Source organism: Rhinatrema bivittatum, chromosome 2, assembly GCF_901001135.1.
Source record: "Rhinatrema bivittatum chromosome 2, aRhiBiv1.1, whole genome shotgun sequence".
In the NCBI taxonomy this organism is placed as follows: Eukaryota; Metazoa; Chordata; class Amphibia; order Gymnophiona; family Rhinatrematidae; genus Rhinatrema; species Rhinatrema bivittatum.
In genome coordinates, this window is record NC_042616.1 from 61,901,773 (window position 1) to 61,973,861 (window position 72,089).

Below are 72,089 nucleotides of genomic sequence, written 5' to 3' on the forward strand. Positions count from 1 at the left end.
ACGTGCATATCCCTATGGGGATTGCTTTGAGCTTTTTGAAAGGAGAAATTTGAAATTCTAAATTTAGGAAAAGAAAGCCCCGCTCTCCTGCGGTGATACCTAAAGGTCCCTCCCCCAGCTGAGAATTCCTGAGGCGATTTTCGTGGTGCCTCAGAGGTGTGCCTTGGTCCAGTAGTTGGATTTCCCAGTGACTTAGCTGCTAGTTCAGCTGAGAGGCAGCGGGTGCAGGAGGCCGAGCATGGCAGTGACAACAAATGCCCTCTCCCCCTGCAGCCAGAGACCGTCTCTGTACTCAGCTGGGAAGCGCTGAGCTCAGGTAAGGTTTAAAAAAAAAAAAAAGGAGAAAGTTTTACCTGAATTAGAGACAGTTAGAGAGGTTTCAGGACTTCCTCTGGTATCCATTCTCGGCGTGCTGTGCTGACGTTCGTTCCCGTTTCTGTTTGGGTTGGAGAACTGGGCAACTTGGTGGATTGAGCGGCCCCTGGTGGGATAAGCTCTGTACGTAGGCTTTTTTCTTGCACACCGCTCAGTCCTCCGCTTCCCCCATTTTTGTCCGGTCGGACCCTCAGCCGGTGGCTCTTCCCTCTTCCAGTCCTATAATTAAGCACCGGGGCTTGCCTTGGCTCCCTGCGGGTGTTCCTGTCAAGAATCCGGATAGCACTGATGATGAGATTGATCCTGGTTCCCTGGAAGATGGGGAAATTCCTCCAGGGCTGGAACCGTATCGAACCATGCTGCGGTTCTTTTATAGAGGTGAACTGCCGGCCCTGATTTCCCAGACCTTGAAACAGCTGGGTATTCCTGGTTCAGATGCTATGTCAGAGTCAAGGAAGAATCCCATTTTGCTTTCCTTACGTAAAGCCTCTTGGTTTTTCCAGGTGATGGATGCCCCAGAGGCAAATTTTAGAGGGGGTCAGACATTGGAAGGCCTGTACCCCCTGGATCCGGCTGTGAGAGAGCATTTGCATTTTCCCAAAGTTGATGCTCTGATATCTGTCATCTCTAACTGGACAATTATCCCTGTAGAGAGAGGAGCGGCTTTGAAGGATGTACATGATAGAAGGATTGAGGCTATTGTTAAGCAAGCCTTTGAGGCAGTGGTTATGAATTGACAGATTGCCTCCTGTTGTGTCCTAGTGGCGAAATCTTATCTGCTTCTCTCTCATGAGGTTGATGAGTCTGGAGGGAATTCCAGAGCGGTTATGGAGCCTACTGCTGCCTTTTTAGCAGACGCAGGCTGTGATTTGGTTCGCACCTCGGCCAGAGGAGTGGCTTTGGTGATAGCAGCCAGGTGTCAACTCTGCTTCGAGATTGGTCAGCTGACACAGCTTTCAAAACCAATCTTACCAAGAAGCTCTTCAAAGGCTTGCTCTTGTTTGGGAGTGAGTTGGAGAAACTAGCCAGTAAGTAGGGCGAGTCTCCAATGCCTCAGTTGCTGGAGAATAAGGAACAGTTACAGCGCCCCTTTGGTATGAGGATTTGTTTCTGAAGTTCCAGGCATTTTTGTCCCTATAGAGGGATGACCTTACAGCGGACTCGGCCTTTAGGTAGATCTCAATCCTTTTGTCCCCGGCAGTCCAAGAGAGGTGTGGGCTCGGATGGTGGACCTTCCCAATGAAGGTTTGCCAACCCACCTTCCAGAACAGGAAATAGGTGGACATCTCTCTCTCTTTTATTGGAGGTGGGTCGAGATCACGTCGGATCAGTGGGTCCTGGAGGTGATACGCGAAGGGTATGTACTAGAATTTCCCAGTATTCCTCAGGACGGGTTCATGGTGTCCCCTTGCCACTCCCCACAAAAGAAGCAGACAGTGGAATTCACGCTTCAAAGACTCCACAGACTGAGGGCTATGGTTCTGGTGCCCTCATCTGGAAAGTATGGGGTGATATTCCATTTATTTTGTTGTGCCCAAGAAGGAGGGCTCCTTTCATCCCATCTTGGATCTCAAGAGGGCCAAATGCCACTTGAAGGTGACTAATTTTTGAATGGAAACCTTATGCCCTGTAATAGTGGCAGTGCAGTTGGGGAATTTCTGACATCCTTGGATCTATCAGAGGCTTACCTTCATATTCCCATCTGATTGGAACACCAATGTTTACTACGCTTTGCAGTGTTGGGGGCACCATTATCAGTTTCAGGCACTGTCTTTTGGTCTAGCCACTGCTCCCAGAACATTTTCCAAGATTATGGTGGTGGTAGCGGTGGCCTTGCAAAAAGAAGGAATCCTGGTGCCCTCTTATTTGGACGAGTGGCTGATTCGAGCCAAGTCTTAGGAAGAGAGCTGCCTGGTAATACACAAGGTGATCTCCTTATTGCAGGAACTTGGTTGGGTGGTGAGCATCTTCAACCATCCCAGTTGTTGGAGTATCTGGGGGCCCGGTTCAACACTGGACAGGACAGAGTTTTCGTATCGGAAGTTTGGATCCAGAGATTGAAGTCTCAAGTGCGTCAGTTGATGAACACCATACACCCGATGGTTTGGTCCTATCCTCAGGTATTCAGCTTGATGACAGCTACCCTGGAAGTAATGCCATGAGTAAGGGCACATATGCATCCTCTTCAGCGCTCTCTGCTATCTTGTGGGAACCCGCAGTCTCAGGATTATGCGGTTCTGCTCCACTTGCTGATGGAAATCTGCTCCCGCCTCCAGTGGTGGTTGCAGGAGGATCATCTGAGAAAGGGAGTTCCCTTGCCCTCTCTGGCCTGGTTGGTACTCACAACAGATGCAAGTCTCCATGGTTGAAGGGCTCACTGTCTGGAGTTAATGGCCATGGGGAGCTGGAATGCTGAAGAGTCCCATTGGAATATCAATTGCCTGGAGACCCAGGTGGTACGGCTGGCATACTTGCAGTTCAGCCACAGGCTGTGTAATCAAGGGTTCGCGTGATGTCGGACAACTTAACGACAGTGGCCTATATCAATCACCAGGGAGGACCAAAAGCCAGCAAGTGTCACAGGAAATAGAACAGCTGATGGAATGGGCGGAAGATCATCTGCAGATGATCTTGGCCTTTCGCATTGCAGGAAAAGACTACATAAGTGTGGAGTTTCTCAGCAAGGAGAGTCTGGACCCAGGAGAGTGGGTGTTGTCAGCCGAGGCATTTCAGCTGATTGTGGATCGCTGGGGCTTTCCGTTCCTAGACCTGCTCATGACTTCTTGAAATGAGAAGGTTCTTCGCTTCTACAGTTGCAGGAGAGATCCATGGTCCCTGGGAATAGACGCTCTTGTACAGGTCTGTCCAGAAGACAGATTGCTTTATGCCTTTCCTCCATGGCCCTTGCTGGGCAGGATGATTCGCAAGATCGAAGGCCACAGGGGACTAGTACTCCTGGTGGTGCACGACTGGCCCAGGCATCTGTGGTATGTGGATTTGCGATGAATCCTGGTGGAGGCCCCCCCTTCATCTTCCACTGTATATGGATCTGCTTTAGCAGGGACCAGTTCCTCACGAGGATTCAACTCGATAATGTCTTACGGTTTGTCCCTTGAGAGAGCTCGCCTGTTAAAGTGTGGTTATTCCTCTGCGGTGATTGCCACTTTACTCAATGCTTGCAAATTCTCCACTTCCTTGGCTTATGTGCAATTTGGATAGTTTTTGAGGCCTGTTGTGAGGAGCAGGGTGTTCTTCCTTGTTCAGTTAAGATCCCTCTCATTCTGGATTTTTTGTAGGATGGATTGAATAAAGGCTTGGCCCTTAATTCCTTGAAGGTGCAGGTTGCAGCTCTTGCCTGTTTCAGAGGCCTTGTGAATGGTGTTTCCTTGTTGTCTCCATGGTTTGAAGGGAGTGAAGCACCATAGTCCTCCTTTGAGGTTACCAGTTACATTTTAGAATCTTAATTTGGTTCTGGACATTTTGGCGGGGCCTATGTTCTGACTACTGCATAGCCTTTCCTTACAGTTGTTGACTTTGAAACCTGTGTTCCTGGTGGCTATATATTCTGAGCGTCAGTGTTATGTTTATGTAAGATTGTGAACCCTGGGCTGAGATGAGAGGTGTCTTCACCCACAGGGAGGAGCCCTGTGAGCCTCACCCTCAGCAGGCACAGTCTCAGTGGCTTGCGACACTGCTAGAAGTAGAGACTTTATTATAAGGAAGGAAAAGTAATGTCCACAGAATTGGAGATGAAGTAGTACAGTCCTGAGCAATGGGAATTACCCAGAGTGAGACCACAGCTGAGAAGATCTGGTAGTGGCCCACGGAGCGGGGTATGCCAGGGATCCCCTCTGATGAGTATAGGCACCTCAGGAATACAGATCTGGTAGTGGCTCATGGAGCGGGGTATGCCAAAGATGTCTGTACAGTAGATGTTGAAGAACTGGTAGAGATGCCAGAACCTGGAAGTGGCTACTGTAGCTGGTGTGAAGATATTCTGCAGAGCAGGAAATCTGAAAGGCTTCTACTGAAGAAAGGTGGTAGTGGCCTGAGGGTCGGGGTACACCGTGTGGAATCCACAATACAGTTCGTATAGTAGAAGTCAGTAGAGGTACTCACAGTAGATGATTCCTGGAGTGTGAGAGAGACCTGTGAAGCAGGTCTAGTAGCAGTCAGGCAAGAAGGCCCTCCGAGGAGCAGATAGCCGGGAATGCAGGGGAGCCCCTGAGGACCGGGTACTCAGAGCGTCCAGATGCCAAGACTAAGTCAGGAACAGGAAGTCCTTGAACGTGGAGTATTCAGCAAGACGGAACTCCTTGCTAACTTAATGAAGGCAAGGGCTGGTCAGATTAAATACACTAGTGGGTTGACGTCATCGGGAGGGGACGCCCCCAAGGTTCCTGCCATGACGTGTTCAAAAGGAGGCCCTTGCACATGTGCGTGCGCCTAGGTAATTCCGGATCCAAGGTGGCGGTCGGCAGCGCCCATGCTGTCCCGGGAACACCGGAGTGGTCGGCGAGGACTGGCAGAGACTGCCATTTTCCCCAGACGTGATGGAACAGGGAAAAATGAGGTGAGCATGAGAGGTCGCAACCGTCTGCAACCGACAGGCGTAACAGTCGGATTTTTGAGCTACAGGCCTTGTCTTGCCGGGAGCTGTTCCTTCGGGTCACTCGGGGGCATTACAGCTGCATACTGTTCCATCCTTCTTGCCCAAGGTAGTCTTGGACTTTCATTTGACTCAGTCCATCTCTTTGCCATCCCTGGATAAGGTGAGGATGCAGAGGAGTTTCGCATTTGCGCTCCTTGGATGTTAAACACCTTTTGTGCAGTATCTGGTGGTCTCTGAGTCTTTTCGAAAGATGGATCATCTGTTTGTCCTCCATGGTAGGAGTAAGCAGGGTGCTCCAGCTTCGCGTGCTACCATAGCTGATTGGATTAAGGAGGTGGTAACGGCCGCGTATGTTGATGCTGGAAAGCCGTTGCCTACTCAGGTTAGGGCTCATTCCATTAGGGCTTAGTCAGTATCATAGGCAGAGGTTAGAATGTTGTCTCCTGTCGATATCTGCTGAGCTGTGATGTGATCCTCCTTACACATTTTTTCCAGTTTTTATCATCTGGATGTGCAGACCTATGAGGATGCAGCCTTTGCAAGTGCGGTGTTGACTTCACTGGAGGTAGCCTCCAATCCTGCTGGGGAGTAGCTTTGGTATATCCCATTGGTCCTGAGTCCATCTGTCTACATGTTAGGAAATGGAGAAATTACTTACCTGATAATTTCATTTTCCTTAGAGTAGACAAATGACTCAGCTTTCCGCCATTGGCTGCTGCATAAGAGTGTCAATAGTCCTCCTGTGGGGCTCTGGGTCCCAAGGGATTACTGGTAAGTGTTCATCCAGTCCCTAGTTTGGGGTACCTAGAATCTTATGTGAGCTCAGTGTTTATTGTTGGTTGAATGCAGTTCTGATTATCTGTTTTTAATCAAGTTTTTTGCTAGTCTGTCCACAGATGCTTTTGAAGAGAATACTGGCTAGGATCACTGCAGGGTTATATATACTGTGACGTCAGTTTGCTCCGTCTTCACGTGCTGGCTGGCAGGGGAGCATAAACCTACTGGTCCTGAGTCCATCTGTCTACACTAAGGAAAACAAAATTTTCAGGTAAGTCATTTAGCACTTTGTCATTACAATAAGATCATAATATGCCATGCCAGTAATTCAGAAAATGTATGTTTTGCTTCAAAGATCCCACCTGTACATTTGATCCAGCCTATCTTCATTTTTTGTGTGCCTTCCATTCTTTAACAATCAATTACTGAAGTGTTTCATATTCATGAGTTGCTAATTACAGAGAGCTTGGAAGCCATTCCAAACACAATCATGCCTTAATGACATGAATGTTCTTTCAAATTAGAATAATCTATGTGTCTGCAGACACTTCCTGCTCCTCCCCTCCCATCTCACCCTGACACATTCATAAAACAAGGAATTAAAAAAATAATGCTATTATTTTTCCCTTGGAAACTCATCTTTCATAAGAAAATATTGACCATTTTGTGTTCTAAATTTGACAATGAAATGAGTGGCATAATTATTCCTTGTTGCTAATGTAATCAGAGGGAAAAAATGGGACCTTAAAATAATAAAAATGATCTTTTTTTTTTTTTACATTGGCTATGAAAGCAGTGCCGGGCTGAGGCATTGTTTCCCCCCACCCTGGGAGGGCTGTCATCTGTACACAAGCCTGCCGGGGTATCAGCTGTATAATCACGGGAGCAGCAAGAGAGAGAGAGCGAGAGAGAAATAGACCAGTGCTCCCGCAATTGTGGGAGAGTCACAGCTGCCATGTGTGTGCTAATTTTAGCAGCGGCATCCCTGGGGAAGCTGCTCCTACTGGGAGAAGGCTGTGTTCCATGTCAGGGGCCCCGGGAAAGCCCTCTGCATGATCAGGAAGTGCCCAGGTCCCAGATGATGTCTCTTCCAGTCCCGGGAGGCGGACCCAACTGCTGCAAAACTAAACTAAAAAAACAAGGAAAGAAAGTAAAACTAAAATGAAAAAAACAAAAACAAAAAACAAAAACCCTGAATCGAAGTGGGGGATGCCCAAAGGGAGGGGGGGGGGGTCCCATACGAGTTTCAGTGCCACGACTTAAAAATGGTTTCAAAGAGCACAAAATTGAACAAATTAAATGCAAGGATAATCTGGGGAGTGTTCTAATCCTCTTGTCTGGCTTCAGTTGTAAGTTTGGGGACTTTAAGAGTTCAAATCGTGGTGTTCTTGTAGATCTAAATAAAGCACTTTAAAATCTTTAACAGGAAAATGGGATTACAATGTCAGGGGTACACCTGCGGAAGTGTTGAAAATCCATATGGTAAACTTTTATTTGTTGCATCGGAGGTGGACCCTTGGGCTGAGGTGGGGTTGACGCAACTCATAGGAAAGGACCTACAGGTCCTCACCGTTGGCAGGTGGAGTGGGCTGATAGACAGAGGCCGCTGGAGCTTCACCTATACCAGCCCTCATTTCCCGCGGGTTGAGCCTTTGGGTGCCGGGGCCGGCAGGACTTAGGTGGGCCTCTGGTGTAGTCGAAGTAAGAGTTGGTTCAGCCCAGAGACAGCAGGAGAGAGATGGTACAGTCTTACTCTGGATCGGGTAATGTCCTGGAAACTTGGGCGCCGATGGAACGGAGGCAGACAGAGGGTGCTCGAGCAAAAGCAGGCTGAAGCCTGAAGAAACCACGTCCAGAGACTAAGCTGGAGAGGCGTCCAAGGGCAAGCTTGAGTCAGGGCTGGCGGCAATCCGAAGGCAGTGGCAAGCAATGCTGAGGTCTGAGCATGGAACACAAGAACATAAGAACATGCCATACTGAGTCAGACCAAGGGTCCATCAAGCCAGCATCCTGTTTCCAACAGTGGCCAATCCAGGCCATGAGATCCTAGCAAGTACCCAAAAGCTAAGTCTATTCCATGCTACTGTTGCTAGTAATAGCAGTGGCTATTTTCTAAGTCAACTTAATTAATAGCAGGTAATGGACTTCTCCTCCAAGAACTTATCCAATCCTTTTTTAAACACAGCTATACTAACTGCACTAACCACATCCTCTGGCAACAAATTCCAGAGTTTAATTATGCATTGAGTGAAAAAAGCATAGTCGGATGAAGCATAGGTCTGGAGATAGGCAATAGCGTAGTCAGATGAAGCAGAGGTCTGGGTCTGGAGATAGGCAGTAGCATAGTCCGGTGAAGCAGGGTTCCAGGCTTGGAGAGAATCAATGGTGAAGTCAGGCAAAGCAAAGTCTAAGTCCGTGTAGTCAATCCGAGGTATGAAGCAAGGTAGGAACGAGGAGACATTAACCAGGAACAATGAGGTGCAGGACCACAGGGATGAGACGAATCTCTAGGAGGCAACAAGTACTTGACCAGTGAGGAGACCTGTTGCAATGGCAATGCTAGGGAGCGGAGCCTGAGCTTAAATACTGTAGCTAAGTTGACGTCATCATCCGGGGCCACGGCTAGGTTCCCGCCGTGGTCCCTACTTAAGGATTAATGGTGCATGTGCGCCTAGGGAGGGGCACAGCGCAAGTAGCAGCTTCTCTCCGCGGGCCACATGGAGAGGCCCAACGAGAAGTGGAAACAAGAGCGGGAATGCCGGGGACTGTGGCAGGAGGCACCGTGGGAAGCCCGAGGACGGAGCTGACGGCCCACCGCCGCCAGCAAGGAGGAACCAGAAGCTGGAGTCACTGTAGAAAGGTGAGGGAGCCGTGCTGCAGGTCTGCTGTAGACAGCACGCGTAACATTATTTAGGAAAGATTCATGGGAAAATGGGTTTTGACTTCTTATAGAATTGCCTCATTTTGGCATATAGTTGGGCAATGGAAGGGGTTAAAAACATGAAAACTTTGTAGAACTCTTAAGAAACAGTGGTACTACTTCCTTAGGGGAAAAATAATGTTAAAGTTTAATTTTATGGTAAACTTTGACTCTGCTCTAGAAATTCTGGCTAATCCAGTCTGGAATTGTGTTTTTTCCTGTCACTGTGAAGCAGGATTTAGCAACTTTTCAAGTGTCCTGGTGCAGGAGCTGACTGAGGAAACAATGTGAAAATGTTGGCTTATCAACAACTCAAGTCAACTAGTGACATGGCCAGTTTTAAGTAATTGTGACCCAAACCACTATTTTACAGTACATCAAAATTTCATATTCTTTACTTGCATTCAAAGTAGAGAGATTTGAAATGGTTTATTTCACCCTAAGTACCAGTTTAAAGCACCCTCTGGGACTATTTTCTAGTGTCATTATAGGGAACATAAGAACATAAGAAATTACCATACTGGGTCAGACCAAGGGTCCATCAAGCCCAGCATCCTGTTTCCAACAGTGGCCAATCCAGGTTACAAGTACTTGGAAAGTACCCAAAAACTAAGTATATCCCTTGCAACTGATGCCAGTAATAGCAGTGGCAATTCCCTAGTCAACTTGATTAATAGCAATTAATGGACTTCTCCAAGAACTTATCCAAACCTTTTTTAAACCCAGCTACACTAAGGGCCGGATTTTAAATGCCCTGCACGTGTAAATCCGACTGGATTAACGCGCGCAGGGCCCTCGCGTGCCTGGCGCGCCTATTTTGCATAGGCCGCAGGCGCGCGCACAGCCCCGGGGGCGTGGTCGAGGCCTCCGGACCAGCCCCCAGGTCAGGGGATGGCGCGCCAGCAGCCCGCTGGCACGCGCAGATTTACATCTGCTTTCGGCAGGTGTAAATCTGCCAACAAAGGTAAGGGGGGGGGGGTTTAGATAGGGCTGGGGGGGGGTGGGTTAGGTAGGGGAAGGGAGGGGAAGGTGCGGGGGAGTGGAAAGAAAGTTCCTTCCGAGGCCGCTCCGATTTCGGAGCGGCCTTGGAGGGAACAGGCAGCGCGCGCCGGGCTCGGCGCGCGCAAGTTGCACAAATGTGCACCCCCTTGCGCGCGTCAATCCCGGGTTTTATAAGATACGCGTGGCTACACGCTTTTCTTATAAAACCCAGCATACTTTTATAAAATCTACCCGTAAGTGCACTAACCACATCCTCTGGCAACAAATTCCAGAGCTTAATTGTGCGTTGAGTGAAAAAGAATTTTCTCCGATTAGTTTTAAATGTGCTACTTGCTAACTTCATGGAGTGCCTCCTAGTCCTTCCATTATCTGAAATAGTAAATAAAAGCTTCACATTTACCTGTTCTAGACCTCTCATAATTTTAAAGACCTCTATCATATCCCCCCTCAGCCCTCTCTTCTCCAAATTGAAAAGCCCTAACCTCTTTAACCTTTCCTCATAGGGGAGCTGTTCCATCTCCTTTATCATTTTGGTCACCCTTCTCTATACCTTCTCCATCACAATTATTTCTTTTTTTGAGCTGCAGCAACCAGAATTGTATAGTGTACTCAAGGTGCAGTGTCACCATGGAGCGATTCAGAGGCAATATGATATTTTTCATTTTATTCACCATTCCCTTCCTAATAATTCCTAACATTCTTTTGCTTTCTTGATTGCTGCAGCACACTGAGCTGACAATTTCAATCTATTATCCACTATGCTGCCTAGATCTTTTTCCTGGGTGGTAGCTCCTAATATGGAACCTAATATCGTGTGACTACAGCATGGATTATTTTTCCTTATATTCATCACCTTGCACTTGTCCACATTACATTTCATCTGCCATTTGGATGCCCAATCTTGCAAGATTCTTCTGCAATTTATCACAATCTGCTTGTGATTTAACTACTCAGAATAATTTTGTATCATCTGCAAATTTGATTAACTTACTCGTCATATTCCTTTCCAGATCATTTATAAATATACTTAAAAGCACTGGTCCTAGTCAGATCCCTGAGGCACTTCACTGTTTACCCTTTATCACTGAGAAAATTGACCATTTAATCCTACTCTCTGTTTCCTGTCTTTCAACCAGTTTGCAGTCCATGAAAGGACACCGCTTCCTATCCCATGACTTTTTAGTTTCCTTAGAAGCCTCTCATGAGGAATTTTGTCAAATGCTTTCTGAAAATCCAAATACAGTACATCTTCTGGCTCACCTTTATCCACATGTTTATTAACCCATTTAAAAAAATGAAGCAGATTTGAGAGGCAATACTTGCCTTGGGTAAAGCCATGCTATGTTCCATTAAACCTGTTATGCTCAGGCTTGTGAACCCTTGGGCTGACGGGAGGATGGAATACCTTAGGAGGAAGATCCGTAGGTTCTCCCGTCGGGTGGCGAGGCAGGAACAGAAGACGTGACCAGTTGACCCTCGGCACTGGAGACAGGGGCGACTGTGGAGGCAGACGAAGAGTCGTGACGTTGAAGAAAGGAAGTGTGTCTTTGCCACTGGAAGTCCGCGGTCCCCCTAGGAGGAGCCCATAGGGACCCGGACCGATGGGACTTAGGTGGACCTTTGAGAGGTCAAGAAGTTCGGTGCAAGGGCTGACTGGAGCTTCACCCCTGGAAGCCCATGGTCCCCCCGGGAGGAGTCCGTAGGGACCTGGGCTGCTGGGACTTAAGCGGGCCCTTGGAGACGATGGTCAAGAAGAAGTCTGAGATCAAGTGCCAGAGGGTCGTCGCTTACCAGTCCGAAGTCACACACCGAGGAATCATCACTTGCCAATCCGAAGTCAATACCAAGAATCACCACTAGCCGATCCGAAGTCAGGAACCAGGAACACCAAGACGAAACAGGAACAAGGATCCAAAGCACAAGAACTCACCGAAGCAAGTAGACCTGACCAACCACGGAAGTTGCCAAGTCAAGGAATGAGCAGAGGAAACCTCCTTATATACTTCCTCTGCTCTGGATCATTGGAGGCAGCTGAGTGTAATTAAAGGGCTTAGGTCCCTTTAATTCTGATGAGGAAGCGCGGCCTTGCAACTAAGATGGCGGCAGCCATCTTGGATTCCGGCCGCGGGGGAGAAGCTGTAGCTGCCACACCAGGGAAGCAGGGATGGCTCCCAGCTGTATGGGAACCCCGGGGGCCTGCGCCGACGCGCGGGACCCGCAGCACTGGACCAGGGCTTCTCACCCGTGTTTGCCGCGGTGGGTCGCCGCCGCGGTCAGGTAGGGGACGCGCCCATGGACGGCTGCGGGCGCGGAACACAAAAAAACCATGTCTTTCTATATGCTCTGTGATTTTGATCTTTAGAATAGTTTCCACTATTTTTCCTGGCACTGAAATCAGGCTCACTTGTCTATAGTTTCCTGGATTGCAGCTGGAGTGTTTTTTAAATATTGGCCACCCACTAGTTTTCCGGAACAAATGTATGATTTTAATGATAGGTTACAAATTTTAACTAATAGTTCTGAAATTTCATTTTTTAGTTCTTTCAGAACCCTGGGATGCATACCATCCAGTTCAGGTGATCTGCTACTCTTTAGCATGCCAATCTGACCTACTATATCTTCCAGGGTCACAGTGATTTGGTTCAGTTTTATTTATTTATTTATTTATTTATTTATTTATTTATTTATAGGCTTTTATATACTGAAGTATTGGTGATGGCCTTCACTCCGGTTTACATTTTAACCACGAAATACATTAACAATCAAAATAGCAACTATAACATGTAAGAATTTATAGCGAAGATATATACTGAATTCGGATGATCAACTTAAGCGCAAGGGTTGGAGATAAACTATAGAAAGACCTTAATAAGGAGAGAGAAAAATATACAATAGTAAGTCAAGAGAGGGTGCTGGAAACATCAGTTGACACATGGTTCTGAGGGGCGTACTAAGTGAGAGGGTGATCTAGGGGGAAGTTAAGATAGATTGTGATGGGGGGAGGTGGGAGGGACTAGTGGAGGTGGGAAGGGATTATAGGAGAGGGTGGTGAATATGGTAGGAGGATGGGGGGGGATGACTGCTGTAGTTGTCATATAAGTTGGTTTATCCAATCCCATCTTTATAAGCTTCTTTGAAGAGCCATGTTTTGAGTAATTTTTTGAACAGAATGGTGTTGCTTTGAGATCTGATGCTGGATGGAAGGGAGTTCCAGAGGTGAGGTCCGGCTATTGAGAATGCTCTTTTTCTGGTAGTGGTTAATTTGGCTGAGTTGACTGGTGGGATTTCGAGTCGTGTTTTGTTAGTTGATCTTGTGCATCGATGGGAATGGTGAATTTGGATTAGGGAGTTGAAGCAATCGTAGTCATTGTGGTGAATCGCGTTGTGTATAATTGTCAGTGTTTTGTACTCTATTCTTTTTTCTACGGGGAGCCAATGTAGGTCTTTTAGTACGGGTGAGATATGGTCAGATCTTTTGAGGCTGGTGAGAATTCGAGCAGTGGCATTTTGGAGAATTTGTAGAGGGTGTAAGGTTGATTTTGGCAGACCTATCAAGAGGGAGTTGCAGTAGTCGATGCTTGAGAATATCAAGGATTGATATCAAGGGTGATATCAAGGGTGATGATTCAGTTCATCTGAATCATCACTCTTGAAAACCATCTCTGGAACCGGTATCTCCCCAACATCCTGATTAGTAAACACAGAAGCAAAGAATTCATGTAGTCTTTCTGCAATGGCCTTATCGTCACTAAGAGCCCCTTTAACCCCTCGGCCATCTAACAGTCCTAACGACTCCCTCACAAGTTTCTTGTTTCGGATATATTTTTAAAAGTTTTTATTATGAGTTTTTGCCACTACAGCCAACTTCATTTCAAATTCTCTCTTAGCCTGCCTTATAAATGTTTTACACTTAATTTGACAATGCTTATGCTTTTTCCTATTTTCTTCAGATGGATCCGTCTTTCAATTTTTGAAGGATGTTTTTTTGGCTAAAATAGCCTTTGTTACCTTACCTTTTAACCATGCCAGTAATTGTTTTGCCTTCCTCCCACTTTTCTTAGGGGTAAATTTTCAAAGGTGCCAATTAAGGAGCGGAATGGGCGGGAACGTCCCTACCCCCTACCCTAACCTCCCATCCCCTTCCCTTCTCTTCTCCAACCTCTAATTTCTACCTTTTTCCTTTTTCTTTTTTTTCGCCCAACTTACTTCAGGGCACTGTCCAGCCCGCCCCCACCCTGCTCCTCCCCACCCACAACATGCCCCCCCGGCCTGCCCCTTGCAGGAAGGCTGCAGTTTAAGTGCGTACCAGCCTTTATGCGCCTGGCCAGGCCTTTTTGAAAAAAATAGGCTCGGTGCACGCAAGGGCCGGCCAGGCGCATAAAGGCTGGATTTTACTCATGCGGCCTATTTAAAATCTACCCATTAATATATGGAATACATCTGGACTGCACTTCTAAGATTGTATTTTTAAACAATGTCCACACCTGTTGTGCACTTTTAACATTTGTAGCTACACTTTCAGTTTTTCTCCAACTATTTTCCTCCTTTTATCAAAGTTTCCCTTTTAAAAATGTAGTTTTATAGCTGGAGATTTACATATTGCCCCCCAGTTATTACTTTAAATTTGATCATGTTATGATCACTATTGCCAAGTGTCCCCACCACTGTTACCTCTGTCACCAAATCCTGTGTTCCGCTAAGAATTAAATCTAAAATAGCTTTCTCTCTCATTGGTTCCTGAACAAATTGCTCCATGAAGCAGTCATTTATTCCATCCAGGAATTTTATGTCTCTAGCATGTCCTGATGTTACATTTACCCAGTCAATATTGGGGTAATTGAAATCTCCTATATTATTGCACTGCCAAATTGGTTAGCTTCCATGATCTCTCTTAGCATTTCATCATCTGTCTGATTATTGTGGCCACATGGACTGTAGTATACTCTTATCACTATAGTCTTACCCAACACACATGAAATTTCTACCCATATAGATTCTACTGAGCTTATAGTCTCTTGTATGATTTTTATCCTGTTGGACTCTGTACTCTCCCGGACATAAAGTTCTACACCCTTACCAAGTTGATCCTCCCTATCATTGCAATATAATTTGTACTCTACCATAGCACTGTCCCATTTGTTATCTTCCTCTCACCAGGTCTCTGAGATGCTAATTATGTCTATCTCATCATTCACTGCTATACATTCTTACTCTCCCATCTTACTTCTTAGACTTCTGGCATTGGCATACAGACATTTCAAAGTGCGTTTTTGTTTGTATTAACAACCTGCTTTTCACTTGATAGGGATAATTTGGAATTCTTAAGCTCAGGTGATTCTTTACTTATAGGCACATGGGCTACTTTTGCTTTTATTGGAACATCTCTGTCGGGATGCCCTAACTCTCCTGTTTCATTAGTATCCTTCAAAAAGATACATTCCTCTGAACCATGCACTTCTGAGTGACTGTTGGCTTTCCCCCTTGTTCTAGTTTAAAAGCTGCTCTATCTCCTTTTTGAAAGTTAGTGCCAGCAGCCTGGATCCACTCTGGTTAAGGTGGAGCACATCCTTTTGAAAAAGTCTCCCTCTTCCCCAAAGGTTGACCAATTCCTTATAAAACTGAATCCCTCCTCGCTGCACCATTATCTCATCCACGCATTGAGACTCCGGAGCTCTGCCTGCCTCTGGGGACCTGCATGTGGACAGTGAGCATTTCAGAGAATGCCACCCTGGAGGTACTGAATTTCATCTTTCTACCGAAAATCCTAAATTTGGCTTCCAGAACCTCCCTCCCATATTTTCCTATGTCGTTGGGAAGTAGTGATACTTCTAAGTAGAAAGAGTCAGGTTGAGAAGAGCTGGAGAAAGAGACACGTGGGCACTGCTTAGCAGCAGATGTGCTTGGCAGCTTCTCTTTCATAGGGACTGCTAGTGCCTTTTGAAAGCTTGAAACCATAGAAGGATCATTATACGACACTGTTATGTGACTGTGTTGGTGTGAGAAAAGTGTTTGAAAGTGTTAAATAAGTGTAAAATTTGATCTGCCATAGTAAGACATAGGATTGTGACAGTTCATCTTTAACAAATAGATGAGATGCATGTTTAGACTCAGCCTTGCAGAATAAGAAGTAAAAGTTATATTTAAGTGCTATCTGTAATCTGTGAAACTGGGGTTAAAATCAGCCAGCCATCTTTCCTCTTAAAAGGAAGGTGATAATATCACTGGACTGTTCTACCACCTTACCAGTTCTAAGGAAAACATGGAAAGGTACTAAAGTTTGTACTGTTTTAAAGCACTTTTCTGCATTAGTGCAGATTTTTCAGTTTAACTCACATTTTAGCACACATTTTTCATTTAGCATGCATTTTAATTCCTATTCAATTTGCATCCCATTAGCTTAATGCACCTTGTGAGGACCTCTGTTTGTTAATGTGCTTGTTAAGTAAAATTTACACTAAAATGCAATTACAATTTTAGCATGCCAATTTCATCAAGCCTGTGCTTGCTAGGGCTGTTCAGAAGTTAGATCCCTAAGTGAAATATCATAGTCATAGATTTTCTACTGAGTTTACCAGGCACTTCTATCTCAGTAGCTTTCTGAATCAAATCTGGTTGAATTGGTATGCCATCACTTTTTCAGTGATGGAATGTGATTGGCAAATTCTAAATCATTCTTATTCCAAGCATATCTAGTAGAAACCTGTGTCCCATGGGAAGGCTGGTTAAGTTTTAGTTATTTCCAAGTTCATTATTAGTTTAAAGGCAGACAGTCCTCATGAATTTTGGTAAAATGCTACTTTTCCCAAACAGTGTGTATTGTATATCTCATACTTATGTACACATAGTGGCCTATGCAATAAAACTCACACAAAACCAGGTTTAGTTTAGGCTTTGCAAAAAAAATGTACTGGCCAAATTAAAAAAGCAACTTAACGAACCATGCAAAATGATTTTGGGCCTCATATACTATGTATTTTTCCCATAGACACAGAATGTGAGAAAAACCTTTGTAAATCAGGCCGTTTGTGTCCTCACAATAAAAAGTGTTGGAAATAATGTGCAATGTTCTCTCAACCTAGCTTGATGTTACCCAGGTAGCGAGTCCATCAAGCTAGGTTGAGAGAACATTCCACAAATCTCATCTTTGAGTGAGATTCCTCACTCTGAGGGTCATCAAATCTTCACAAGAGAGCACTGTTCTGTTCGTACGTTTCACTCTGAATGTCAAAGTGGCCCCTAACCCCCTACACTAATACCTAAACCTCACCTCGAGTTACTAGGTGGGCCTCCCATAGAGGTATAAATACCTATCTAGGGTGAGGGCATTAGAAAGCATATCACAAAATGCAATGAAGCCTTAACACCACCTATTACATGGCTTAACACTAGTGAAAAAGGTGCAGTTAAAATCAGCATTAAAGCCATGCAATAGGACTTTGTAATATGGTTAAACCAGCCCACTCCTCCTCTTTTTCAGATTTGCATCACACCATACGTTATGGTGCTATCGCATGCGTTAAAGGTGTTTTCGCATGCATTAAGGGAAGAGGGAGGGAGTTTAGGTAGGGAACTGGAGAAGGCTCAATTGTGTCGCCATGTGTAATTTACTAAATTCACACCGCCCGCACATGTGCGCGTGGATTTTAAAATCCCACGCGCATGTGCGTGTAATTTATAATATGCACGTGCCGGCACGCACATGTTATAAAATTGGCACGTCCATGTGTACACGCATGTTTTAAAATCTACCCATAAAGTTGTTTGTTATAGGTCCTGTAGTAACTTAGTAGATGACAGCAGAGAAAAACCATTTGCTCCTTCAAGTATACATATTATTTATATTCGACTTTTTGGCACATCAAAGCATATTATATTCTGGTATTTTTCTGTTCTGTTGTCTTATCTATTCATCTAACCGCTAGGCTGTTCCTACTTATACCTGGCTACCCTGCTAAGCATATGTCCCAGATGCCAGCTATACAGTGTGTCTGCCTTTAGGATATCATTCCCTATTTAAAAGGCCGATGCAATACAGTGCGCCTAGCCGAGCGCATTGTATAACCTGCAGTTGGACGCGGGTTGTTCAGGCGCTAATTAATCCCCTTATGCAATAAGGGGGATTAGTGCCTCTACAACGCATGTCCAACACGGAGTGAATCTAATAGCGCTCATCACATGCAAATTCATGGGAGCCTGCTCGTAATATCTTGGACAAGACCTTCCTCTCGAGCTTCCATCGTGCCCATCCGGGCAAACCCCGACCTCCAGGAAGGGGGCGCATAGGGGGGGGGGGATACTGTTATGCTTGCTGCCCGCGGCAGCCACACGGTGCAGTCCTCTCACCTCTCTGCCAAAGCTTCAGGTTCCAGCTCCTCGTCGCTAGCGGCAGTGGACCGCCAATCTAGATCTCAGACTCCCGCCAGCACTTCCGGCCCTGCTCCGCTTCCCGGGACCTCCAGCCAGGATGCCTCCACTCCTCGGGCCTTGCGGAGAGACACCGCTGGTAGCACCGCGCCCCTCCCTAGGCGCGCGTATGCACACCAATGAAACCTTTAAAGGGCCTGCGGTGAAAACCTGGCCGCGAACCTGGATGCTGACGTCAGTTCCCTCAGCGCTTAAATGCTCAGGCCTCGCACTGAAGCGTTGCCTTTGCAACAGGTCTCCTTGGTCTCCTGTTCCAGGTTTCCTTGTTCTCGTTGCCTCTCCGTGAGCCTTGCTTCGTGTTCCTATTTCCCCACGTTCCTGGTTCCTGTTCTGTGTTCGTCTTGTCTGTGTGCTGATTGACATCCTGGATTTGACCACTTCTTCCCCTGACTTCGCCTGCCTGTCTTCTCCAAGCCTGACCACTGCTTCGCCTGACTTTGCCTACTGCCTTCTCCAAGCCTGACCTCTGCTACGCCTGACCATGCCTGCCTTCTCCAAGTCTGACCTCTGCTACGCCTGACCACGCCTACCTTCTCCGTGCCTTGACCATTGCTACATCTGACCACATCTGCCTTCTCCGAGCCTTGACCATTGCTACGTCTGACCACGCCTGCCTTCTCAGTGCCTTCACCGTTGCTACATCTGATCATGCCTGCCTTCTCCATGCCCTGAGCATTGCTACATCTGACCACGCTTGTCTTCTCCATGTCTTGAACTTTGCTATGTACGTCTTCACTTCAGACTCTCTTGAGTCCAGAGTTCCACGTTGCTTGCTACACCTTCCAAGTGCTGCCTGCTTCTACTCAAGTTTGACAGTGACACGTCCGTCCCTATCCTCTGGACATGGACTATTAAGGCTTCGGCCTTCCTGTGCTCAGGCACCTTCAGTATCCTCCTGTTCTATGGTGCTTGGGTTTCCGTTCCACATCCTGTCTGGGATAGGATCACGCCACCTGCTGGTTGCTGTCTCTGGGCTGAACCAGCTACTACTGATACCCAACCTTGAGGCCCGCCTAAGTCCTGCTGGCCCCAGCACCTGAAGGCTCAACCCTAGGGGAATGTGAGCTGGTATAGGTGAAGCTCCAGTGGCCTCCAGCTTCAGCCCACTCTGCCTGCTGACGGTGGGGACCCGTAGGCCTTCGCCTACAGGTTGCACCAACCCGACCTCAGCCCAAGGATCCACCTCCTATGCAACAAATAATACCATTCTCCCTCAATGTTTGTTTCAGATTTAACAAGTCATACTAAAATTTTGCCCATACAATAAAGAAGCAGCTCATTCTGATACAGAACATGTGATGGAAATAGACTTTAGAGTGGATTTCACTTAGGCTACAGCAGTGGGAGCAATACCATGAGAAAGATTTGGTATGTAAGTGGGCCCAGGAGACTGGCACTGTGGATTTTCATAAACTGATCAAACTACAGCAGATTTCTTTCATGCGTACGATGTGCCTGGAATACAGAGCAGGCTGTACCAAACTTGGAATCTCTGTTAATTACTTATGGTCCTTAGTAAAAACTCAGATATGTTGGTTGTGCTCATATTTTAAACAAGCAACTAATGAAAACATTGAAATTAGAGCAATTAAGTGAAAATGAGGAAAACATGAATTTTATTTATTTAGACATAGTCCATAGTATTATGGAGTTAGGTGAGTACATCCGATGTTTTGAAAACCTACTGCCACTGGGCAGTGAAATAGACCTGCTTAGTTCCACTAGACAGCTATGTTTAGCTACTCCAATAAAAAAAAAAAAAAAGTGCGTTCTAGGAGGTATGTTTGAGTTTGGTGGGGGATGCGACAGGGGACTTAAGCAGCTAGTGCTGAATTATTCAAGGCTGGCCAGCTAAGAGGCGATTCCTGTGCACTATCCCTATGTTCATGCAGGCTAGATTTAAGCAATTGGAATCGTGGGTCAGGTAAGGATGTTGCCCAGCTGTCAGCTAGATGAGTGTGACCATGCATTCTTCTTTTGGCTGTTAATTGGAAAGCGTAGCATTGCCTCTTCTTAGGAGCTTGACACATCCTGTGCAAATCATCTTTGTCATTTCCACATTTTTATCTTCTACCATTGTGAATAGATGGGCAAACGTGTTTGCATATTCAGAAACTGTCCCCCTCCCCCATTTATTTTATACCACAGCTCTCCCACCTCTGTTCTTACCCTGCTCTCTTATCGGTCCCAAGTATTCTTACATTCATGTCTTGATTTTGGTTACTATTACCTCTGCTAATAGGCATCTAGCACCCAATTAGGAAAGTATTCCCTATATTTCCCTCTGAAGTTCACATCGGGGGGGGGGGGGGGGGGGGGGGGGGTGTCAGATTTTAGCCAGCTGTTTGCTTTCAACTGAACTTAGAGGGATGAATTTAGCTGGTGAGCCATAAATATCGTATAACCTGCTAATTCAGGAAACCTCATCCCAAGCCTGCCCTGAGCCAGGCCCTTTTTGTCTGAGTAAATCTACACACACAGATTTTAACCACATAAATCTTTTGATTATTGATCCCCTTAAGGGTGGATATTCAAAGCTTGCTAAGAGGATAAATTTAACCTGGTGTATTTAATTATTTTTATCTGGATCTTCAGTCACATTTACTGAGCTAATTGTGGCACTGATTAAATTTACCTTCTCAAGATTTGAGCAAATAGATTTAAGAAAGACATTTGCGTGACTGAACTTGTGCAGTTAAATTTAGTCAGTTAGAGCCTGATATTTAAAGAAGGCTAAGCATCTGAATTCAAGTTCCTAAGTTAGAAACCTGTTTTCAGCCATTTATGTGTCTATTTTCATTCCAAAATTTAGACACTTATAAATGACTGAAAATAGGTGCCTTAAAAGCATTGCTGACAAAACACTGCTGGATTCTAAGCTAGAAGGACTATAAGACTGCATTATCTTGGCTTCATTTAGTTAGGAATTTTTTGGGGTGACCAACATTTAGGGCTCAGAGAGGGGGGAGAAGGGATAGGGTAGCCTTGTCATGCCAACATTAATTTTCAGGTGGATAGGAGAGCAGCTAGGAGGGGGGTTCAGAAGGACTGTCATTCCCATTAATTTATTTTACATTGAGTGATCTAGAAGTGGATTTGGCTGGGCTGTTGGCCATATATTTTTGCATTGAGTGGGTAGGGAGGAGGCTGGTGGGGTTGGGGGGGGGGGGGGGAGGATTTGGGCTTCTGTGTAGTTGCAAGATTTGACCATCAAAGATAGATGTGTAGTGCTGGAAATCAGCGCAAGGCACTTGACTTCCTTCCGCTGACTTGATCCCACTCTTTTCCCTGCTCCCTTTTTAAAGCCCTAGATTTCGGTAAGTGAGGCCCAATTTTTAATATTAATCGGCTATGTAACTTAGCCGGATATAACTTATCTGGTTAAGTTACAAGAGATATTCCATGGCACAACCATGCCTCTGAATATTCACGTAAAAGCTACTACTTAGTACTTAGCTGGATTTGGCTACATTAAACCTGTTCTATGACAGGTCTATCTTATCGTATTAACTTAACCGGATAAGAATGAATATCGCTACTTATTTGGTTAAGTTAACCAGATAAGTTGTGCCATCCCAATCTGCCCACTGCCCATCCACCAACTATCTGGCTGTCACCTTAGCCGGATAAGTGACATATCCAGTTAAGTGGCAGCTGCTGAGCATAGCCGGATATTCAGCAGCCACCACTTAACCAGATAAGCTATTCTTTTCCTGCTAAGTAGTGCTAAATGCACTTTCAAATTCGGACTCTCAGAGATGGAATCTTTTTAAATGCAAAAGTCTAGGCACCTAATTCTTAAGACTCATAATATTTAAAGCTGTCTTTATTTATTTATTTTAAAATATTTATATCCCACTCACGTCATATATAATTAAACAGAATAAATAAATCACATACATATCAAATAAAGCAATACATATAAATCGATAAAACATAAAATAAATAAAACATGAAAAAAAATAAACCAAATCTTTTACAATTTAACCAGGGTTCTAAACTTTGCCAAGTCCCACAGAGTGTATTCATAGGTTGTAAAAGATATTAAACTCCCACTTTAAATGCAGATCTAAATTACCAAGTCTTCATGGCCTTTCTAAAAAGTGAAATTGTTCAGGCAAAAAATTCCTCAGCTATGGCCCTGCTACTGACAACACTCTGTCTCTCCTTTCTGCCAATCCTGCCATCCTAAATGATGGAACATCCAGCAATCCTTTATTCATTGTTCACAATGAGTAAGAGGGTTGATATATGTGTAACAATAAAATCCAAGATAAAGAAACATTATTGAACAATTTAAAAGTCATCATTAGTGTCTTATATTGAATCCTAAACTGAACAAGTAGCCAGTGTAGTGAATAAATACCTGTGTAATGTGATTCCTTAGCAGGGTCCCTGTTAATTAATATGCATGCAATTGCATTCTAAATTAGTTGCAAAGATTTTTAATGAACATGCTGGAAGACCCAATAATAGGAAGTTGCAATAGTATATCCCTGTAAAAATTAGAACGTGTAAAATGGCATGAATATATTCCATTTCCAACAATGTCCAACGTCAGTCTTGGTGACTCTAGAACAGTGAGAAACATAAAAAAAAATTTTCTCCAGTTTCCAAGCTTTCAGTTATTAAAGATGTTTAATTTTTAACTGATGTTCAGTCTCTGTGCTCACACAGAATGGTTTATTTACTAAAGTGCTTTTAAAATCAGCTGCACAGAGGGATGTGTCCGTCAGGTGAGATAGCACTGTTCTGTCCATCAGAACCAGAGGATCGGGAAGATATTCTTCTTTTTCCTGGTAGGCAGTGTGGGGAAGGGGAATGGAGATTGGTGGGGGGGAATGTGTGTGTGTGTGTGTGTGTGTGGGGGGTCTGTTTTGAAGGCTTGCGGGTGGAGGGAATTGGTTCATAGAAACCCTACTTTCTTCCCTTGTGGGACGATACGGGCAGCAGAATGCTTTTTTGGGTGGGGGGAGCCAACCAAACTCCACTCCCCAACTCCACCCCAAGCTCCACCCACATTTCCTCTGCTAAGTTTTAACTTTACAGTTGCTGTTAATTATTCTGCTTTACATATACTCTTTGCATTAATCAGAGAGTATAATTATTCATTCCGAGACCAATTAGATGCCTGATGCTAGAAGACCAGACATAATTGTAAAGGAGAAAAACAGCATTACTAATAGGAATGTCAGTACTAAGGGGCGGATTTTCAGAGCCCTGCTCGCGTAAATCCGCCCAAAACCGGGCGGATTTACGCGCGCAGGGCCCTGCGCGCCGGGAAGCCTATTTTACATAGGCCTCCCGGCGCGCGCAGAGCCCCGGGACTCGCGTACGTCCCGGGGTTCTCGGAGGGGGGCGTGTCGGGGGACGGGGCCGGAGCGCGCGGCGTTGCGGGGGCGTGTCGGCAGCGTTTTGGGGGTGGGTACGGGGCGTGGCTACGGCCCGGGGGCGTGGCCGCGCCCTCCGTACCCGCCCCCAGGTCGCGGCCCGGCGCGCAGCAGGCCCGCTGGCGCGCGGGGATTTACGTCTCCCTCCGGGAGGCGTAAATCCCCCGACAAAGGTAAGGGGGGGGTGTAGACAGGGCCGGGTGGGTGGGTTCGGTAGGGGAAGGGAGGGTAAGGTGAGGGGAGGGCAAAGGAAAGTTCCCTCCGAGGCCGCTCCGATTTTGGAGCGGCCTTGGAGGGAACGGGGGGAGGCAGCGCGGCTCGGCGCGCGCAGGCTATACAAAATCGATAGCCTTGCGCGCGCCGATCCAGGATTTTAGTGGATACGCGCGGCTCCGCGCGTATCTACTAAAATCCAGCGTACTTTTGCTTGAGTCTGATGCGCAAGCAAAAGTAGGCTGATCGCGCTTCTTTTAAAATCTACCCCTAAGTGACTATTTGTCATCACAAACCACGCCCTAACATACACACACAGAACCCTCTAACCATGGGGGCAGGGTAGAATATTTTCTCCTACACCTCACTGTAGAAAAAACTTCTGGTTTCATCTAAGTAACAGAAACACAAATTTCCTCCACTACTAGGCAGATTGTGAAATCATACAAAATCCTGGGGCTGGAGGGGAGAAACAAAACTCTGAGTCAGTGCTGCCACACTACAGCAGCTCTGACTCACAAGTCTCCAAAAGCAACAATTCTACCTGTGGTTTAGCAGCACCGCAAATATCGCACCGGCCCCTAGAACACCAATAGACCTTCTGTGGGAAAACACAATGAACAAGACTGCTACAGATCCCTACACAGAAACTACGTGCTAGCAGAATACCTCACCTTAGTCATACATGCAAAATAACCCTCAACAAATACAAAATAAGTAATCACAAATTAAAAACAGAAATATGCAGACAAAAACTAGAACGTTAACCTCAAGAAGCCCGACTCTGCCTGCAATGCGGCACTGGAGCACTAGAAAAAGACCTGCATTTCCTCCTAGACTAAGTAAGGAAAGCCCAGTCATTGTTCTTGTGGGGAGTGAGGGCTGTTATGCATCATAATGCCCCTCACAAGAAAAATGACAAAGTCTCGGCAGCACCCACATAATATGAAATTATATTGGGGCTGCTGAGCCTTTGTCATTTTTCTTGTGGGAGGTGAGTAGGAAGGAGAGTGAGAGAGCAACAGGAGAGGGGTGGGAACAGAAAGACTGAAGGGAGAGGAGAGGGGATAGGACAAGGGGTGAGAGCAAGAGGGAGTGGAGATAGGGAAGGGATGTGGGGTTCTGAAGGGGGCAGGGGGGCAGTGACATACCTAAAGCATTTGGCATCTGGGGTGGATTCTTCCTTTGACTCCCCATAGATAATTTTAAAATGAAACATATACTATTTTGTCTGCAAGTAGATTTTTAAATAGTACACTAAGTACAGTTTCTGTCATAAACAAATTAGAAATAAGAAAAATGCAGGAGATTAATAATTCACATGTAGCTAAAAATACTGTACAATAGCTTTTAAAACTACATAGGCCGCTTCTTCAGATGTCAGATCAGAGACATTCACATCTAATGATGGGTCCTACATTGTCTCAATAGCTCACATGCAGTATTTTTGGATAGTCTTACATAGCTCCAATAAAAGCTATCACAGTCTGCCAAGCATATAGTTTAAGATTGCCAACTGACTCCAGATTTTCAGGACAGGTTGATCCAGTCCTGGTTTTACTTCTCTGCATGCAGGTACCTATAGTCTTGCTTTTTTTTAGGGAATGCAACAGGGAATTTAAAATAAGTCCCAGCATGTAATGGGGTAAAACCAGAACTGGATCAACCTGTTCTGAAAACCTGGAGCTAGTTGATAACCCTAAGTTTACTCCAAGAGACAAATCTGCTGTATCAAAACAACACCAACTCCCAAACCTCAAACAGCAACATCCCTATCCAGGAAACAGCAGCATTGCAAACATTACAACAGGCCTTAGAAGACCAATACAGCTCCTATTGAAAACAGAAATATAGAACCCTACACAAAAACTATATAATAACAAAATCCCTCATCTTGGTCACACATACAGTACACAGACAGACCAACAAACAAGAAAACCAAGAAAAATAAAACATCAGTCATAGTAAAACCATACTAATAAAAATAATAAATATTTCAAATAATGAAGAGAACATCCAGTGGCATGCGGTCAGGGCCTTCAATGGATTCAGTGACTCCCCAGTCCCTAGCTGCTGCTTCGGGTGGCAAGTGCCACCTTAATTTAAAACATGAGATTGGGCAGGGATAAACCAAACCCCTAATTGATCTGATCAGTGGCATCACACATACCCTGGCCTACATTGCCCCCCATAGGCAGCAGGATTCATGTTATCCAAAGGTCATCTCCTGCTGCCACGGGGCTATTCTCACAGCTCTTACTGCAAGGTAGCAGCAGGAGATGACGTTAGGATAAATTCGACTCCTGCTGTCACACACCCGACCTCTCAGCAGGCCGCTGTGGAGCCTGTCCCATGGTGGCTGACGAGAGAGAGGACGTGGTGGCTGCCAACGGACCCCATCCAGCTGGCAGTTAAAGGGAGAAGGAAACCTAGTGCCTCCAGCAGATCCCATCCTGCTGGCAGTGTAAGGGAGAAGTAGGACCTAGTCCCGCTAGCAGATCCCATTCTGCTGGTAGCTAAAGAAGAGGCTTAGGCTCTGTGCATGTGTGTGTGTGTGTGTGTGTGTGTGTGTGTGTGTGTGTGTGTGTGTGTGGCTGGGGTTGAGCCTGTGGTTGTGGGTGATTGCGTGTGTATGTGTGGATGAGTATCTGGATGTGGGTGTTGGGGTTTAAGAAGCAGGGTGTGGGTTTGGGTGGGTAACTGTGTGTGGGTGAATGACCTTTTGGGTGGGTGAACTCCTGTGTATATGTGGGTGAGAGGACGTGTGGATGTGGAGGTTAAGAGCCTATGTGTATGTATGTGTGAGTGGGTGGCTGGGTGAAAGCCTGAGTGTGTGTGTGTATGGCTGGATGAGATGTTTGGGGGTTTGGGGGTGTATGTGTGACTGCCTATGTGTGGGTGTGGGTGGATGACTATGTGAGGGGGAGGGTAAGAGCCTGTGTATCCATGAGAGAGAGAGATTGTATGTGTGTTTGTGTGTGGGGGTGGAGTTTGAGAGCCTGTAGGGGGTAGAGGTGGGTAAGAACCTGAGTATGTGTGTGGCTGGGTGAGAGCCTGTGTGTTGGTATGCGTGTGTATGTGTGACTGCCAATGTGTGGGTGTAGATAGATGACTACCTGTGTGTGGGTGGGTGGATAGGTGAGTACCTGGGTGTGTGTGAATGTGTGGAAGAAGTGAGAACCAATATGAACAGATGGGGGAAAGCCTGTGTGTGTATGTGTATATGTGTGTGAAGGTAAAGTTTGTACAGCTCCCTTTCCCCCTATTTGTATCAATCTCAGAGCAGTTGGAAATATAAACATCCCAGGTATGAAGAGCAGGCGATTTTTAAAATCCTTATTAGTTTTATTATTGGATATTATTTGATATGTCTGCTGTTTTGAAATCTTATATTGGTATTTTGGAAAAATGTATAAACATTTGTTATGAGGTTTTAATTATTGGATGTTCTACTCATCAGTTTTTACATATTTCTTTTTTTTTAGTATGTTTTATGATTGATGTTTTATATTTCTTTATTTTGTTGTTTGTTGGTCTCTTATTTTGCCTTTCTTAAGGGTCTGTCTATGTGATTGAGGTGAGGGTTTTGCTATGTATAGTTTCTAGGTAGGGGTCAATAGAGGTCCTTCTTGTTCTATTTTCAATAGGAGGTGTATTGGTCTTCTGAGGCCTGATGTAATGTTTGTAGTTCTGCTCTTTCCTGGGTAGGGCTGTTACCGTTTTGAGTCCTGGGAGTTAGTGATGTTTTGATATGGCAGATTTGTCTTTTGGGGTAAACTGTGATAGGGGTAGGCTGTGATAGCTTTTATTGGAGCTATGTAAGTATTATGAAAATATTTATTTATTTATTTTTAATTTTTATATACCGAGGTTCTTGTATCAGATACAAATCACTCCGGTTTACATAAAACAGTGAGATGCCCAAAAGGGAGGGGCTTTACATATAACTATAAAACAACGTATAAATTGAACATGGCATGGAAATAGTTACAAGAAAAGGAAAAACTTTTAAACTCAATATCATATTATAGTGACAAATAATAATATAAGTAAAAATAATACAATAATGAACAATATATACAATAAAGTATAAATTAAATACAATATACTGTATTGTATACTGTACATTGAAAATATACTGTACCTGAATTATTAAAACAATATAGGACCCAGCTTCAGATATGAATATCTCTGATCTGACATCTGAAGAAGGGACTTATATAGTTTTAAAAGCTTTTGTACAATACTTTTAAGTACATGTATTTTTTTTTTATTTTACAGGTGGTTTTAGGCAACCTGGCTTGTTTTGTTTTCTAAATAGGAGGTATATTGGTGTTTTAGAGCCTGATGTAAAATTTATAGTGTTGCCTTTTCATTGGAAGGGTTGTAGTTTGAGTGTTGGCAGTTAGTGTGGGAGATTTACTATATTGTAATTGTTCATTCATGGCTTTCTGAGGACCATGCCTACACCATAATACTATATGGGTTCCATGTATCTTTTGTGTTTAGGGGAGAGGGGACTGAGGGAACAAGATTGAATCCCCTGCTATAAATGTCACCACACGCCACTGAGAACATCCAATAATTAAAATCTCATAAAAATGTTTATAAATTTCCCAATATTAACACACAAAAAGCTTCATGCGAACCTGAGTGTCAAAACCAAAATTACAAAAGGTATCGCTTAACACATCCAACCATGCTCTTCACCAACCAAAAAATTGTTGTGTAAGCCGGGACCACATCAGCAAGCCTCAGACGATGTGCTTAGTAGTGAGCTAAGCCGTCCGGTCTTCTCTATCATTTGCGGTCCGGCAAGCGATTTATCAAGGCACCATCCGGTGATCACAAGTTTTACAGTCTTTTATCTATGCCCGTATATTCAATACTTGATGTTTATAAATCTCCAAGAATCAATTTGAGATGGCTGGATGCGGCCGTGTTTCGCAACTCAACGTTGCTTCATCAGGAGCCAATATAACATTAGGTCTGTTTCAAGAAGGACGCTGCTGACACCTTCAGGAGCAACCTTAAGGGGCAATAAGCAGGGCAAATGCCCCTGGCCTCATTCCTAAAGGGATCCTATGCTTGTTGTTTTGTATGAAAAATCTAGTATCGGGAAGCTATGGCCCATGTACATGAGACGTAAGCAAAGTGCATGGGGAAGGCTGTGCGGCAACCTATCTTGGGTAGCTGGCTGGATATCTTTAGAAATGTGGGAGAAGTTGTTGGGACTGAAGTGATTTTTGATAACATGAGTCTGAGATATGATGATCAATGTTGTGGGGGTTGAATGGCATTCAGGGAGGTAATTGGAATACTGGGAGGCATCTGGTTTGTCATCTGTGCTTTACAATGTTTGTTTTTATTTTGTGTTTGTGTGATCTTATGCATAGAATAGTGTATTCTGATTTGAATGGTAGAAAGTATGGGTAAAAAAAAAAGTTTTTTAAATAAAAGTAAAATAAATAACAATTTTGTTCTTTGTGCTGCAAGGATTGAGCAAACTTGAAAATAAAAAAAGAATGAGAAGCATTGGTATAGAGCATGCTTATTTTTCAAATCTGAGATCTCTGCTGGTTAAAAGCATTTTGCCCATGGGACAGAAAACACGAGAAACTTCTTAGCACATCTGTCCTAAGATATTTCATGTTGCTATTCTAACTCTTCAGCACTTGTTTCACTAGGCATATTTCTGACCATGCTTGACCATACAAAACCAGCTCTGCTTTTCGTTCTGCTATGAACATAAATAACAATAGCATGATACCCCACATCAATATAACAAATTCTGAGGGTCATTTATCAAAAAATTGCATTGTTAAGGACCCAACGCGTGTGATAACTCCGTAACGCCCGTGATAAATATCACATCCCAAATGCGTATGCAAATTTAAAATTAGTATTTTTGCACGGGGTAAATGGAAATAAGGGTCAGTTAATGTGGCATGCGATAAAGTAACACACAGCAACGTAGGCTTTAACACTGGAAATAACTACAACTTTTTTCTGTGCGTTACGCCTACATTAGCTGTACTGGGGGAGCGAGAGGGAGAGAGAGAGAGAGAGATACACTATGTGGAGGATCACAGAAAACCTAACTATTTATACCACTGTAAGAGGGGGCATTATGAACTTGGGGTGAGGTTTGTGGGGTAGGGTAGGTTTTGGGGGGCAGTTTTACATGCACAGTCATAGATATGAGCAGAAAGGTTGCCATCAATGAACATTTACTGTCATTTGGAGTGATGAAAGGTAGAGTAGATTTGTATCATGCTCTCTCTACCTAGCTTGATGCACTCTCTACCTCGCTGCAATCAAGTTAGGTAGAGAGTAAATTTATTTATTTATTTATTTTTGGTTTTTATATACCGGAAGTTCCTGTATAATATACATATCACTCCGGTTCACAGATAACAGAGATAACTATCGCCGGGATGGCGGTTTACATGGAACATATCGAACAGTTAATCTATTATAAAGTAGAATACAAACTAAGATCTACTAAGAACACATAAATAAAGCAAATAAACATAAATGGTACAGATCTACTCTTCTTTTACCTTTCATCACTCCAAATCACATAAAATCTTCACTGATGGCAACTGTGCTGTTCTTACGTATAACTGTGCATGTAAAAATGCCTCCCAAAACCTACCCCACCCCACAATCCTCACCTCGAATTATAGTGCCCCCTCATACAGTGGTATAAATAGTTAAATTTTCTGTGAGTCTCTGTCTCTCTCTCTCTTCAGCAGCCTGAATTGTAATAAAAAATTTTTCAGTTGGTAGCGCAGGTGCAATAAATGTTTCGTGCATTGCGGAAAATACCTATGTGGTATCAGGAAAATTAGCCTAACCACACCCCTTTTTATCGCAGGCACTATTTTCGCTGTATTTATAGTAAAATGATGTTTCTAGGTCTCTGTTATTTCCCTTGAAGTAAAACAATTATTTATTTTAGTGTGTTTGTGTCAATGTTTCCAGCTCCATTTTAGATTCTGTGAAATTTATACAGTCACCAGTATCCTGAGACTGTGTTTTGAAGTTGGTGTTATTGTTTTTTTGTTTTGTTTTTTTTGAGGGGGGTGTCTTTTACTTTTGTCATTGGAAGTCTCATTGTCTTACAGGTAGCATCTATGCCAGCATGAGATAAAAATAGAGGATCCCTATTGCTAAGAAAATGGTAATGAAGGCACTGGATAACCTTCACTGAGCATTGCAACAGTTGCAACCCATGGCAGCAGTGATACACAGTAACTGCATCGTGCTTCCTGGAAGGCATGGGGTAATCTGCATGAGGCACTAGTTGCAACTCTAAAGGGGTCACAATGGGATTAGGGATTGGGTTCTATGTTGGAATTTTAATTTATGTTCGGTAAATGTGAATATAATCACTGCTGGGCAGACTGATTGGGCCTTTTTGGTCTTTATTTGCCATCATTTACTATATCCTGCAGAGCCAAGAAGCCAACAGCAAAGGAAGGCACTGCTTATTCAGAAAACATGAAAATTATTCTGAATTTATCAAATAGGAACAAAGGGAAGGGGATAGAAAGGGAATTTTATAGTATTTTCATAGGTGAATATTACTGGATCTATACATTATTTTTAGCACATGTAATATAGTGCTGTATACAAATCCCCTAACATGGGGTAGAAAACATGCTAATATGGCTGCATTAAAATTAATCTAGGTGCATTAAATTTTAGCCCAGTATATTAAGGAAGTGGGGAGTAATAATGAGTGTTTAGTCAGCGCTATGCTATTTTTAAAATCTGTACTATGTTTATCAGAGCCATGATGCAGAAGTACATTTAGTGCTGGTTACTCAATGTAATTACATGGTGACATATTGATTCTGCATGGCACGATGGGTGTGCTAGCATTTAATGCTGGAAAGGGGACAGGTAGTGTTTTCTCATGTCATCCCTACCCCGTCCCCCCCCTCCCCCCAGGATTAGCCCTGCCTGCAAACTCTTTTGCCATAAAAACCCCTCCCCCATCTTCTGGCAACTCCCCCAGTGGACCATCAATACTTGAAGTGAGATACAGTACAAATAGTAAAACAGATACACTCAAGCAGGTGACTAATAATTATAAAACACAAAATAAAATATCAAATCAGCAATAAAACAAAAACCTAAAACCTTATCAATATCCTTAACTGTCTCCTTCCTAACAAAATGGGTTGCTGCACACCCTAAATTTTCTGATTTACGATATAATCCAAAATATGCTGTGAACATGTATAGAGTAATAATCTAAGATCAACAGTTGTATCTACTCCAGAGGAAACTTAATTAATGAAGGCAACATTGTCTTTATGGAAAATTGTTTTGCCCTGGATGCAGAAAATGCCATAAGAGGAAAGATAAATAATTGCTGAGTAGGAATTGTGATTCAACCTTTCCCTCTATCCCATCTGCAACATCTGCCTATGCATTTGTGGTTTGAAAACTGGATTTTTCCTTTCTCTTGAGAACTGACTCAAAATTACTACTTTATGGAAGGAAATCATCCTCACTTAGAAGGGATGTCCTTCAACACCAGAGGAACCATCATATCATGCTAGTTCAATGCAGTCTGCTTTGTTATTGCTAATGTACATTCTGAAGATTTTCCAAAATAATAATGCATTAGCAGCAGAGTACATGAATCTTCCATGAAAAAGAAGCCTGGATGGTCTCAGAAGCCCATGGATTCATCTTCTTTTGATGGTCTTCATAATATATCACAACCGATAAAGGCTCCATTTTTTTTTTCCAGGACCGGTATATATCCTGGAACAACATTAGCATTAGAATGAGACACTGCAAAGATCTGAAATGCTAAAGGAAGTCACTGATAACATGGAAGAGTAATTTTAGTTCAGTTTAGTAAAAGTGTAAACCTTCAGGAATTATTTTGAGCATTGTAAGGAATCAGGTAGGCGAGAATAAGGTAAAAGTAAAATAATATGTTTATTGATATACAATCTTAATAATTTTAAGTATTAAAGGTATACAGTTCTAAGTACTAAAATATACAATTCTAAGCATATACAGTTCTAAGCATTAAGAACAATTCTAAGCATATTCATCTGTATTTTTGCACAATATTTCGGCCAATACTCACAACACCCTTTTCATCAGCCTGCCTCAGAGAGAGAGCCCTCCACAGACAAAAGGGACCCAGTCACTTCGTACGTCTACAAAGTGACACGCAGCACTTTGCATGCCAGCAAAGTGAAAGTATGTTTCTCGCTCTCCCTGTTTTGCAGCCATAGCTGTTCATCCTTTATAGCCCAATGTAAACAAGTGTGCGTGCAGGATAGGATTACTCACTATCCCTGCCAGCAGTTCCAGTCTAAACAATACTCAAGGATAGATAGTCAGGTCATCTCTACTCCAGGCCGAATGTCAGTGCTGCAGCTGATTCTGCAATTTCCCTTTCAAGCATCATCCAATGATATTGTCAAATTTTCTCCTTAAAAACCAAGGCTACCAGCCTACAAGGCTAACTTTTGACTGGAACTCATTATTTACAAAACATTTAAAAATGACAAGGTGACATTGCAAAATATTGTATTTATCAAAGATTGTAAGCCCTCTGGGGATAGGGAAAATACCTACAGTACCTGAATGTAATCCACTTTGAAGCGCTCAAAAAAGTGCGAAAAGCAGCATATAAAAACTAAATAAATAAATAAATAGAGGACACTCCATGAAGTTAGTAAGTATCACATTAAAAAACCAGAGACAATACTTTTTCACTCAACAAACAATGAATCTCTGGAATTCATTGCCAGAGGATGTGGTTAAGACAGTTAACATAGCTGGGTTTAAAAAAGATTTGGACACATTTCTAGAGAAGAAGCCAATAAACTGTTATTAACCAAGCAAATTTAGGGAATAGCCATTACTTATCACTGCAGGATAGGATCTATTTACTGTTTGAGATCTTGACAGATACTTGTGGCCTGGATTGACTTCTTTTGAAAACAAGATACTGGGCTAGGTAGAGCGTGCATCAAACTAGGTCAAGAGTATATTGTACAAATCTCATATTTCTGTAAATTTCCTCACTCCAAATCACATCAAATTTTCACTGATGTGTACTGTGCTGTTCGTACCTCTGACTGTGCCTGTAAAACTGTCCCCTAAACCCTAGACCACCACCAAAACCTCACCTTGAGTTACTAGTTGGCCCTCCTACGGGGGTATAGATAGTTTACGTCTATGAGCACCATATATAGAGGTGTTCTCTCGCTCTTTTTCTCTCTCTCCTCAAAACAGGATTTGCAATTTTTACAGATAACGTGTCACGCTATTGCACACAACACTAAGCACCCTTCATTTTAATTTACTCTGCCCAAACTCCTCCCATTCAGGAAACATTTTAAAATTTGCATACGCATCTAGCGATGCATTATTTATCGCAGGCGTTATAGTGTTATCGCGTGCGTTTTGATAAATGACCCTGTATGTTTAGTGCATTAATGTAAGGAATGGACTTTCTCTGCACCATGGAGGTCTCTGAAGACATTTTCATGTAATACTACTTATAAAAGGCTGGACATGCGATGTCTGTATAAGAACTCAGGCTGACGGCCATAGCAAGCTGCAGCTGGTGCATACAGTCATCTTCTTCACCATGTTTATTCCTATGAGAATGTCCCACTAAAACATTAAAACAGCTCCTTATATATTTGCCACAACACAGATGGCAATTTTGAAAGGGATCTCTATGGCTAAACAGTTGTTTACTCACGGAAAGACATCCCTTTAGAAAACAGAATCTCCTTCTATACAGGGAAAAGAAGTGGCACCAGGGGTGATGGGATAGAGCGGGCCTGCTTTACCCCCATGTCATTTGCACCTTTAAAGATTGCCTGCAACACTGGCCCGCCGAGGGATTTTCAAAGGGACATTTCGTGAAGGATTTCTCTTTAAATATCGGCTTCAGGACCATGGGCACAAAGTACCCCAGGTCTGCAAGTACCTCGGAAAGATGAAAAAAAAAATTGTCCTCGGGGTGTGGAGGGAGGGGGGTGGGTGGGCGCGATTTGGCAATTTTCAAACTCTCTACTTTGGGACAAATTTCGCAGGCACATTTTACCTGCAGACTGTGCATTGAGTTTCAAAGGAAAAGGAGTCACATGCTCTGCCTCTGAAATGTGCCGTGGGTACAAAGCACCGGTGGTCATTCGCACTTGCCTTTTCACGAAGGTAAATTTTCTGCTGAAAAGAACATGCATAGACTTGGAAATACAATTTGTTTTCCTGACCCTGTCCGCAATGTGCCCACGAGAATGCCTCCCCCAAATGCCGTAAAAAGAAACGTGTATTGTGGAAGCCAGCACTTTTAGCTATATTGAGGGAGGGCAGTATTCAGACAGCCAACATACATGTGTAAATTTCCATTTACTCACATATATGGTTTGGAAATTGTGCCAATGAGGAATAACCCCCCCCCCCCTTGGAAATCAGGCCCTAAATGTAATTATAGAAACTTTCACAGGCTGGAAGTCAAATTATCAAGAAGACAGGCCACTAGACACTTTGAGGTCCATACTCAGCCACTCTGTGGCTCGGCTAGTTCGCTGGATAAACTTATCCAACTCAGGTCCTGATTCACTAAGGCGTTTCTCCCATTCTGTGTCTATGGGAAAATGCCTTGATGAATCAGGCCCTCAGCTCATATATTCAGTAGTGCGTCTGTGCCGCTGGATATACCCGGCTATCTAAAGGTTACCAGGTAAGTTTATCCAGCTAACTGTAGGACAGGTCAACGGGCCCAACCCGCTGGTTGGGCCCGTTGACCTGTCAGCTGGAAGTTATCTGGCTAACTCAACTCCTGCTAGAATTTAGCTGGATAAGTTTACAAATCTTCATTTAGCCAGAAAACTTCTGAGTTATCCAGTTAAATGCTTCTGCATATGGACCTCATCGCTGATAATGGTAGTTGTTTATGTGGGTTAGAAATTTTTATGTCTATAAGGAATAAACCGCCTTCAAAGCTGGAAGAGCAGCGACATCCTACTGGTATGGTTTTTCATCCACATAAAATTGATTTACACCGTAACAGTGAATCTGAAGAGAAAAGTCAGCCTGCGTGAAATAAAGAGTGTGATTTGTTTATTGATTTTGGCTCATTTGTTTTTGTAATTTTGGAGCTCTGGATCATGAGGGAATGTTGTCTGAAAAGACAGATCTCATGCTAGGTTAAGCAGAACAGAATAATCAATATGAGGCAGAAAGTAAATAGTCTTTCTCCTGGCCACCATATTCTATTAGAATTTGCAATTATCTTTTCTCTTTCCCAATGCATATTTATTTAATGGAATACATTTGTTCCTTTTCACAAAATCTGCTTGGAAATGCATCCTGATTTCGCTTGAATCTGAGGTACTGCGCACAGTGTGATACCATAAGCATATTAGTGCGTTTCCTCTGAAGAAGATACTTAGAGCAAGAAGTGGACGCCGTATGTAATTAAAACATACTTTAGACCAAGAGAGGATTGATTCACCTAAATTATTATTGGCTCTGGAGGATAAATATTGGGAAAGTGCTGAATAACAGCTATCATAAAAAAAGCAGTTATTTGCTTGACAATATGAGATATTTGGAAGATCCCATTGAAGATATTCAGGCCATGCAAGATGAAGAGCCATTAACACTCCGCTATCACTTTCCCATTTGCCTTAGGCAGGCCTCTGGAGACCGGAGGTGCCAACCATCCATAAATTTACAAATAGTCATTTGAAAATCTAGCAGTAATGACATATCTGAAAACTCCATAAAAATAATTTAGAGTATGCATGAGCAGCCTGAGTCTCAAGGTCTTTGTCTTCGGGGAGCAGCGATGGGGCTCTGGCCTGTACCTTCAGTTCTGTGGGCTCAGTCTCGGCGAGACTGAAGGGCTCGAGAGTTGCGGACCACGACTACATCTTGGCTGCACACAATAATGGTTGCACACATTATTCTTGTGCCCAGTGTCCAATCGCCTGTGCCTGTCACTGCTGTGTAGGCTGCTTCTGACTGCCAGTAGGTGCAGCATTGCAGAAAGGAAGAGCAGCTCCTGTAGCAGCACGTAACTGCTGAAATAGCGTATAAGAGTTCTGAAGATATGTATCCATGTAAAAGGATTATTGGACTGTGTCAAGTCCAAGCTCCTGTGCAGCCACTGGGGCAAAAGGTCTTGAATTGACTCCCTCTGGTTAGATGAACGAGGCATTCTGTTCTGTAGGAACGCCATGTTAAGAGAACACTTCAGGGAAATCCTGAAGTATCTAAGGTTTGACTTGAAGTCCACTAGATCAGAGAGACTGAGAGTTGATAAGTTTGCTCTATTTTCAGAAATTTGGAACAAGTTTATTATAAACTAGGGGTGTGCATTCGTTCCCTACAAATTGGCAATCCGCAACGTATAGGGACATATTAGTTGTAACCGTGGGGAAGCGAAACGTATTGCGATTCCCCACGAATACAACAAATCTTTGCCGAATTATTCGGCCATCTAAAGGAGCCAATTTAAACAAACCCCCCATCCTCCTGACTCCCCCAAGACTTACCAAAACTCCCTGGTAGTCCAGCGGGGGGTCCGGGAGCCATCGCCTGCACTCACACCCTGGGCTGCCAGTATTCAAAATGGCACTGATAGCCTTTGACCTACTATGTCATAGGGGCTACCGGTGCCATTGGTCAGCCCCTGTCACATGGTAGGAGCACAAGATGGCACCGGCCATCCATTGCTCCTACCATGTGACAGGGGCTGACCAATGGCACCGGTAGCCCCTGTGACATAGTAGGTCAAAGGCTATCGGTGCCATTTTGAATACCGGCAGCCCAGGGTGTGAGTGCAGGAGATGGCTCCTGGACCCCCTGCTGGACCACCAGGGAGTTTTGGTAAGTCTTGGGGGGGGGGGGGGTCAGGACGGTGAGGGGGGTTGTAGTTAATTTAATTTTAGCCGGGACAAATAAGAATTAACATATAAACGTAAAGGGGGCCCCCCTTGCCGAATGCAACGTATCTGCCCCCCCAACGAATATGAATCCCGAATGCAAGGTATGGTGTCCCTCTGCACATCCCTATTATAAACATACAAATGTGCTACAAAGCTGGCTCACATGTGACAATAGAGCTTTTCCCAATAAAAGCCAGGTGCCGAGTTTTGCAGTTCTTGGCTTCTAAGCCAGATAACTACGGTCAGAAAATCTGGTTTACTGTAGGGGTGTGCAGGGGTAAAACTTTTTTTTTGTTTTTTTGTTATTTTTTCAGGAGGTTTCTTCCCCACTAATTACATTTCATTTAATGTTTATTTTGTTTCTTTAGTTTAAAAAGAATGAAATAAACATAAAAAACAAAACAAAACCCAAAACAGAAAAAAAAGGAATGAGGCCTCCCAAGATCTCCTGTCCCCAACACCCATCCCTCCCACCCAGAAAAATGCTGGGGCCAGGATCCTTCCAAGTCCCCACTTACCTGATCCAGAAGGAGGGGGGAGGGAGGGGGATTTGCTGGCAAGGCCTATGCCCAGGCCGAAAACTGGGCCTTGCATTGGCTAGGCCATAGCAGATGGCTGTACAGAAAAATGGCATCCTTCATTGAGGATGATGTGACAGAGTTAATGAGATACAGCATTCCCCAGCAGTTGGCATCATTTCAAGAAAGAAGACAGAAGACAAAGAAAGAAAACTCCGAGGCCTCTGGACTGGACCCTGGCATCGGGCCTGGGCTGGGTCCTGGTCTAAGCCAAGGCCCAGGTGTTGGAATCCAACATCTGGGCCAGGCCCCTGTGTCGGCCCTGGGCCTGGACTTGGCATTGGATTCCCAACAGATCAGGTAAGTGGGGGTCAAGAAATTTTCTAACTCTAGCAAAATCTTTCAGGTCCAGGCCAATGCTGAGATTCCAACATCATGCTTGGGCCTAGGCCACAGTTCTTGCATTGGGCAGAGAGCTAGGCCTAGACAAGGGCCCAGCCTTGGGCCTAGGCCTAGGGCCATTGGTGAACTTTTTTTTTGTTTTAAATAAATTATACGAATAGGATTTCTTTAATTCGGGGGCCCCCTCAATTCGTGTTGAGACCCATGAAATAAACAAATTGGCCCTATTTCTTGAATTTTCCTAATTCATTTGAAGCTAATGCACATATCTAGTTTGCTGTGGACAATGACTCTAAATATGTTTTCAATGCTTTTCCCTACCTTGGAATATGTGACCTGAAACCAGAAAATAATAGGTAGATATTCAAACGAGGTATCTTAGTGGGAGATATTTCTGTGCTGAAATAAGGTGTTCATATAGGAGAAGCATCTGCGATGGGAGGAAGAGCAGGAGCAAAACCACCATTTCTTCAAACTGCAGTGATGTGTGCTGATGATGCACCCACCTACAAAAAAAAAGGGAAAAGAGGAAAAAAGTGAGAAATACAAGTCTGAAGCTATCCAGCACCCACTGGGGATCCAGCAAGAGTACTGACCTGGAATGTTACGGGAAGAGAAAAGACGAGTGTTGGTGACAAGTTGAGCTGTGGCAGAGACAAAGGGGAAAAGCATCTGCATAGAGACAAGTTGTCTGAGTGGGTGAAGCATCTGCACCAAAAAAGGAAGATCAGGACCAGAAACACCATTTCTGACAACTTCAGTGACAAGCACTGATGATGCACCCACCTGCAAAAGAAAGTGAAAAGAGAAAAAAAAAGTGAGAAATGCAAGTCTGAGGCTGTCCAGCACCCACCAGGGAACCAGCAAAAATAGTGCTCTGGAACGTTGAAGTGTAAATACTCATGGGAAGAGAAGAGATACATGTCGGTGGTGGGTTGGAGCAATGGCAAAGACAAAGGGGGAAGCATCTGCATAAAAATGAGGTGTCTGAGTGGGTAAAGCATCTGTGCTTGAAGAAAGACTAGGAGCGGAATCACCATGTCTACAAACGTCATTGATGAGTGCTGATGATGCACCATCTGAAAAAAGAAAACCCCAGAAAAAATAAAAGTGAGAATTGCAAATTGGCATATTGAGATAGAATGTCCAACACCCAGCATGGAACCAGCAAGAATAGTGTTCAGAAATGTTGGTGCATAAATATTCCCAGGAGAAGAGACTGGTGTCAGTGGTGAGGTGAAGTAATGGCAGAAAAGAAGTGTTTGAGTGGAAGAAGCAACTGTGCCAGAAGGAAAATTAGAGCAGAACCACCACTCAGTCATCAGCAACAGCAACCCAGGAACCTGCAATAAAAAGTAAAGTCGACAGCATAAACAACACACCCCAGCTGACCATAGATGTGTCAGCAAGATATATGGTCCAGCAATATATATACAAGTACTACTTACCAAGATCGGTTTCAGCGAGCACAGGGGAGGAAGCATCATTTCCAGCAGTGAGCATGAGAAACTTGTTGGAAAGGGTGAAAGGCAGAGAAAAAAAGTAAGAAGTAGCAGCAATTACCGGCAACATCACAGTGACCTGTAAAAGATTCCACATGCATACAGAGTAAAAAACCTTGTTGATACTTACCAAGCATGTGATCCCAGCCAAGGAACACAGGTTCCTACCAAATAACCATGGGGCTTACCTAGAACCACACCACTGGAAAATAGAGCTGCTTCCATTATGCAGCCCTAAGAAGACAGTGCAATGAGGAAACCCTTAAAGGCAATTGTACAGACCACACCATGGTTGATATCCAATTGTAACCAGACACCTAGAACACCAGCACTGCCAATCCAATTTTCCATTGCCAGAAGATCTTAGTAGTTTCATGTGGTTATTTTCATATTGGTGGTCCTGCGTGGCAGTTGTCAGCTAAGATCCTCAAGTTGGGTTGTATTGCAGTTCCCATGGGAGGTGGTTCCTGCAGGTCTAGGATAGTCATTGGTAGTCCAACATGGGAATTGATTGCAGTTGTTTTGCTATTCCCTTGGGTGTGGTTACTGAAGCACTATCCCCTGCTGGTCCAGGATAATCATTGTTGGTCTGGCATGGTCCAGGTGGAGTTCAGAGACTGTGATTGGTGGTCCGGCATGGCAGTTGACTGCGGGACAGTCATTGGTGGTTTGGCATGGGCCTAAAAACAAAAGTATACAATATTAAAGGCTCCAGCTCTGACACTGGCATCAGCTGCACCATCGCAGGGGGGGGGCGGGAGGTTTGCCCAGGAATCCTGATGGAGAAATATGTTCTAGCAACCAGTCAGAGAAGTGAACTGAGAGAAAGGTCTTCGGTGGTCCAGTTGATTGTAGAATAGTCAATGCTGGTCCGGCAAATGGTTAGGACATGTCCAAACAGAATCATTGGTGGTCCACTATAGAATCGGGTCAGATAAAGTCAGGAACATGATATTCATTGATACGTAAGCACTGTGGGAACTATCCTTGTGGAAATGGCCTCCATCCAGGGCTCCCAGTTCTGACTCTTTATGGGGGCTGCTGCATTCTGTGGTTTTAGAATTAGATAACGAACTTGCCTCCTAGGGAAATATGAGCCCAATTGTATGGGTAAGGGACCTGTTCATATCTAGTATGGATGAGTCAAGGTCTCATAGGACACCAATAATGTCATTGAACAAAGTCCTAACTTGATCCGCCAACACACTGACTGCAGCAGTGCTCTCCCTCACAATCTGGACTCTCTACGCAGCTGTTGCATTATCTTCCTCATGCATTCCATCTCAGTGTGTATAGCTGTCCATTCTGCATCATACTGGCCTCAATGAGTTCTTGCCTTGCAATCAGTTCTGCAGCTATCTGGTCTGCTATTGTGTCAATGGCGGAGAGTGGTGTTTCTGCTGATGGGACAATGATGAGATTTGGAACCTTGCTGCTGCTCATGTTGGTGCCAGGTGTTGGTGATACATCCTGGATGTCTGTCATAGATATGTCCAGCCATGTGAAGTGGAGCTTAACCGTTTGAATGTGTTCTTGTGTATCGGGTGCCAGTGTCTCGCTTGGCAACTGCAGACTTTTGGTGGGTTGTTCTGCTGTTGACATGGGAAGGGATTCTGAGGATGTATCGAATTCTGATGATGTATCCCTTAAAATGCTGGCTGGTTCTCTTTGGCCACATCTGCTATGGCAGGCCTCTTTGTAGCAAGCCCCTCTGTGTCCATCGATCAATGATCACCTAGAAAAAAAACCTAAAAAGGCATATCAGAGCCAAGTACTGACCCCCTCAGCCAGTTCTCTTCACCCTGGATATACATTCCCCATCATACATACCTGCTCCTTTCTCAGCATGCATATCTGTGCCACCAATATGGACACCAGCAAGAGTTCAGTTGAAGAGTTTCCCGGACCAGCTCCTCCATCAGTCAGCAATACATTACATGGTGGGCCACCTCCCATCCAGCCCTTGGACTTCTTGATCAATGCCAACTTGGCCTTGATACCAGTGATGCTTCAGCTGATCCACTGTCCTGGTTATCGCTGACAGGCTGCTGATATCCTTGGTAATGTGTTCCCAGATCTTCCTCTTGATGTTAGAGGATGTCTTCTGACCAAAGAGTGCACTGTGCTTCTTGCAGACCCGCTGCACCATATGGTCCTTCTCTTCCTCCATAAAGCACACATCACGTTAACGCCACTTCTCCTCCAGCTGTGGGTTGCTGGTTCCCTCCTGCTCGTCGCTTCCAGATGATGATGACTGGTGTGGGTTTCTACCTCCCTGAGCACCACTCCCCCTCCCTGCTCTTTTTCTCCTCCCCTGTTCTGACACCTCCACCCACCTTCTTTTCTCCTTCCTTCTAACTGCACCGTCTAATTCACATGTGCCATTCTCCTTTTGCCCTACCTTCCCTCTTTGCTTACACTCCGTTGGTTCTTGCACCACACTCCTCCTTTTCTCTCTCTCACCACTGGCCCACCTGCCATTCCCTCCACAGCCATAAACACCCAATCCATTCTTTCAGGAACCTAAACACAAAAGTGGTCAAAAAGACAGTCAATCACAGACCAACAAAATACCAGATGCACTCTAAAGATTCACTCAAGAAAACAGACAAAAGATAAAAGGATGGAAAGAACAAGGGAAAAGCAAGCAGCACAAAAGACACCAATCACACATCGCAATTGGACAACCACCAACCCCAACCTACAAAACCTCTAACTCCTAGTTCAGAGCTCACATAACACCACCCTGCAATGACAAAATGGCCCTGGAAGAGGCTGCTTTTTATTTCCCTTAAAGGAGCAGTGTCCAAGAAAACAGATGGACATCTGTGCACCACCAATTACATCACAGACCTGCCTAGGTCACTTCTATCAACCAATAGAGAACAATGCAGCATTTCTCAAACTTGCGCTATATTTTATCTTTTTTTTTTTTGCAGTTTTTTGTTGGTTTTGGCTTGCATTTTGGGATTACCATAGAGTTTTAGCACTGGTATGATTTGCATACCATTAGTTTACTGCATTGAAGAGGGCTGCATGTTTTTAACATGCATGCTATGAAAAATTGACAGTAAAGTTTTGTGCTGGTTTTGGTGCGGATTTTATTATGCTGGCCCCATTGTGTCAAAGAGCAGTGCAGCACTGATTTTATTTTAGTCATAGTTCTTTTTACTGTTATTTTACTGACATGTGACAACGAGACTATAGAAGAAAGCCAAGGAAATACTGAAAGACATGCCTGAGGATTCAGTTCACTGATTCAAGTCTATGGCAAGCAGAGAGGAGGAGTAATGGTGTATCAAGCAGGCATTCAGCAAATCCAGATTTGGCAACAGAGAGCTCCAGACATTGTACTGTAGCCATTGACCTATTGGATCTAGAAAAGGGTGGAACGTAAGACAATGTGCTTCTTATTAATATATCTTTCAGAGGAACTTGAGAACAATGAGGGAAATAGTTACAGAAAGTTGAGATGTGTGCCTTAGACGTTCTGTACATTTTTGCTGGGTGACTAAACTGCTCCTTGCCATGGAGTTTTCTGCTAAGAGAAATTTTAAAGTCTTGTTCCCCAAGCTCATAGTGCAATGGCAAAGAATAATTAAAGGATGAAAGATTGCAAACAGTGAAATAGTTAGAATAACAACTTCATTCATCAGAAATATTCCCCATAGATATACAATAGGAGAAAAAGTTTTAATGAATCACACCCTAAGTGCCTTAGGAAAACAGAGTCACTTTTGAAGAGGAGAACTGGAAATTATGCCAACTGTTCTCTTGGTTTTATGGTTTACTTAATATAGGACTATACCAGACATTAATCAAAGGCAATGTTTCTGTGCAAGCAAATAATATTTTTGTCCTCTCCATGGCCCATTATTTGAACCACAAGACGACTAAAGCACATATGACATCATCTTATGAGAGCTTTGCAAATCAAAACACGAGTAATTTCTTCCAGATGGAGAAAGCTAAGTTTACCTCAAGAAAAAAAAAAAGATATGAGCACATAATTGGTTTCCTTCAGGATGACTTCTGCTTTTGATCATTTCTCGCTCCTCTGCATTAAAGACCATAAGAAAACAAGTGCACCCAATTATCCATCACTAATTGTCTTCTCATTCAGTTTCAGAATGTGTGGTTGAAGTGTTCTCTAACAGAACATTAACCTCAATGTCAGTATCGAGATCTGAGAAAAAGCTTTCAGCATTTCAAGAGTAAAAACTAAACATTAAAGTCGAAAGTGGATTATGAGTGGTAAATTATATTCTCAGAAATAAAATATAACAGATAGTCATTTCTTTTTAATTAATGCCAGAAATCTTGAAGTAGCATAGTGACCTATTAGGGCCAATATTTTTTTCAGATACTTTCCCATGTGGGTGTATAATATTAATACATTGTTGCCAACGTTTAAAAGCTCAGTTGAAAGACATTTTAGAGGGAATTGAGGGTGAAGTCTTAATTTCTTATCGAATTGCACTAGAATAAGAAACTGTTTTCAAAACAGTGGACAGCTAATAACTTTTTTTTACATAAGTAAGGAATCTGAAAAACCAATAAGGTCAACAATGAAAGAGCTGTTACATGTCCGGGCCGCGGTAGGCCCACTTCCGGGCCTACTCATCCAAGGATCTCAGCTGCAAGCTCCAGTTCATCTTCCCTCGCGGCGGTGGGCAGCCGTCTCCGTCCCCAAGTGCCTGCAGCCTCCTCTGCCGCTTCTGACTCTTGTGCGACTCCTTCCCGTGCCCAGCAGACCTCCCCCGTATGGGCCGTGGAGTGACGCTGCTGTCCTGCTTCCTCCAGGTCCTGGCTTAGGCGCGAGCTTGTGCAACTCCCCAATTCTTAAAGGGGCCACGGTGGGAAAATAGCCCACGGCCCCAGATGATGACATCACTGGGCCTCTGTATAAAAGGCAGGGCCCAGCCACTTATTCCCTGCCTTGGCAACAAGTCTCCACGATTGCTCGTGTGATCGTTGCCTTCCGTTCCTGGTTGCTGTCGTTGTTCCTGGTTCCTGTTCCTGTCGTCCTTCTTGACTCCAGCTCCTGACTCCATTCCTGGTTCCTGTACTTGTTTGCTCCTTTGTCTTCTCCTTATCCCCTTGGACCCCTGCTTTGACCCCTGGCTTTGACCCCTGCTTCGTTGGACTTTGCTTGGACTGACTCTCTGGCTTCGATCCCTGCTTCATTGGACTATGTTTGTATTGATCTCCTGGCTCTGACCCTTGCTTCGCTTCTTCGTACCTTGCCTTTTCGCCGCCTGCCCAGACTTCAGCTTGCCTATCACTACTCTTCAGTTTCCTTCAGACTTGGCCTTTTAGGCTTTCACCTACTATTACCTGGATGCCTCCTGTTCTACGCTGCTCCTTTGGCGTCCATGTCTTTGGAACCCTGCCTCGTCCGGACCTTCCCTGGTCCTCTGTCTCCTCTGTTGGTCCCTGGCGCACCCTTGCTAACACCTACTGGGAATCGTCACATGGAGGCCCGCCTAAGACCAGCCGTCCCCAGCACCCAAGGGCTCCACCTGCGGGGAACGAGGGCTGGTATTGGCGAAGCTCCAGTCGGACTCCATCTCCTAGTCTGCTCTGCCTTCCGACAGTGGGGACCCGTATGGCTTGCCTTACGGGTAGCATCAACTCCACCTCGGGCCAAGGGTCCGTCACCAGCGCAACAAGTGCTTGCCTGCACCAAGAATATACAAAGCTATTAAAGTCTAATAAGAAGTAGAGGAAAAAAAGAGAGCTATAGAAAGGTGAAAAGCGATATATAAAATACAATATTATGACTTAAAGAATGGAACATAAAATTTAAATGACTTTCATTCACTTTCAAAGCACAAAAGAATTATCATAGATGTTGCAAATGATAGCAACCCAAATGTTCTGGAAGAGCAAAAAAGAGAATTTCTGAAGCTATATGAGAATACAGTATTGTACAAGGTCAGGGAATTGAATGCCACAATATACAAAATTAGCCACAAGAAGTTTGCTAACAGTGCTGAAGACAGACTCGTGGTGATTTTTAACTTCAACATTCATCAACTACAAATTCACATGAATAATGGAAGAATGTGAGTAAGACTGCCAGAGAGAAAACTTTTCCCAGGCCCAGAACTTCCCTCAGTGAGAATGTTGCAGCAATCTTACTATAACAGCATGTCTTTGCGAGAAGGTTTTGTCTTTTTTCAGCAATAAGATAGTTAAGTTACAATCTGTTTTAATTGGCAGTCCAGCTTGAGCTTTAAATACCTTAGATCATAACCAAGTGAAATGGGATCAGCTCTCTGTGGTTTCTCACACCGAGGATAGATCTTCAGGGGCATGTGCCCAGGAGGAAAGGGTTAGGATGGCTGTTTTAGTTGGTGATTCAATTATTAGGAAGCTAGATAGCTGGGTGGCTGATGGACATGAGATCGCTTGGTAACTTGGTTGCCTAGTAGAAAGGTGGAAGACTTCATCCATCACATAGGATAGGATTTAGATAGTGCTGGGGAGGAGCCAGTTATCTTGGTACATATGGGTACCAATGACTTAGGAAAGTGTAGGAGGGAGCCTCTAGAAGTCAAATTTAGGCCTAGATTCATCAATAACGCATGTGTTATCAAAAAAGGGGTATATTTATGGAAATTGGTAACTTAGTGCATCATGTAGAAAGTTACCACTTCACATGGGCATTATTGCTGCTTACCCTGCAATAATCCCAGAGAGAGAGAGAGAGAGAAGTAGAAATTTCTACTATGTTCTCTCATCCTAGCTTGATGGATTCTATAACAGGGTACCATCAAGCTAGGGTGAGAGAACATAGTACAAAATTCCATCTTTTTGAGACTTTCCTCACTCCAAATGACATCAAATCTTCAGCAAGGTGTACTGTGCTGTTCGTACGTCTAACTCAACATGTGAAACTGGCCCCAAACCCTAAACCATCACTATTTCCTCACCTCGACCTGGCCCTTTTATAGAGATATAAATACTTAACTAGGATGAGGGCCTTATAGAGAGTCTCTCTCTCTTTCTCTTACAACAGCTTTTTTCAAGGTCAGCCCTTAAAGATATCTAATTGATGACTCTTTTATTTTTTTCATCAACTTACTTGTACATCAACGAACTTAGTGTATGCTATCTGGTGCCCTTGCCAACTAGTATACATTGCAAAGACCACTCGGATGTTGAAAACTCACATACAAGAACATCTAAGCTGGATTAGAATGCAGAAAGAAGGCACACCTTTAGTGGACCACTAGTTGGCAGCCTCCCATAAGCCGGAAGAGATCAGAGTGGCTGGTCTAGTACAAGTCCCCCGGGCGATCCGAAGAGGGAATTACAATTTGAAATTAATACAAGTGGAACAATGGTTCATCTTTAACTGGAATACTGTGTCACCTCATGGCCTTAATAAAGAAATAGAATGGTCAGTGTTTTTCTGACCACTCTTAATGCAGCAATGATATCTCTTTTTTTCAATGACGTCTCTTCTTTGGACATCAATAGTTAGGGGACTTACCTTTCTAGGATGGATTTTGTAGGAAGCAGGCCCTACCAGTTTACCACTTATATCCACCACTTATATTTATTTATTTATAGTCTTTTCTTTGCCGACATTCGTGAGGCACATCATACCGGCTTACATTGAACTGAAAGGAGGAAAATACAATGAACAGAATAACATGTCATAGTTAAACGCAAATGGTGTAGGATATAAGTATCGTAAAAACATTCAGAGATTATATATAATAATAAAAGAACTAAATAGCTATGGAGGAAAAAGGTAGAAAGAAAGAAAGAGAAACTTTGTACAAACTAAGAAAACTTTATCTTTAACAATGAGAAAGGGGCACAGATGGAAAAAGGAGAAGAGCAAGGGGGGGAGGGGCACGTAATGGAGATTCTTAGAAAGGTCCATTTAGAGAGGTCCATTTAGGAGAAGTCTACGTATTGGTTCACATAACCAATTCACATAAAGCTTGCGGTTCTTTTGCAGCCTCACACAGCAATGACAATCAAGACTACCATTTTTTCAGAACATTAATAAAGTTTTCGAAAAATTTTAGAGTGCTTGTAAATGGTTCTCTCAAAAAGACAAAAAATGTTTTTCATTCTAAAAATTTTTTTATCTTGTATGATATACCAGAGTAGCAAAATCTTATGTAAGGACAGATAATAATACACCCCATAAGAAATAAAAATAGAATTATTTTAAGTATGTATGAAAAAGTTTTTTGTAAATGGGGATTTTAATTGAATTCAGAAGAATTTGTTTTTTTATAATGTTTATTTTTTATATTTCATGTCCTTATTTTGTTTACTGATGTATTGAGCACTTGAATGTCAATCCATTGCATTCGGGCGCACCTGAAAGAGAACTACAACACAACTTCTCCGGCGCAAGTTGGACCTGAAAGAGAACTGCAACACAATTTCTCTGGTATAAGTTGAACGTGATAGGAAACTTCCTTGTTTAAAAACTAGGAGAATTTTCCTGTCAGTCAAAGGCGGGACTTTGGCCCTGTGAGGGTTTTCATTGGTCCGGGGTCTTTTTAAATACACAGGAGGAGAATATGGCCACTGTCCTGCAAGAAACAGTGGTGTCCATGTCCTGGCTTGAATTAGCAGTAAGTTTATACTACTTATATGGGCTAGAGACTTTATTGTCATCATTATAATTTAAAATTTATTTTCCTATTAACAGCAGCCTCTCTGGCCCCTGAAGCAGGCAATTATTGCTGGCAGTGTTGGGCGGCTTCACAAGACTTAAGAGAAATTGGTTACAACGTGGTTAAGGTATTTATTAACAATGTGGTGAAAAGAATGTTCAGTTCACGATAGTAGCTGCTTGAGTATGGGTGACTTCATTTATTTTTTGTGCAATAATTACCTTTCAAAGCTTCTCTTAAGGACTGTGGTTATTAAGGAGAGTTTGCAAATAAGATAAAATATATTATCACAAAAAATATAGAACACAGAATGCTGCACAAACACGAGTACTAAAGCTCACTTAAAAATTTAAAGCAAAAATGGTATATTCTAACATTGAGGTGCTCCCTTTTGGGAGTTACCCTTAAAGATACCGGACATTAAAAGTCTACCCAGAAGGATTTGCATTTTCCTGATATTTTGTTTGTTGTTTGTCCAAGAAGAGGGGAATTATATTTCTGAGGTGTGTATTTTTTGGTTGACTCCTCTCTCAGCCAGGAATTCTGTAGGGCCCTTTCTTGGCATTTTCTTCCTTTCTCATACTCCCACTCGGGTCAAAAGCCCTTCTCAACGAACACTTCTTCCACGTCAAATGAGGAATTTCAAACATCTCCACTTCCTGACATCTTCTTCTTTACTTCAGTCCTCTCAAGGTTCTCCGGGTTGATCCTCAAGTACTTCTGCTTCCTGGAGTTACTAGAAACCGAACTTGGGCCCTGGTTCCCTTCACTGAGAAGTGGTGAGAAGATCCCACTCCAGGTACTTCTCATGAGGAAGAAAATACCCCACTAGCACTACTCTATGGATAGGTGGCACCCTCAAACTGTGGTTTGCACACTGGTTTCACCTGATTCTGACTCCCCGACCCCTAATGCACATGGGTGTAAGAGTTTTATTCAGCAGGGGCAGGATCTGTTGAGACTACAAGGCACCTGCATTAGTAGGGACAGAACTGGGGTACCTCTTACACTTAAAAATGGACCCTCTCTGGGCAATTCCATGAATGTTATCTGCTAGATGGATGCAGATTCCTTCACGGTAGAAAACAAAATTCCTCTTGAAACACTCCAGAAGAATCTGTGCTGAAAGATTTATTTTTTTCCACAGCACATCTGCAGGCAGATTTCCCAGTCTGGCAGTCCTTGCTCCCACAGAGTATGAGGAGTATGGAACTAACTCCTCCCTTCTTTCGGATCATATCTTGGTTCTTTCCACTCTCAAGATCCTCCTTGGATCAAAAGAAAAATTTCCCAAATCCCAAGGCCTGAGAAGCCCACCCTCGGGTTCCAACCACCCTCTCTGAAGAGGAAATTGGAGGAACAGAACATGATCTAGAATGAGTTCACAAGCTTTGTTGAACGCACAATACCCTGAAAGACACCTCCCACTGGAGAGCAGGGCCGCCATCAGGAATTTTGAGGCCCCATACAGCCAAAATGTCTGGGCCACAAGCATTCAGTGGATAAAGTATATGCAACAATGTTTGCAGCTGTTTTATCTGCAAATTCAAAGCGAAAAGAAAGAATAAAAAAAAAACCTCTTCTGTGTCTCTCTCCAGCCCACCGCAGCTCCTCTTCCTGTCCCGGGGCCCCGGATCGCTGACATCACGAGGGGAGGAGGAGGGCAAAGCTTTACCCGGAGGAGCACGGGCGCGGCCATCGCTGGGTCCCTTCTCTTTGAAAACCCAACTTCCTTCCTGAGGAAATCCTGAACCCGGAAACAACGTGGGCCACAGCAGGGCAGGAGTGAAAGCGGCGAGTGAGCATGCAGCGGCCGTGCTACCAATGCCCAGGGAGGGCCTGCTAGGCGGCCATAGTCCAGTCCACCTGGCTACATGAGCAGGGCTAAAGTTATTTGGGAGGGGGGGGATTTATCCGATTAACTTCCCTAGCCGGATAACTTTTGAATACGGAGTAACTCTCCTAGCTGTCATGGGGGGGGGGGGGGGGGGGCAGGGAAAGAAAATGTTTTAAGAGGCGGATTTTCAGCCCAGGGTCTCCCCATATTCCTCCCCACCCCAACCACCACCCAGTTCCCAACTTTGAGCTTGCTGCAGCTTAGGCTGGAATAGGCTCCCTCCCTAGACTTTACTCACGTGCTGTGCAAAATTCCACCTTTCCGAGGCTGCTTTTCAGTCTTACCCGCAATCGACAGCAGCATCCCAGCTGTAGGTATAGTGAGTTATGGCAGGGTTTACGATCTCAGCAGAGCAGTTTGTTTTTTTTTTACCTGCAGCCATGTGCACGCTTTGCTCCGGATACAGCAAGGAGTTCTGTGCGCATAAAACAGGATGTGCTGCTGAGGGCCCGCTACAGCGGGCCCCCATATGTGGCAGTAGATCCTGGGGCCCCATACTGCAGGCCCAAGAATACTGCCCTGATGGCGGCCCTGCTGGAGAGTGTCAGGGATCACCACTCACTCCTATGCTTTTCAGGGCCGCCATCAGGAATTTTGAGGCCCCATACAGCAAGCAGACAGCGACGGCCCGCGCGCTTTGCCGGCGCATACTGTCTGACGCGGCGGTGACGTCACAGCCGCGTGAGGCAGTGAACGCTGGCAGGACAGAGCGCGCGGACGAGTCTCTGTCTGCGGTGCTCTGTAAATCAATGCTATGTGTGTCTAAAAGACACGCATAGCATTGATTCTCTCCCTTCTCTGGGGCCCGCACCCAGGGCCGGCTCCAGGTTTCAGTAGGCCCCTGGGCGACAGACTGTTGGAGAGAGCCTCAGTGGTCCTCTTTGCCATGAACTAATACATCCCCCAAGCGCACCTGCCGCCTGGCGGCTGCGGCGGGCCCCCATATGTGGCAGTAGATCCTGGGGCCCCATACTGCAGGCCCAAGAATACTGCCCTGATGGCGGCCCTGATGCTTTTTGGCCTTATGTATACTATACAGTGTCTGTGAAGACTGTGATGCAGATAGCAAAGGACATTTTGGTAACACCCTTACAAGGCAATAATCTGCACATGGTTGTGCTGTCTGTTTCTGCCTTTTTTGGTTCTTCTGTTTTTTAATGCCTCTTATATGGTGGATTTGGATTGGATTCCTCTTAATTTCATGGACTGGTATGGCACTGGATTGTGGGTATGATTTTAAGTTGAATATATTTTCTATTTCAGTTATTTTGTGATGCTGTGGCACCAATGTTCTTTCTGTATAAATGATATTACTTGGATGTAATATGCTACAATTTTAAAAACTTTAACTTTTTTTTTTTTTTAAAACTGTGCACAATTCTGGTCGCTGCATCTCAAAAAAGATATAGTTGTGATGGAGAAGGTACAGAGAAGGGCAACCAAAATGATAAAGGAGATGGAACAGCTCCCCTATGAGGAAAAGCTAAAGAGGTTAGGGCTGTTCAGCTTGGAGAAGAGATGGCTGAGGGGGGTTATGATAGAGATGTTTAAAATCATGAGAGGTCTAGTATAGGTAAATGTGAATTGGTTATTTATTCTTTCGTATAATAGAAAGACTAGGGGCACTCTATGAAGTTAGCATGTAGCACATTTAAAACTAATCAGAGAAAATTCTTTTTTATTCAATGCACAATTAAACTCTGAAATTTCTTGCCAGGAGATGTGGTTAGTGTAGTTAGTGTAGCTGTGTTTAAAAAAAGGTTTGGATAAGTTCTTGGAGGAGAAGTACACTACCTGCTATTAATCAAGTTGACTTAGAAAATAGCCACTGCTATTACTAGCATCAGTTGCATGGGATATTCTTAGCTTTTGGATTCTTGCCAGGTACTTGTAGCCTGGATTAGCCACTGTTGGAAATATGATGCTGGGCTTGATGGACCTTGGTCTGACCCAGTATGGCATGTTCTTATGTCCTTATGCAATTTATCAGTATCTAACCAGCAGGATACATTTTTCTCTTCATTCCTGAAATTTACCACATTGGCATGAACAGGTTTGGGCACAGAACCACCAGCAAATTATCATACCAATATGTTCCCTAAAATACAGAAATGAAAAATATACATTCATCCTGTCAATGGGCCTAGAAAGCAATAGAGTGCGTTACCACAGGTGTAATCCAGAAATGTATTTACTGACCCTGATGTCTGTGTGTGTTATTGTTTGTAAGGTTTTGGGTGGACCCTTGGACACTGTGGCAGCTGACCATGCCCACGAGGGGAAATCCTGTGAGGGGCCACAGGTCAGGCTCAACTTTGGGACACACAACACAGAGTTATATAGAAATATAGAAACTTAGAAATGATGGCAGAAGAAGACCAAATGGCCTATCCAGTCTGCCCAGCAAGCCTTCACAATCTATTTTTTTTTCTCTCCTCTCTCATACTTATCTGTTACTCTTGGCCCTTAGTAACCTTTTGGTTCTGTATCCCTTCCACCCCCGCCATAATGCAGAGAGCAGTGTTAGAACTGCATCTAAGTGGATATCTAGCTTAATTAGTTAGGGATAGTAAGCGCCGCAATAAGCAAGCTACACCCATGCTTGTTTACCCAGTCTATGTAATTCAGTCCTTGTTGGTTGTTGTCTGTATATAGATCCACTTTTCTTCATTACCCCCTGCCATTGAAGCAGAGAGCTATGCTGGATATGCGTGAAGTATCAGTCTTCCTTCCTTGCCGTTGAAGCAGAGAGCTAACTTGCATTGAAAGTGAAGTATCAGACTTTCTCCCCTGCCGTTGAAGCAGAGAGCTGTGCTGGATATGCGTGAAGAATTAGACAGTGTTGAGAAGCCACCAGAGGTGGCATTAGTGAGTAGAGATGAAGCCCGGCTGGGCTTCGGGTTCCTCAGGATACTGGAACAGCGATTCCCTCTATGGCTGTGCTGTAGTAGAGAAAACTGAGATAGTGAGTACAGTGGAGCATACACAGAGTTCTGGTATAGAGCCTTGTTGGTAAAGTTACTCACACAGCAGTTTCTCCCGGGAGGTGACACAGAAGCTGGAATAGAGGCAGGCCCTCGAGGAGCGAGTACTGGGTTCCAGGGAACAGCTCTGAGGAAATAAAGTTGGTAACTCACTGATGATGTAGGCAGTGGTTTCTTCCAAGCAGAAGCGATAAGTTCAGGCAGCGAGTCAGGGAACATGGGCCCTCGAGGAGCGAGTACCGGTTCCTGATAGCGACCTGAAAGAAATGAGAGAGGCCCCTGAGGAACGGGTACCCCATTAGGATAAAGTCCAAAGGTTGGAGAGGCAGAGTAGCTAGGTACGGAGAGCGAATCCCATCCGTAAGGAGTTTCCTTGCTAACTGGATTAGCTAGCAAAAAGTGTAGGCCTTTGTATCTAGGATGCATGATGTTATCACAGGGGGACGCCCGTGAGGTGCGCGCCAAAGAGAGAATAAGAAGCAGGGCCGTGCGGCGCGTGCGCCCTATGGTACCTGGACAGCATAGCGGGATGCAGCGCCCAAGCTGGACTGGGGACGCTGGAGAGGATGGTAGGCAGCGGCCGCGGCAGCCAGACATCCATCAATCGCAGGAAGAGTCGCAGAAAAGGTAAGGTGGGTGGAGTGGAGATGTTGGGCAGCGACAGTCATAACAGTGTGACATAGGGAGGCCATGAAACCCATCAATATTCAAGTAATGGGGAACAGGCACTTCTTAAATATTGTGGAGGATAATCCAATGGCCGAACATTATTTAATGACCCGATGAAGGAAGTATAACTCTTAAATTGTCATAAAATTTTTTTTAGTCTAATATAAAGGTGCAACTTATTTGCTGACTTTTATTTTTATTGAATTAACAAACCAAATCAAAGACAATTATCTCTGACTGAAGGACTTTATCTCTTGAACACTATGTACGGAACATAAGTTCAGCTGATGAGCTGCTTTAAGGCTGAAGATGGAGATTGATTTGTACCTAGCTTGCCAGAATAGGAAGTTCGATAGGTTCATAAACAATCACTACAGTATGTGTTTGCCTCTTCTGAAAGAACTCAGCAAGGACAATGCTTTGGTTTCAAGGATTTGCTCTGCTACCATAGTTAAGTAGCCCAGGTTAAAGCAGGCTAAGCCACAGGAGGATCACCTGCTAGCTTAACTTGCAAATAAGTGCATCTGCCTTAAGCATCACACTTGGTGAATTATGGTCTGTTACTCTAATTTTCACTAGGTCATAGAATCGCAGTAGTGCATTGCAAGGTCTTTAATATCCACTTTCAGCTCAGTCATCTGGAAGATCCGGGTTAAGAGTGCTTGATCTTCTCAAGCAGTTCCCCGAGATAGAAAACTTGTATTCTTTTCCTAGTGGCAAAACAACGTGTTCTTTTTAGATTCATCCCCCCGGTTTATTTTTGGGCACACCTTGTCCAGGGGTTTCAGGATTGCCTAGCCCAGATTTTTCCTGGCAAATGGCAAAAGATGCCTTTAATTGGACCAGGAGTCATACTGTCTGGGCTGCAAGGTACTTTTTAGGGCACAGTTTTAAATGGAGCACTACTATGTGGTGTCGGTGATGGATTTAAGATTTCCCAGCCCTAGGCACTGTAGGTATTATCTCCCATCCCCCACTCCCAAGGTAAGAGCAGACAACAGGGAATATAAGAGCTAAGGTACAGCCCCAGTTTCCTGTGTTGTCTCAGGGTCAGAGCCTTTTAATTTTACATTACAAAATAAAATAGTTTTCAAGCCTTGCTTGTGTCTGTATACGTTATTTCCTTTTTACTGGGTGAGGAAAAGGAATCTCAAGTAGCAATGCAGGGAGGAGATCTCAGGGATAAAGGAGAGAGTGAGAGGACGAGGGATGAGGAGGACCAGCAACAGGGTGTGAAGAAGGTGAGAGCTGGGGAGGGGAGAGGAATGTGAACAGGAAAGAGGACTAGGGATGAAGGTGTGAAGAGGAAAAGAAGACCAGTGATAGGAAGGATGGGAGATGGGGAAGATCACCAATCGGGAAAAGGGGGGAGGGGGAGGGATGGTTCTGGAATTGAGGAAGGGGTGGAAGAAGTAGGAGAGATTGAAAACTGGGTTCCTGGATCTGGGGAGAAGTGAGAGGCAGGATGAAAGGGAAGTTCCGTGATCTGGATTGCAATTGTGGAGGTCTGGAGGGCCCCAGCGCATCCGAGGGCCACTCTGAGATTTTTCTCTGAACTGAGGGTAAGACAAAACCACACTCAGGAGTGATTGTAAGGTTTTATTTGCTGCAACAGCATAGACACACGAAATGTGGAGATAACACAAATTTGTCTGACATCTGTAACTTAGCACAGAGCTTACATAGAAAGACTACAATACTGGAACATGGAGATCACATGGTTATTGGGGACTTTTCAGGTGTCTGTGCCTAGACTCAGAAGTGCTGACCTCATGACCCAAGGTCAGTCCTAAGTTGTTCTGAGAAAAGCAGAAACCACACAGGGACCCTATGCGCTGGAATTTTTACTGCTGGGCACGACCAACCTCTAGCCCACATCAGCTGATAGGTTTCGACACAGGCGAGAAGTGGGAAGGTCCCATAGCCACAGACCTAGGGGCTCTTCTAAGAGCTCCCAGGAAGAGACCTTCCATGCCTCGCCTGTGACAGCAGAGGTTTTTTTCACAGCTCCCTTTTCACAGTTCTGACCAGTCTCGTGTTCCTAGAAAAGCCAGGGACTCTCCGGCATGACACTGGCCTAAACATATCTTATTTATATCACATCTGTGTCAGTAAGTGTGTCTCTGCCTAAAAGACGCTGACCAATGTGAAGCCCAAATATTTTTATTGTAACCTGTCTCTGAGTTAGCCCTTGACTAGCCTGATGGCTGCGGTGAACAATTGCTGTTAGAGCAAAGCATCATTATGCTTTTGACAACAGCAATTTCTTTTATCTTATGATCTATTTTCTACTCTACTATATTGTATTGCTAGGCCCGAAGGATAATACTTGTCAGAGCCAAGCTGGCCTCTGATTCTGTTCCACAGGGGGGAGAATGGAGGCAGGTGTCCAGTGGTAATTTTCTAATTGAAAAAGGGTAGTGGGGTGGTTCCTGCAGCAAACTTCATCTTACACTTTTTCCCAAATGGGTGAAAAGGAAACAAGTTAAAAAAAAGATTTCAGGTTGGTGACCTGGCAAAAAATCACTACTGCAGGTGTCCGTTTCTATTATGCTCTGGTACTGCTCCCCCCCTGGATCCTCCAGCCCAATCAGGTACACACATACATAGCAGCACCAATCTCTTCTCTCTCACAGATAAACACAGGTTCTCCCAGCTAATCCCCTTTCATCCCTGAGTCTCTCTCCTCAATCACTAATGATTCCCATTCAACCCCTCATAACCCCCCCCCCCAAAAAAAAAAAAAAAAGATCCCCATTTGTTCTATCTGCTGCTGGTTTACGCCTTCCCTCGTATCCCTGAGGAGGGTAAGGGCTAGACTAGGGAGCTGAGTAGCTCTTCTTTGCTCTGCTTCATGTGCTCCAGGCTTACCCCATTCCTCTTGTTCCCTGGTTGCTGCTTGGGAGAGGAGGGGCTGGATCAGGAAGCGGAGGGCTGCTCTCTGTGGAGTGACATCGAGCACAACAGGAAGGCCGAATATCTTCACCCTGGCTGCTGCCCTAGCAACAGACCTGGTGTGCCTGTTGACAAAGTCAGGCCTGTATGCTGTGCTCTAGGGATGTGCAGAGCAAAAGTTTAAGTTCATATGTCCATATGTCCAAAGGGGGTCCCATTTGCGGTCAATATGGTCATAAACAGAATTCAATGAGTTGAGTATATGTCCATATGTGCAAATAAAAATTTAAACCCCTCACCCTCCTTAATCCCCCCCCCCAAGACTTACCACAACTCCCTGGTGGTCCAGCGGGGTCAGGACGCCATTTCTGACCAACTTTGCAAGGAGCACGTGACGTCGGCGTCACGTCGGAGTGACGCGGCGTCACGTGATTCCCCGCGGGTTCGCGCCGGAACGCTCGTTCGGCCCAAAAGGAACTTTTGGCCAGCTTGGGGGGGCCTCCTGACATCCCCAAGCTGGCCAAAAGTTCCTTTTGGGCCGAACGAGGGTGCCGGAGGGAACTCGCAGGGAATCACGTGACGCCGCGTCACTGCGACGTGGCGCCGACGTCACGTGATTCCCCGCGGGGTCGCTTCCGGGATCCTCGTTCGGCCCAAAAGGAACTTTTGGCCAGCTTGGGGTGACGTCACGTGATTCCCGCGGAGTCGCTTCCGGGATCCTCGTTCGGCCCAAAAGGAACTTTGGCTAGCTTGGGGGGTGTCAGGAGGCCCCCCCAAGCTGGCCAAAAGTTCCTTTTGGGCCGAACGAGGATCCCGGAAGCGACCCCGCGGGGAATCACGTGACGTCGGCGTGACGCGGCGTCACGTGATTCCCCGCGAGTTCCCTCCGGCACCCTCGTTCGGCCCAAAAGGAACTTTTGGCCAGCTTGGGGGCCCTCCTGACCCCCCCAAGCTGGCCAAAAGTTCCTTTTGGGCCGAACGAGCGTTCCGGCGCGAACCCGCGGGGAATCACGTGATGCCGCGTCACTCCGACGTGGTGCCGACGTCACTTGCTCCTCGGAAAGGCCTTCAGAAATGGCGTCCTCACTCCTCGCTGGATCAACAGGGAGTTGTGGTAAGTCTTTGGGGGGGGATTAAGGAAGGTGAGGGGTTTAAATTTTTATTTTGGATCAACAATCGCGATTTCCAACTTATTCAACATAGCTATGTTGAATAAGTTGGAAATCCGATCGTTTATGTCTTATCACTTTTTTAAGTTAAAAAAAAAAAAAAAAGTAGCGTTTTACATTTATGTTCAATACGAATGCACACCCCTACTGTGCTCATCTTCAGGTCTGTGGAAAAGTTGACAGACCAAGGGGTGGTGCAGAAGTTGCTTTGCTTGGCACCCATTCCTCGTTAGTTTTTTTTTTCTAGACTTTAGAATATAGTTTATGTTCAGGATATGGGCAGGCTCCTAGGTCTGGATGAGATATCGGAGATGTTCCTGCTCTCCATTAATATTTGGCTCATACCTTGGGTAAATAGGAACAACCCCTGTTCCCAGGATTATTCCCCCCTTTCCTCCTTTTTTTCCTGCATTTGTTAAGATTCTTTTCCGTATAGCTTTAAAAAAAAACAAAAAAAACACCTACAACATTCAGTAAACTATCCCTGAATTATTCTACTCATACAATTGTGTTAAGTATGTTCATCAATTCTATTAACTATTCATTTTATCAATGCATTTGATATTTTTAATAGGTAGGGGTCTTTTCGCTGGACAGTAATTCTTCATTTTCTAGGGGCGTGCATTCGTTTTGAACGCATATGTAAAATGCAACTTATATTTTTAAAAGAGAAAAAAAAGGTTTGAGGAGAAACGCATTGCGAGTTCCAACGTATTCAACATAGATATGTTGAATACGTTGAACCTAAATAAACACTTAAACCCCCCACCCTCCTGACCCCCCCAAGACTTACCAAAACTCCCTGGTGGTCCAGCGGGGAGTCAGGAAGCCATCCCTGTATTCCTTTGCGAGGAGCACGTGAAGTCGGCGTCACGTGCTCCTCCGCGCCTCCGCTCCGGGACCCCCGCTGGACCCAACCGGAACTTTTGGCCAGCTTGGGGGGGTCAGGAGGCCCCCCCAAGCTGGCCAAAAGTTCCGGTTGGGTCCAACGGGGGTCCCGGAGCGACCCTCCTGCCACATGACCTACCTGTCACGTGGTAGGAGTACAAGTTGGCGCCGGGTGACCATGTGACAGGGGCTGACCAATGGCACGGCAGCCCCTGTGACACAGGCTATCGGCGCCATGAGGAAATCGAAGACGAGTGCAGGGATGGCTTCCTAACTCCCCGCTAGACCACCAGGGAGTTTTGATAAGTCTTGGGGGGGGATTAAGGAGGGTGAGGGGTTTAAATTTTTATTTAGGGAACCGGTGAACATATGGACAGACCCTCAACTTATGGAATTCTCTATATGTCCATATTGAACGAAATCGACCCTCAACTTCAACTTATCAACGACAACTTTTTGTCTGCACATCCCTATCATTTTCCAAACACTCCCCAGCTGTGAGAAGGTACCACCCCGGGTACTTTCTATACTCAGAGAAGGTAACTTTCATTCGGGCGCATGGGCGCACATTGACGCAGGTACGTTGGCGTACACTCCCAAGGACGTGGTGATATTATAAACATCCACACACATATGTGCACGCGCTATAAAATATACTGGACACGTGCATATGTGTGCTGAATTTTAAATGGGAGCATGCTTAGGCACATAAATCCCGATACTACTGCATATGTCGGGGTATTTTATAAAGGACTTGGGTCTACACCTTTGCCAGTTTCATCAGTTCATCCACCAGTGCGCCCAGTGTTCAGCTAGGTCCTCCAAATCCCCCCCCCCCCCAGTTTAATAGCCCGCACTCCCCCCTAGATACCACAGACCCTTTAAACCCCTCTGAAATGGCTGGTTTGATTGTTTTTGAAACTTACACCTCCTCCATAGCAGAATTAAACTTACACGGCAGTGGACCGGGGCACATAAATATTTATGTGCACATATCTTGCCCATACCCCTAAATGCCCAGACCATACCCTTCACCGTGCCCCCTTTTGAAATTGAGCGAGATGTGTGCACAGTGGGAGATACATGGATGTTTGGGTGGCTTTTAAAATTCATTCAGTGTGTGTAAACCTGACTTGTGTGCGCATCTCCCAATTTTGGCGCATGCCGGATTTTTAAAATTCACCTTAAATTGAGCTGAGAAAGAAATGTATCAGATTGGGGCATTACTGGGGCTTTTTAAATTTAGTTGGTTAGCACAATATTGAATGCTACCTTGTTCAATTTATGTGGACAACTGAATACAGCTGCCCTAAATCTATCTGCCCAAAAATGTGCGCAGCTGGATTTAGCTGGATATCAATGGCTCTTTTAACCAGATTAGTGAAAGCTGAATAAGCAGATAAAGGCAATTGGGGAAAGCTGCTAAGTTATCTTTAGTCATTATGCATCAAAATATTTAAATCCCATGAATAAAAACTCAAAGTTAGTCTGTAGGTATATCTTCAAACTGTGAAAAGTCATTTAAATATATATGTGTCTAGGAAGTTCTCATCCTGTCCATGATCTCAGTATTATAAATTCCCGATGGAAAGGCATCAATGGGAAGAGCACCACAGTCTGTATTTCACCAAAGAGGCTGCTTCAAGGGAGCATCTCTGCTGGATGAATCTTCTTGTCTGATGTCACAAATCTCCTGGGTGTATATATTGCTCAGTTCTAAGACCTACTACATTTATCCAGATTCAAACAAATTGGGACAATCAAGGAACCACAGCCTCTTCTATGAGCCACTTACTCATGGGTGTCTCTTAGAAATGAACAGAAAGGGGACGTGCCACACCAACTCCGGGAGGCTATTCTAGGCATGCTGGGCAGGAAAGTGCAGAGACGGGAGGAAAAGGGCACGGGCGAGAGCAGCTTCCCTCAGGATGGTGGCTTGCCAGGCGGGCTGCAGTGGGAGATAAGCAAGGAGAGGTCGTGGAGAACTGCGGAGCACATTTGCTTGTGAGTAAGAGAGCCTGGGGATTAACCACAGCCTATTCCATTGAAATGTATTCCATGGTTTCCTTGCACTTCATTCAATGTAGTAACTTCAGAAGAGGGGCTGCATGGACAGAGTGACACTGGAGAAAGATAAGACATTCAGTTGAATTTTGAATAGACCGTGGTGGAGATAGATACTTCAGTGTGTGACCTGTGTGTAGGAGGGAGGTAATGGGAGGAGGGTGGATGCATGCTCCAGGAGTGTGTTCAGAAAGGAAGGAGCAGATTTTACTTATATTATGGAGAAAGAAACAGACATGTCTTAACTGTCTTTCTGATGTGTATATAAAGAGGTTCCATCAGGAATAAACTTAGGTATAGCATTGCCAACTGTATCCAGATTTTCAGGACAGGTTGATCTCGTTATGATCGTACCCTGTTGTATGTAGGGATTTTGTAGTTTTAATTTCAAAGAAAGGCAAGACTACAGGTCACTGCATGCAGTGGTGTAAAACTAGAACTGGATCAGTCTGCCCTGAAAATCTACAGCCAATTGGCAACCCTAACTTGGATAAATTAGTTGATGTTAAATTAGGAATAAGTACTCAAAGGCAGATAGCAGCATTGACACATGGTTGACATGCATTGAAAAAGAGAAGAAAGGGAGAAGGAGATCATCCTTCCATTCTACTTGGCGTACAGGGGGTCATTATTCGGTGTCCATCCTCAAATTGATATCTAAATGTTAGAAAACATACAAGGGTTGATAAAGAATCACAGAAGTTTAAATTTGTAGAAGGGTTGCCTAAACTAGGGCTTTTTACATTAGAAAAATAATGCTTAAAGGTAATTTAATTATACCTAGGGTTTCTGATTTTAGGTGTATATAAATTGTCATGCATGGGGTAATAATATTTGTACAAGAGGCTTTCCAAGTTCTACATTTCTGGCTAATTCTTTTTTTTTTTTTTTTTTTTGTTAACGTGTAGTTGATGCTTTTAAAAGTGTAAGCATGTCCACTGCATTTATCAAAGTGTTATTTACGGCTGTTACAGCTGAGTCTACATTATTTGCTGAAGCACCAGGCATCTACCAAGTCCTGAAGGCTAAAAGGCGTTCTTAGTCCTTTCTTTCCAGCTGTCTATGCTTCCAAGTTTACTGTCCTTGTTGAATGTAACTTTGTTCTTCCTGTTCAAACTATTGTTCTTGTTACAGTTCCCCAATTCGATGTAAACCGATCTGATATGGTCATTTAACCATGAAGGTTGGTATAGAAAAGTGTTAAATAAATAAATAAAACTGCTTCTTCATCTCAAAGAAAGGGATCATTGCCATTTGGTTCAATTATGTTATAAAGGCTTGAGGCTGCAGGAATAGTGATGTTCCAAAGAACAAACCATAGGTGCAGACCTCAGAGCAATGCAGCAGGAAGAGTGGCTTCAAACCCGAAGGCTTACAGTGAGGGGTATAGGAGCAAAGTATGGGTTTTTAGTTTTACAATGCACCATGAAGTCTATACTGCATTCATATATACACAACAGACAATGAGTTGTTTGTTGGGTTTTTTTGGTTTTTTTTTTTAAACATACAGTGGCATCAATATCCCCAGAATTTGAGAGCAGGGGAAGACAAGAACCACATGGACAAAACCCCATGGTATAAAATGCAGATTAAGGTAGCAATCACAGTGGCATGAAAACCCCAAGAGATAGAATGAGGAGTATGACAGTAAGCAGAATGGGTTGAAAACCTCAACAGATAAGAGTGAGAGGAATTGCAAACAGCACAGTGTCATCAACCCTCCCCCAACACCCCCCCCCCCCCCAAAAAAAAATAATAAAGTGAAGAGCATGTCAGAAAGCCGAGTGGCATCAATATCCCAAGTCATAGATTCAGGTGTATGGAAGTAAACAGTTGCATCAATACCTCTTGACATAGTGAGAGGGACAAAAGGCCCCATCAAATACTCCAAGGCACTGTGAGAGGAACAAAGATAAGAACATAAGAACATAAGAAAATGCCATACTGGGTCAGACCAAGGGTCCATCAGCCCAGCATCCTGTTTCCAACAGTGGCCAATCCAGGCCATAAGAACCTGGCAAGTACCCAAAAAACTAAGTCTATTCCATGTTACCATTGCTAGTAATAGCAGTGGCTATTTTCTAAGTGAACTTAATAGCAGGTAATGGACGTCTCCTCCAAGAACTTATCCAATCCTTTTTTAAACACAGCTATACTAACTGCACTAACCACATCCTCTGGCAACAAATTCCAGAGTTTAATTGTGCGTTGAGTAAAAAAGAACTTTCTCCGATTAGTTTTAAATGTGCCCCATGCTAACTTCATGGAGTGTCCCCTAGTCTTTCTATTACCCGAAAGAGTAAATAACCGATTCACATTTACCCGTTCTAGACCTCTCATGATTTTAAACACCTCTATCATATCCCCCCTGAAAGTGGCAAGAACACCCCAAGACTTCAAAAGAGGGGTAAAGGTATCAACAGTGGCATGAAAAACCCAAGGTGCCAAAAGAGATGCAAAGCAGCACCAAGAGTGGATGAACAACCCATGGCATCATGTGAGAGGGAAAGAAGGACCAATAGTGGCAGGAAATATCTTAAATCACTGACAGAGGATCAAATTAGCACAAACAGCGATAAGACCTCTTTATGTCTTCTGCAAAGGTCCATGAACACCTTTCTTGTCAGTCCCTCTTCCTGTTCGAAATACTCAAATTTATTCTGCAGGATTTTGATTATGGGGATCACCTCACCCAGGGTGGCTTTTGAGTAACCGAGAATCTCTGTGGCATTCATAAAGGGCTTCAGGACTCATTCCATCTGTGTTGTGTGTTGCCAGTCATGATGCCTCATGATGTCTGTTGCTCCACCAACCTATGCGGGATTAGATAGGTTGAATTTCACCTGGTGCCAACATTTTGGATCAGCCAGTGCACAGTCACCTCTACTGTTTCCTGCTTCGCATGCAGCTACTGCCCACCCATCATGCTCTGGTGAAAATGCCCCGCTATTTTCCTGCACCTCTTGATCACTTGTTTCAGGACTTAAGCTGCTGAGTTGCTCCTTGGTTCCCCGGGCATCCTGTCCTGCCAAATGCAGCAAATGTGCAAAGCAATGGATCTCCTCATAGCTCCCATCTTCCACTGCTTTTTCATATTAGCACCATTCTCTGTCATGGAAAAACCAAAAACAATATTGTGACTCTCCGCTCTAATTGACAGCTCTCCATCTTCCTTATTACTGCTAATATATTCACTACAGTATGACTCTTGTCCAGCATCTAGGGGGTGCAGCATAGCCTACCTGTACTCTGATGCTCCACCCCAACTTGAGCTGTTACCTACCCCTGCCTCAGACAGCTGCCACCAGTATGCATCAGGGGAAGGTAAACATGTTAGAGATGTGAATCGTGTCCTCGATCGTCTTAACGATCGATTTCGGCTGGGAGGGGGAGGGAATCGTATTGTTGCCGTTTGGGTGTGTAAACTATCGTGAAAAATCGTTAAAATCGTGAGCCGGCACACTAAACCCCCCTAAAACCCACCCCGACCCTTTAAATTAAATCCCCCACCCTCCCGAACCCCCCCCAAATGCTTTAAATTACCTGGGGATCCGGCGGTGGTCCAGAACGGCGGCGGTCCGGAACGGCCCCCTCAATAGAATCGTGTTGTCTTCAGCCGGCGCCATTTTTCAAAATGGCCGCCGCAAAATGGCGGCGGCCATAGACAAAAACGATTCGATGGAGGAGGTCGTTCCGGACCCCCGCTAGACTTTTGGCAAGTCTTGTGGGGGTCAGGAGGCCCCCCCAAGCTGGCCAAAAGTTTCCTGGGAGTCCAGCGGGGTTCCGGGAGCGATTTCTTGCCGCGAATTGTTTTCGTACGGAAAATGGCGTCGGCCATACGTGTATGGCCGGCGCCATTTTCCGTATGGAAAATGGCTCCGGCAGGAGATCGAGTGCAGGAGGTCGTTCAGCAGCGGTCCGGAACCCCCGCTGAATGACCTCCTGCAGTTGATCTCCTGCCGGCGCCATTTTCCGTACGAAAACGATTCGCGGCAAGAAATCGCTCCCGGAACCCCGCTGGACTCCCAGGAAACTTTTGGCCAGCTTGGGGGGGCCTCCTGACCCCCACAAGACTTGCCAAAAGTCCAGCGGGGGTCCGGAACGACCTCCTCCGTCGAATCGTTTTTGTCTATGGCCGCCGCCATTTTGCGGCGGCCATTTTGAAAAATGGCACCGGCTGACGACAACACGATTCTATTGAGGGGGCCGTTCCGGACCGCCGCCGTTCTGGACCACCGCCGGATCCCCAGGTAATTTAAAGCATGGGGGGGGGGGGTCGGGAGGGTGGGGGGTTTAATTTAAAGGGTCGGGGGTGGGTTTTAGGGGGTTTTAGTGTGCCGGTTTTCCTGCCCTCCCCCTTCCCCCGATTTACGATTTTTTAACGATAAATCGGGGAATTGGTATTGTATCGTGGCCCTAACAATTTTTTGACGATTTAAAATATATCGGACGATATTTTAAATCGTCAAAAAACGATTCACATCCCTAAAACATGTAGCTTTCAGGCTGGCCTGGATGTTGCTAGTGAAAAGAATGCTTCCCCTCTCCACTTTGGACAGCGCTTGCATGCAAGCATGGCACTGAGTGTGCAGGCCAAGGATAACCAGCTTGCTGAATGTTGTCTGGGAGGGCACTTTTTACTTAGGGCTAACAGCTGCAGTAGCCATTTAAATCCCATGATCTCTACTATCAATAAGGGCTGCATTTCCCAAATGCAGTGTGTAATGATGACCTTTGATGTTATCTTGCTCCTACCATGTAATAGCAGTGGCTATTTTCTAAGTCAACTTAATTAATAGCAGGTAATGGACTTCTCCTCCAAGAACTTATCCAAACCTTTTTTAAACCCAGCTACACTAACTGCCCTAACCACACCCTCTGGCAACAAATTCCAGAGTTTAATAGTGGTCTATAGTTTCCCTGATCGCCGGTGGAACCCTTTTAAAATATTGGGGTTACATTAGCCACCCTCCAGTACAATGGATGATTTTAATGATAGGTTACAAATTTTTACTAATAGATTTGAAATTTCATTTTTTAGTTCCTTCAGAACCCTGGGGTGAATACCATCAGATCCAGGTGACTTACTACTCTTCAGTTTGTCAATCAGGCCTACCACATCATCTAGGTTTACCGTGATTTGGTTCAGTTCATCTGACTCATTACCCATGAAAACCTTCTCTGGAATGGTTATCTCCCCAACATCCTCTTCAGTAAACACTGAAGCAAAGAAATTGTTTAATCTTTCCGCGATGGCCTTATCGTCTCTAAGTGTCCCTTTAACCCCTTGATCATCCAACGGTCCAACTGACTCCCTTGCAGGCTTTTTGCTTCGGTTATAGTTAAAAAGTTTTTACTGTGAGTTTTTGTCTCTACGGCCAACTTCTTTTGAAATTCTCTCTTAGCCTGTCTTAACAATGTCTTACATTTCACTTGCCAATACTTGTGCTTTATCTTATTTTCTTCTGTTGGATTCTTCTTCCAATTTTTGAATGAAGATCTTTTGGTTAAAATAGCCTCTTTCACCTCACCTTTTAACCATGCTGCTAATCGTTTTGCCTTCCTTCCACCTTTCTTAATGTGTGGAATACATCTGGACTGTGCTTCTAGGATGGTATTTTTTAACAATGTCCAAGCCTCTTTGCCCTTACCATGTGACAGGGTCTATCGGTGCCATTGGCCGGCCCCTGTTACATGGTAAGAGCAATGGATGGCTGACGCCAAAAGGGCAAAGGGCCATCAGTGCCATTCTGTTTACTGGCAGCCGATGGCCTGAGAGTGGGAAATTGCTCCTGGGACCCCCGCTGGACTACCAGGTACTTCAAGAAAGTTTTTTTTGGGGGTGGGGGTCGGGAGGGTGGGAGATGCTAAAGAACTAGATTTAAAGGGTCGGGGTGGGTTTGGGGGTTGTTTTTGGGTGCCCTTTCTTCCAACCTCCCAAAATGATAAGAGAACCCCATGAAATGATATCTGATGAGTTTGAAAATATTGTATGATATTTTCAATTGGCAGAAAAACGATTCACATCCCTAATTTCTACCCATAAAGATTCAATTGTGCATTTAGTCTCATGCAGGACATTTATCCTGTTGTATTCTATGCCATCCCTGACATAAAGTGCCACACCGCCTCCCGGATGCTCCTCTATGTCATTATGACATAATTTGTATCCCGGTATAGCACTGACCCATTGGTTATCCTCCTTCCACCATGTCTCTGAGATGCCAATTAAGTCTATGTCATCATTCACTGCTATACGTTCTAATTCTCCCCTCTTACTTAGCATACAAACATTTCAAAGTGTGTTTTGTGTTTGTATTTTCATTCTGCTTTTTAATTTATAGGGATAAATTGGAATTTTTTAGCTCAGGTGAGTTTTTAGTTACAGGCGCTTGGGCTACTTTTCTTATTATTGGAACCTCACTGTTGGGATGCATTATTAGTATCCTTTTAAGATACCTCCCTCCGAACAATGCGCTGCTGAGCGACTGTTGGCTTTCCCCTTTGTTCTAGTTTAAAAGTTTCTATCTCCTTTTTAAAGGCTAGCACCAGCAGTCTGGTTCCACCCTATTTAAGGTGGAGCCCATCCCTTCGGAAAAGACTCTTTCTTCCCCAAAAGGTTCCCCAGTTCCTTATAAAACTGAATCCCTCTTCCTTGCACCATTGTCTCATCCATGCATTGAGACTCTGGAGCTCTGCCTGTCTCTGGGGACCTGCACGTGGAACAGGGAGCATTTCAGAGAATAGGAGTGTGCATTAGTTTGCAACGTATTGGCAATCCGCAACGTATATGCCATATTCATTGTATTCGTGGGGGTCACAAAACGTATGGCGAACCCCCACGAATACAACGTATCACTAACGAATAAACCCCCACCATCCTGACCCCCAGAAGACTTGCCAAAAGTCCCTGGTGGTCCAGCGGGGGTCCTGGAGCGATCTCCTGCACTCGGGCCGTTGGCTGCCGGTATTCAAAATGGTGCCACTAGCCCTTGACCTTACTATGTCACAGGGGCTAACCGGTGCCATTGGTCGGCCCCTGTCACATGGTAGGAGCACAAGATGGTGCCAGCCGCCCATTGCTCCTACCATGTGACAGGGGCCGACCAATGGCACCGGTAGCCCCTGTGACATAGTAAGGGCAAAGGCTATCGGCGCCATTTTGAATACCAGCAGCCGACGGCCCGAGTGCAGGAGATCACTCCAGGATCCCCGCTGGACCACCAGGGACTTTTGGCAAGTTTTGGGGGTCAGGAGGGTGGGGGGGGGTTGTAGTTAATTAAATTTAAAGGGTTGGGATGGTTTTTTTTGGGGGGGGGGGGGAAACGAATACATATGTAATTAATGAACGGATCGGGGTCCTGTTTGTTAGCTGCCTTACTGACTATTAAAAGTACAAACACACTAAAAAATGTACCCCAGTGGTTTACTTCTCCCCAATACTTTTGAAAAAAATTTCCCAAGCAAAACTTACTGATTCTCCACTAGCAAGGTGATCCTCTCCTGTCAGTGCTCCCGATGGATTGTGGGTTACTGAGCTCTTCCCTTGCAATATATATTGTGCTTCTAAGGTAAATTAGTGCAAAACAATCCCTTTGGAGATTCCCACTACAGTTAGTTGTCCTGAGTGACTCACTGCTGTTCTGATTAACAAATGATGGTACCTAATCAAATCAATCACACAACCTTAACACCTTTCCAAGGTGAGTAATTGAACTTTTTGACCTTTTTACTTAGGTATACACTGCTCCTAGCTTATTTCTAGCTTAAGAACATAAGAAGTTGCCATACTGGGTCAGACCAAGGGTCCATCAAACCCAGCATCCTGTTTCCAACAGAGGCTAAACCAGGCCACAAGAACCCAGCTACCTTTTTTCTTTCTCTTTTCTTTTTAAATATATAAACACACTAACTTCTGTTTATTAGCTGCCTTATTGACTATTAAAAGCACAAACACACTACATAATATACCTCAATAGTTTACTTCTCCCCAATAATTTTGAAAAAAATTTCCCAAGCAAAACTTACTGATTCCTTTTGGCCATGATCAAGGTGATCCTCTTCTCTTAGTGCTCCCAGGAGTACTGTGCTAGATTTGACTGCTCCACTCCTAGTACTGGCCTTGATCTTGACTCTCTACTGTCAATGCCAATGACTCCCACCACTGATTCTACTTTCTACAGTCCCTGCACTTTAGGAATAGAGATGAGAGTGGCAGCAGGCAGCACATGTACCACCTCAGCATCTTTTTACTTGTTGCTGCCTGTGCCCGTGGTTCCCCCAGGGACGGATTTAGTATTTTGCTGCCCCTAGGCAGTTTTGGTGCTTTCACCCCCCCCCCCCTCCAAACAAACACATGCTCTTATTAAGGGTCTTTTTCAGTGTAGCAGAGGGCTATTCTCTGCTGAATGAGATACAGCATAGCTGGAGGTGGCAAGTCTTAGCCAGCCTGATGCCCCTAAATGTTTGCAACCCTAGGCACAGGCATAATGGGTGCCTATTAACAAATCCAGGGCTAGATTATCCCCTGCAAAAAAAATAAATAAAAAAAAAAATCTCTTTAACGTAACTGGGGGAGTGCTGGTAGTACCTCTTGTACTACCAGATACACTGGGATTTTCACTTTGAACTTTCCTTGTTCTCTGTCACAACCATCTTAGGTGCAATCGCCGCCTTTCACCTACTTTAATTATCTCCCACCCCCCTCCCCCCCTCCCACAGTTCTTATTGCATTTGGAAATAGACAACTCTGCCACACTGCTAGTCACGAGCAAGATCTATTATTGGATGGATATGGCCACAGCAATTAAATCACTAACATCACTTACTAAGCATATTCGCAGATCCCCACGGGGGTGAACAAAACCTCTGAAATTCAACTCACAAATACTCCACAGTATCATGCTACTGTAAGGAATTGCATTGGGGACACAGGGCTGTTGAAGCCTTGCCCCTCTGGTTATCCTGCAATACGATTCTTCATTATCAGCTGCAACGATTTTCTGGTCCATCAAACCTCAGGATTCACTCATTAAGAAATGCCAACACAATTTTGGGTAGTAAGCAGGCCAAGCCCCTCAGACATCAAGGCCAAAGAGTTGACTGGCAATTCGTCTCTCTCTCACCCACTGATGCAATCTAAGAAACAAGAATATAGAATTACTTGTATTCTCTGCCTATCCAGCTTTGAACATTGTACTCACCATGCATCCCAAAATGTTGTGAAACCCCCACACCCTCAAGTTGCTACTGTTCTGTGATGCCCCACACCCACCACACTGCATCACAACCAGGAAACTTGTGCCCAACAACGAGGTTGTGGGGTGGGAAAAACCATCAAAGGAAGAGGCTGGTGGGCAGGCTAGCCCACCCTTAAATTGATCCCAGTGACCCACTCCCCAGCCTTCATACCTCCCCTGCTTCAGAGGGAGGGATTGGCTCCTCAAACACCTCAGATTCAGTCACCTCCTCTTACCTACTTTATCTCCCTCCCACAGTTTTTTATTGCATTTAGAAATAGACAACTCTGCCACACCATTATTCTAAAGCAAGATCCTTTTATTGGATGGATATGGCCGCAGCATTGGTTAATTGTACACAACAATTAAATCACTAACATCATTTACTAAGCATATTCTTAAATCCCCAGGCGGGTAACCACGGCCTCTGAAATTCAACTCACAAATACTCCATAGTATCAAGCTACTGCAATGAAACGCCATTGGGGACGCATGGCCTTCAAAGCCTTACCCTTCTGGATAGCCTGCAATACAATAATTCATTACCAATTAGTTGTCTGCATGGCAATGATGTCCTGGTCAGTCAAAGAGCAGGAATCACTCATTAAGCAATGCCAACACAATTGTGGGTGATAAGCAGGCCAAGCCCTCTGTCTGTCAAAGCCGAACACTTGACCCATAACCCATCTCAATCTCACCCACTGATGCAACGTAAGAAACAAGAATATAGAATTACTTGTATTCTCTGCCCATCCAGCTTTGAACATTGCATTTGCCATGCATGCCAAGATGTGGTCAAACCCCCTGCCATGAACCCTATGCTAGTGACACCTCACTTACCATGGGCTCTCCACCAACCTAGCTACAGCCACATCCCAGACGCGCTAAAAGGCTCTCACAACCCCTACCTGGTTGAGCCAAAAAATTCCAAAGTGTCAATGCTGCCTACTGGCTTTTCCCAACCGAATGATATTGCCACCATATCGCTGTGAACATGCTGTATGTTGCCGCAGTGGTAAAGGCATCATATTGCTCTAAATATGCTGCAGAGGTAACCAAGTTCCCAACTGCCATGGATAGGCATTGTGCTGCAGGGCACCCCATGTATGTCTGCCCAACTTCATCAGTGCCAGATGATGAACGCCTCAGGCCTCCTCATCACCCACCTCACATTAATGATGCCACTGTGGGGCACTTAGTGCTGGGAAGAATGCTGCATCATGCTGCTGGGAACCACTAAGTGTATCTGAAATGTGGCACCTGCAGGACAAGGATGATCTTCGGTCAGGCCACTCAAGCTCATATAGAAACCAGAACCAATGAGCAGCAGCCTGTCCTTAGTGGAAGAGACCTTTATCTGGTGTGCTAAGGAGGGAATCCAGAGACTCTGTGGTAATAAATTACCCTTTGTACAAGTTTGCAATATCCACTGGAGATTCAACAAGATATCACAGCAAACAGCTTTGCCAAGCTGCTGGAGAATATAGGAGAATAGTAAGTCCTTATTTCTGGATGAAGGACATGAGGTTGCACGCATAGGGAGATA